At 39.0% G+C, this 62,017-nt stretch overlaps 3 protein-coding genes and 1 long non-coding RNA gene across 18 annotated transcripts in view; 3 read left to right on the top strand and 1 right to left on the bottom strand.

The window, feature by feature from the left end:
- Positions 1 to 934: 934 nt before the first annotated feature.
- C6H10orf67 (chromosome 6 C10orf67 homolog) lies at positions 935 to 44,083 on the bottom strand. 10 transcript variants are annotated; one of them, XM_090142946.1, is made up of 15 exons: positions 44,044 to 44,083; positions 43,007 to 43,092; positions 37,988 to 38,108; positions 35,585 to 35,728; positions 34,677 to 34,751; positions 32,927 to 33,076; positions 25,896 to 26,040; positions 24,691 to 24,749; positions 21,205 to 21,270; positions 9,861 to 9,964; positions 9,704 to 9,763; positions 5,649 to 5,736; positions 4,656 to 4,736; positions 3,883 to 3,980; positions 935 to 1,860 (listed from the first exon to the last, which is right to left on the bottom strand). In XM_090142946.1, the coding sequence occupies exons 2-14, from the start codon at positions 43,048 to 43,050 to the stop codon at positions 3,888 to 3,890; spliced, it is 1,230 nt and encodes a 409-aa protein (XP_089999072.1). In that variant the 5' UTR covers positions 43,051 to 43,092; positions 44,044 to 44,083; the 3' UTR covers positions 935 to 1,860; positions 3,883 to 3,887. The 10 variants fall into 10 exon arrangements, with proteins under 10 accessions (XP_089999072.1, XP_089999071.1, XP_089999068.1 ...); XM_090142945.1 differs by having other exon boundaries at positions 44,032 to 44,083; XM_090142942.1 differs by lacking the exon at positions 43,007 to 43,092 and adding an exon at positions 38,963 to 39,972 and having other exon boundaries at positions 44,032 to 44,068.
- On the top strand, positions 30,678 to 33,547 carry LOC149917537 (uncharacterized). Its single transcript, XR_016467820.1, has 3 exons — positions 30,678 to 30,709; positions 31,648 to 31,758; positions 32,975 to 33,547. It is a non-coding gene; the product is annotated as an uncharacterized LOC149917537 (long non-coding RNA).
- Positions 44,084 to 49,954: 5,871 nt separating the features above from the next.
- Positions 49,955 to 52,429, top strand: OTUD1 (OTU deubiquitinase 1). Its single transcript, XM_031614308.2, has one exon. It carries the CDS (start codon positions 50,108 to 50,110, stop codon positions 51,248 to 51,250), a length of 1,143 nt encoding a protein of 380 aa, XP_031470168.1. The 5' UTR covers positions 49,955 to 50,107; the 3' UTR covers positions 51,251 to 52,429.
- Positions 52,430 to 56,226: 3,797 nt separating this feature from the next.
- LOC116243194 (uncharacterized) overlaps positions 56,227 to 62,017 on the top strand; it is a 62,411-nt gene continuing 56,620 nt past the window's right edge. For all 6 annotated transcript variants that reach the window (XM_090142958.1, XM_090142952.1, XM_090142956.1 and 3 more), the window contains exons 1-2: positions 56,227 to 58,666; positions 59,511 to 59,730. In XM_090142958.1, coding sequence (XP_089999084.1) covers positions 56,906 to 58,564 — 1,659 coding nt within the window. In that variant the 5' untranslated portion in view covers positions 56,227 to 56,905 and the 3' untranslated portion in view covers positions 58,565 to 58,666; positions 59,511 to 59,730. The remainder of the gene's footprint in view (positions 58,667 to 59,510; positions 59,731 to 62,017) is intronic.

A 62,017-nucleotide genomic window follows, 5' to 3' on the forward strand; every position in this document is an offset into this window, starting at 1 on the left:
TAAAGGCTCACTGTTATTCTAAGGGTTTATCTCCGTGGTTCTTGTCTTTTCTGCTCATTAAGAGTCTGTCTACAGATTACAAAGTCAATAGATGCAAACACCAGACTGTGAGAAAAATCTCCCTGAGTACATAAAAACCAACAGCAGTGGACGCTGTACAATGGAAAGCATAGATGTTTGTAGGTGTCCAGTTTTATCATCTTCAAACAAGAGTAATGGGAGTAAACACTGTGGCAAAACTTCACCTTCCAGTGTTGTGCACTTCCTTTTGTCATTCCTGAAGGCTGATCTTTAGTTACCATCCTTTCTTAGTGGCAAATTTAGTAAACAGTTTAATTGAACAATGGTTTACAGGTATTTTGAGTTTCTTACACAAAACACCGATGCTAATTATCAGTCCAGCTGCAATGCAGAGGACCTGGATGGGATGACTCTATGGTTATGTTTATGGTCATCCTCTAAAGGGATGACTGACCTCACTGAGTCTCATTCATTTCGTTAAAACACTCTGAGGGATCCTGGGCCCTGAGCAAGTTTAAGTTGTTAAGAAGAGCCTTTAGGTGTGGACTTTAAATGTTTTATGCCCTAATGCATTGGAATTACATGCACGTCTTGTTAATACTTAAATATATACATTGCCAGTATTCTTTTGTCTGTGCTTGTACATTAAATAGAGATTAAAACTAAAACTAGACAAAACCTCAGCTCCAACCCAATCCACAGTAGGGGGCACTTATGCATGAGTAGGCTGAAATGCACAGCTGGATGAATGGTACCAAACTTTAAAAAGTCATTTGTTCATCTGAATAATACTGTTTTAAACCTCTGCAAGAATTAAGTTGTATCATCTTCAAGTTTTGGGAGGGAAAAAAAAAAAAAAAAAAAAAAAAAAAAAAAAAAAGCGCATAAGTATTTCCAAAACATTCATGTGCACACTAGGAGGTCTGTAGTGGAAAGCTACTCAAGAGTAGTCTGAATTCTGCACAGATGCCACTGCTGTCTGTGAAAGGCCCAGTTGCTAATGCCCAGGGAGTTGTTTGAGCACATGCCTTTAAGAGGAATAGCCAAGAAATAAGTGAGGTACAGGCTTAAAAAGGACATTTAAGCAATCCTGTCACACACTTAAAACCATCTGTTTATCACGTACTTTTATAACAACAACAACAACAAAAGGTAGCTAAAATCATTAAATAACTTCCCACTGACTAGAACTCATGCAATCTTTGCGGAATGCCATTCCACCTTCCGACGAAACGACATCAGCACATATCAGAGATTCCATTCCCTGGCTGTGTGCAGACAGATCTCTGGTAACAGGCACTAATCAGGGTTGAGAGTCCGGCTGACTGCTGGAAAGGAAGGACAGCAAGGCCACCGCTTCCACGGCTGAGCTGGAAGCCGCCCCCGGAGCTGGTGGTTCGCCCAGCGATCGGTTCTACGGCGGGGCCACCGGTGCGCGGCCGTGTGCGGGAGTGGAGCTGTCAGTGGTGCTGAAGCGCGGCGTGGGGGCAGGGAACGGCCTCACGTGGTTGTGGGCCAGGGGCGATGGCGACGGTCTGGGACGTGGGTTCAATTTCTCGCGTCTCTCTTTTTCGAAAAGATCAACACTTGTTAAAATGGTAGCAGCAATTCTTTTCAGGCAAAATGACAGACAAAAGAAACATCCAAACTGCCTATATTTGCACAGATCGGTTTGGGAGTTCTAGTAAAAGAAAGACTTCACGAAGGCAGAACTGCTAGAAGATTGCACTCTTCTTGTGCTGAAAGAATCAAACTGAGTTACTGTGTGTCTTCTTCTATTAACAATCAGCAAACAGTATGAAAAAGTAATACCGCACAGCAATGTTTTTAATCTTGGTCCTGTTAAAAACAAAACAAAACAAGAACAAAACAACAATAACAAAAACAAAATAGAAAAAAGCACAATAGTTTATAACCTGAATTTCAACTCTATTTATTTGTATATTATTTAACCTTATAACTGTTTAATTGTACTTAGTATCATCTGTTGAATATAAAAATACAGCTTCATGTACTTCAGATAGTTCTATGTAATGTGTTTTATCTTTGATTCATGAAGAGACTTGCATAATAAGGGTGCTCTTGTTTTGAATGATAAAACATTTGGTTCAAACTCATAAAACGCTGGCAATTATGAAGAGGTGCTAGTAACAGTGCCTGTCTGGACAAGTTCCTGCTTGGTAGGTATTTAAAAGGGTTATGCATTTGTTACACAGACTTTGAAGAGTAAAGGAAACTAGAGTTAATTTTATTGTGTGAAGCATCCAGACTCTAAAGTTATTGGACTTTCCTCTGCTTATTAAGAATGCACACTCTCTATGTGGAACTAGAAGAGCCATAAACACACACATATCTGAAACATCCCTACTTGCTTAAAAATATATATATTAGAGGATTCCTGCAAGTCCTCTGTTCCTGTGTCTTGAACAAGATAGTTGTGTTTTTGAGATAAGTGTAAATTTGCTATTAAAGAACTTTTTGATTCAAATCCTAAAGAATCCTCCACTTGTATACTGGGCTTGTATACTGGGTATACTGGGCAGTCAACTCCAGCAAGAATGTAATAGATCTGAGTCATTTTGAATGTAGCCTTCCACATGGGGAGGAACTGACACTGAATTAATGCTCCAAAAGCATACAGGACTAACTTAGCTCTCTTTTCATAGTTTCAACAGCCAACTGGAAGAAGGAAAGATCTGATTGTTCACAAAATACTGTGACATACAATATATTCTTCATGGTTGCCCTTATCACTGTTATTTACTGATCACAACACAGCCAATGCTAATTGCAAAACAGTAGAGGTGACTAAATGTTTGCAGAATTAGGACTGTCCAAGGGATCAATCCTATCAGAACAATCACCACACTTGTGATACCTCTAACTCACCGCAAAATAAAAGTAGTTTGTACATGCAGAATCAGAATAGCTGAAGAAGAGCTACATAAACAGAATACAAGGAGTACAGCAATGTTCAAAGTAAAAACTTGTATGCTGGAGTGCATAACAAAACCAAAGGGAAATGTTTAAATGATGTCCACGCATTTACAGATAAAAATGTAGAAAAGGTAGCAATTCTCTATATTTACATAGTCAGAAATACATATGAATATTACACCAAATCATTTAGATATGTGTAGTTTGTTCTAGACATAAGCACAGCCACTTGAATTAAACAGTGCTATCTGCATATTGATATTGATACTAAGCATCTTGCCAGAGGAGGAGCCATAAGGTATTGGTAAATAAATTGTTATACCACATATCAAATAAAAAAAGGCCCTCAGAACAATCCTTTTTAAATAAACCATTAACTAACATTCCTAATATTGTTACTGAACAATATTGTGCTTAATTGCAATTACATTTTTAAAATTATTTAATAGTAGAGATATTGAAAAGAAGAGGGTTTAGTATTATAATCATGCATCTTTGTTGTTGTGGTGTATTTTTGATAGATGCTAAAAGAAAAGGTAAATAAAATCTCATAATGTTCTTTACATACAATTTAGTAGTGATATAAGAATTCAGCATTGAAATGGCATTATGTTCATCTATTTTCTTGTGGGAAGAGAGGACTATTCACAATCACACAGAACTATGCTGGAAGGGACCTCTGGAGATCATCTACTCCAACACCCCTGCTAACACAGATGTCCTAGAGTAGGTTGCACAGGAAAGCACCCAGGCAGGTTCTGAATATCTCCAAAGAAAGAGACCCCCAAAGTTCTGTATACATCAAAGGTTTGCAGGAAAAGGTGTCTGGAGAAATACGATTATGTTCAAGTATATTCTGAAGAGTTAGAAACAAATACTTAAATTGCAGAATAGGGTATGTTGCATTAAAGATGTCAAACTCACCGTCTTCAAACACTGGCCATTTTTGTTGTGTTTAGAAGCCTAGGAAATTCACCTGTGTCTTCTTTCTGCTTTCCAGTAGACTGGGAACATAATGGCGGCTAGATGAGAAATATTTTCTTGTTGAAGATCATTAGAAGCTGTTAGTTTACTGTAACTTGGATTCCTCCCCTGAAATAATCTGATAAATCATTCACTGAGCTTGAAGCATTAGACTTAAAAGACAAAATGAAATGTTATTGTTTTGGGCAACTGCTATTCAGAACTTTAGAATGCCATTTCATTTCTCACTCTGGTCTTCCCATTTATTTTAGTACTAGATGAATCAAGCTTATATCAGTCTTGTTACTCACGGAGAAATGCTATTTTGGCTCTTACTCAGGTAGTTACAGTTGCAGCCACAAACATCTATTTATAATTTCAAGTTACATTAGCTTTAAAACTGAATGTGGATTTCTTTACATAAATGTTTGTTACTGCATGCACATGACAACCAACATTTGGAAGATACGAATATGTTAAATATTTCAATCATGTGAAATGCATTTAAATCATCCCAATTTGTGTTGTAAAGAAAAATATCTCTGTTTCAGCAACAAGTCATTGTCTCACATTGTGAAATTCTTTCACTGAAACAATTGTCCATTATGAAAATGATGAATGTTGATTCCTGGATATGTCGAAGTCTTATGTTTCACAAAATTGTCAAAAATGCTATCCCTGTTTACTGCAGAGCATATCTAAGCTTTTATGTTCTGAAAAAGAAAAATGCTTACCAAAGTTGAAGGTAAATGTGAGCCATCTTTGAATCTGTTTGTGTCTTTTATGTCATTTTCAATACAAACAGGGCAAACCATCTGTAAATGACAGACCAGACGTATATTAAACACATTTTAAGACAGTGCAGTTTAAGCATATGAGCTGATAAGCAAGAAATCAATATTAATAAAAGATTTTGAAAACGTTGCAACATTTTTTTGACTCATTGAATATGGAATTGCAATGCATAACCTTTTATAAATCAGAAGGATATGTTTTAACTTGCCTTCTCCTGAATTGTCATTTTTTTACAAGAAGAGTTGAATATATTTGGAACTAAAGTTGATATATTAATATCCTATATATGTATGAATATATCAGATGTATTTCCTTTATCAGGAAAAAAATCAGTGGAGGTAACTGAAGTAACAAGTCTGTGCAAGTCCTGTACCTTAATCTAGGACATGCTTCACCCTATTAAACTTCTCCAGAAAAAAGAGTCAAAATGCCAGTCTTGACATTTGTACACACTTGCATAGGAGGAGAATGGATAGCTTTTTGGGGCTGTACTCCCTGCTGTGTTAAGACATACAACACAGAGCAAGAAATACACTAAGTCTTGTAGCTCCTAATCCCTCTACTTTCTGTCAGGTGAAGCAAGGAGAACTCTGTAGTTTTAGTTCAAATTCACAGTCTGAAAAAGGTACCATTAAGGCTCTTTCATATGCTGTAGATAGATGTTATGTCACCCCAGTGATTTATTCCAGCAAAACGTATGCAATATTTGTGCACATACTACGCACACGAGATGGTGCTGTGTGCAGCTGAGCATATCCAGCTTTGAAAATCCGCCTTTGTTGGATTTACCATTTCACAGTTTTTGCTATCAAAGTTGTTTGACTTTATGCTATAGGCTGGCTTCTATGACTTGTTACATTAGAAAGCTCAGCATGACTTTCAATAAAAACATAACAGTTCAAAAACAATCCAGTTGCTGTGTCTCTACTTACTGTTTCACCAGGAGATGCATATCTAAGTGCCAGTAACTGGCGTTGCAGTGTTTGTCTAAGAAACATCTCATCCTTAATTGCATGCAGACTGAAAAAAATCTCATATTACATGAACTTATATTATGCTGCCATTCTGAAGAGTACCATACATAACACTGAAGTTTAAAATTGCCAGTTAGAGAAAACTTACTTTTCATATCTTTTACAGGGGAAATAGTTAGGTAAACACTATTGATCAGCAGAAACAGAGCAAATAACCAGTAAGAATTCAGTAATCCATATCAATTAAAATGCCATTAATATATTATATTAAGTATAGTATATTAAATACATGAGTAAAGTAACAGATCCTATGCAGTGGAAAAATCTGTGAGGAATAGAAACAGAACTGGAATTCCAAATACTGTCATTTTTCTGTCTGTAAATTTACTGTATCGTTAACCACTGAGTGCTGATACTTTATCTAATCAACGAAAATTGCTACCTAATTTCTCAAGGTCCAGTTCACGAGGTAATTTGAACAGCTGTATGTTTTTTTCCTCTTTCTGTACAAAGAAAGGTATTACAATACTGAAACAGAACTTTTAAAATAAGGTAAGCAAAGGAAAAAAAATAAGATAAAAATTGTACCAGGTGGTAGGTTTTTTTCTTAAGTGAGGGTAATAGTTTGGATGGTTTGGATTACTTTCCCTGTATTTGTCATGAAAGTTTGATAACTGGCATTTAAACAGGCTCTTGTGCCACAAAATAACCGGAGTTCAGTTGCAGTTAAGTAATACTAGAAGACAACATGACTTGATATGACTCAAGTCGTTGACATTTACAGAGATTTTAAAGTAAAAAAAAGTTTGTATAATTAAAAAACAAACAAACAAACAAACAAAACATTACAAAAAAACATTTTACATTAACTAGCACCTGTCGCAGCTGTTACACTCGAGTGGGCAGAGATGACAAAGTTTGATTTCTGTGCCCTGTTCGTGTGTGGTTACAAGATAAGAACTTCACAGATCTTTTAGCTACAAATAGTAAATTAAGAAAGAAGCAAAGGAACACTTAAATGGATTTCATTTCTATGAAAAATGAAAGAGAACTGTTATTAGAAGGAGCAGTCAGACACATGAAATCTCCTCCAAAAACAATGCCTCCTGTTCTATTGTGTTGGCCACACTGTCAGAGGTGGAAGGTGCTGGTAGGGCAGTAGGGACTGAACCTTCCTGCCAATATTCTGGTACATTTTGCTGCTGCGTGAGAGATGGCAGCAGAGGGGCAGTCCGACTGGCATGTGACATGGCAGAGCATAGGAATTAAAGGAGTGTAACTGAATTGCTCCATATGGGTAAAATGGCACCCACTGACATTCATCAATGCTTGTTGGATGTTTCTGGAGACCAAACAGTGAATGTGGGCACAGTGAGGTGGTGGGTGGTGTGATTTAATAGTGGAGACAGTGACAGAGGGTCAACTCCACTCATGCAGATTTTTACAAGCATGGAATGCAGGATCTTGCTCTTTGAAATGCATAGCTAATGGTGGTGTCTGTGTTGAAAAAGAGTGTTCTGTAGGTGTGAATTTGCTCTATCAAATGCTATTATTGGGCTCTTTGTATCAGTTGTCATTTCGCTGGAAATAAACAGGAGGCATTACTTTTGGAGCAAGCAACATTCAGTGCTCTCTAGATATTTTTCAGGCATTTCATCTACCAGGCCACAGTCTTTGATGATATTCATAAACACACTGAAGTTTTTCTGATCACAAAGGGGCTCACATATTTTATAGTTAAAATTTTAAACTATGAACATAATAGAATAATAATTTATAGCAATGTACAGCATAAAATTCAAAGTAAATATGCTGACCAGGTAATCCAACTGTCATGTAAAAATAAATTGCACAGTCCTTTAATATACTGTCAGGAAGAAAAAAGAAGCAAAGAATAATGATTTTCCTTCCTATAGACTATTTGTATCTTATCATTAATTGCCTTTTTATCAAAGTTAATCTGTTTCCATGATGTGAGAGTTCTTTGCTGCATATAAAATTAGAAATTAATCTCTTTCTTAAGCAACTAATTCTAATGTTCTCCATTAGAAAATGCTCCAGTCCCTGCCCATTCAGTAACACAGTAAATACTCATTAAGATAGAGCTGAATAGATATCAATAATAGAATTTTATTTTTCTACTGAGTCTTGCATGATTGCTAAGAACACTGATAAGACTGTCATTATGTTATCACTGTATCAACATGATGTATTCTCACAATTTTCAGATGAGAGGATAACTTGAGGCCAATTTCAATGAATGACAAACTTAACAAGAAGCTCTCCGTTGACCGTATGGATATTGTATCAAACTGTATAAGCACAGAGGACAAAGTGTTTGCTGTGCAACAGATGTACTTGCAGTACAGTTCACCATTTGTAGGATGAGAATTACAGCATTCTCACACCATTGAGAGTGTTGGGGAGATAAAAAATAAAGGAAAACAACCATCTGAAATACAGTAGAGTGTGCAGTTGGAGGGGAGTTTGTCTTTCTAAAATATGCTTCCAGCTCAGGTGGATTTGAAACTCTTTAGAAATTCTCAGAAAACAATCGGTCTCTGGAGGTGTTGAAGAATCATGTAAATGTGGAGCTGAGGGACATGGTTAGTGGGCATGGTGGGGGTGGGTTGGGGTTGGACTAGATGATCTTTTCCAATCTTAATGATTCTGTGATTCTATGGTTCTATGATTCTACAGTATATGGATTTTAGATATTCTTAATTTGAAGTTTTCTTCCTAAAAGCTATCATGGAGTTATCAGGCCTACGAGAACGGTGACTTCACAACATGACACCAAATATGTGTGTTGCTCATTCTAAGATGCAGACTAAAGATATGTGAGTGTTTGAAAATCCAAGGTTTTGAGTGATAGCAGCAGAGGACTGCATAGTGCAGAGGGAGCCAAACCTAATGCCATCTGATCTGTGCTGCCTATAGAGCACACACAAGAACCAGAACAGCCCTAGGGTTTTATCTTGAAGAACTGATTGCTTTATTCCAAATGAGAATATATGAGTGACGTAGTTGTCTTCATAATTAAAAATTACTTGCCAGTATAAATACAGTCATAGCACATCTGGCTACCCAAGTGTTTCTTGCCATAGAAACACCAGAAGTGTTTTTCAATTGGCAGGATAATACCAAGGGAGCTCCTATCTTTTCCAGAGTTTTCAATATTAGTCACAGACTAAAAGGCAAACAAGGAAACTATGCTGAAGGGGTGTGATGGAGATCACAATTCTCAACAGGTATCTATGGCTGAGCAGTGATCCATGGGATCCTTAGTGTTAATTTGCTAGAAATTCATTAGATTTGGCAACTGGAGGAAATTGGTGGGTTTCAATAAGCCAGCATGTTCCAGCCAAAATGTTTCAGAATGCAGAAAATGAAGATGAAGAAGAAGGAGAAAACCATTTGAGTAGAAGAGCACACATAAAAGATGACTGTGACTACATGAAAAAAGCAGAAGAAAGTCCTATAATTCTGGGATAAAGAAAGAGTTGTTACAGAAAATGTTAAAGTATGAAATAAGAGAGAGAAAAAAGATCTTTGAGGAAGAGGAACTTCCTTAGGAAGGAAGTCACAGGGAAACAAACTGGTTAAAGAACATGGGTTTTAGCAGATTAAAATCTCATTCAAACATGCTACAGAAAGTCCTCAAAGAAAAATTAGTCTATGCACACAAGTTTTGTTTCTAAGATCATTCACTATTTACTCAATCATACAAAATGTCCTGTTTGAAATGCTTATGATCTGCTACAAGCAGGTGAAAAGTGTATTATTCAACTCAGTGTTATTTAATTCCAATTTTTAAAATCTAGCTATTATATCCTCAGATACTAATAACTATGCAACTGAACAATGTATACAGCAACCTCAATTTTCGTCATTTATATATATACATATTTCATCATATCACATATATATACATTATATATATATATATATATAATTTGCAAAGTCTATTTTAGTATTTTATCAACGCAACCAGTGTTGTTATAATACTACACCTGTTTTGTACAATCTGGAATTTCTTCTTCCATATTGCATTATTTTGCTCAGCTTTCTTTCTACAGAGAAAAAAAAAAAATAGAAAAAGAAGTGGTTAAAATTGTGTAGGGGCTTCTCAAGTGTCTTCAAAGCAATCTTAGAAATATTGACCACTACCTTTCTATAGTTTGCCTCTCTTGGCCTTCACATTTCTTCATTTTCCCGTTTTCAGTAGTCAGGGACCTTTCAGCAGACTGCTGCTCAGGTGCTACATTTGTTATCTAAATGTAAGTAAAACATTATTTATTTTCTTAATCATCTTGCAAAAACAAATACAGGTTTTGCTCATACGCAGTGGTATTCCTGTGACAAGTTTTCCTATTTTGGTCTATTAAATATTTCCAGTACTCTGCTAATAATTGAAAGATTTTGCAGCCTAAGCCAGCAGTTCAAAGTCGGCTCATTTTTTCTATTGTTTCTAAGAATGGTGGCAGTGAGGCAATGTTTTGTCAGTTATAACAAGAGCAGCACGGTGGGCAATTAGTTGAATTTATCCTAGGTTTACGTGTCTGAACCTCACCTTAGCGCTGTATATGTGTCTGAACCTCATCTTAGTGCTATCAGTGGGAAAATTACCATTGCCTTAGATGTAGGAGGACACGAGACTGACCACTGCAAATTCCCCAGAATAAAACCAGCAGTATGTGGAAAGTATACAGTAAAGAAATTAGAAAAAAAAGTCGACTCTCAGATCTAGACCTGATCTGTACAATTGTGTCTATACTTTGGGTCCAGGAATACTTCCTGATCTTTGGTTCTGTGTGGATGACCTGCCACTAATCAGTCCCACACCAAGTGTAAGGGTAGGAAATGCCAGGTGCATAGACTTAGAAGGAAGCTGTGGGCCATTTCCAGCATGGATCACTGGATGGAAGGACATATGCAGGTGCCAATGGAGCACGCATAGGGGAGACCTCATTGCTCTCTGCAAGTACCTGAAAGGAGGTTGCAGCAAGGAGAGTGTTGGCTTCTTCTCCTGTGTGACAGCTAATAGGACACAAAGCAGAAGTCTCCAGTTGTGTTACAGGAGGCTTAGATTGGATATTAGGAAGAATTTTTTCAAGGAAAGAGTGATCAAACATTAGAATGGTGAAGTCCCTATCCCTGGAGGTATTTAATAGACATGAGCACATGCCACTATAGGGCATGGGACTCGGGAGGACATGCTGTGGTTGGACTTGATGATCTTGAAGGTTTTTTCCAACCTGAACAGTTCTACAACTTATCTTTCATAAGAAGTTCCCTTTGAAATTATGTGTTCTCCTCAGGCAGCACTGTTTCAGTTTCACCTTACATTGGCAGATTAGTCATTGCAATTTCTTTTTCTTCTACTTGCAGTGCTGAAATCTAACCATGGCCATGAAAAACTGGTTTAGTATCCTATAATATTTTTATCCCTCATGAAATTGGAGTGCCATTAATTGGGCATGACATATCAGGAATCTGCAACATGCTAACCCACCCCAAATACACCATTCTCTCTCAGCAAGATGTCCTTGCAACTTCCTCCAACTGTAAATTATAGCCTACAGTACACAAAGAAAATAAAAAATCAAATGAAAAAAACAACAAAGATAAGAAGCCTCAGTCCTCTCAGTCATTTCCTACTTCTACACACCTCATCCAAATATGTATTCCTTCCTCCAAGAGAAACATTCAATCCCTGTTATATTTCCACAGTTCTCCACACAGTCACACATGAATCTGGTATGTTATACACTCGTCTGTTTGAACAGAAATTTCAGGCTGTCAGAAGTGTATTGTATTAAACCCTTGCTCTTTCCACATCAAGTCATCACTTTGTTTTTTCAGCTGCATATGCATTCCATTTTCTCTCAAATACACATGCTGGTGGCTGTGTGGCTAGTTCAGAGGTGCAAAAATCAGAGTTAAAGAATAGATAGTATTGCAGATACATGGCAGTACCAGGCCTTCTAAACAAAGAAAAGCCATTTTACTGACATACTATTAAAAATCAAATTAAATGAATTGCAAATATCAATTATTATTAAAAGACTTAAAAAAAATTGCATGATCGAATTCATCTTCCAACACTGATTTTCACTGATGACACTCCAGATTTCAGTAGCAATACAGCTAGGTAAATGCAGAGCTGTAAAAACAGAATTAGGCCCAATGTAACTATACACAAAATATCAAACCATGTGCGTAATGGTGCAAAGCAGCTCCAAAGTCCTAGGATTTAATTTCTAGCTGATTCTTTTTAAGAATTACAGATGCTCGAAATATAAGGCTAATAGTGTGTAGCCTTGACTGATCCCCTCACTGACTGCTGGGACAGGTTAGGGTAGAAAAGACCACATTTAAAGACTTTCCATATTTTGAAGATCCGTAGCTCTTGGAATGGTCCCCTGAGGAAGCAGTAGCTGTTCTGAACTCTAGTTCAGGATGGCAGTTGAAAAGAAAACGAGAGTTGTACCTGTTCTTCATTTAAGAGCTTATATGAAAAAAAGGATTAAAAAATAGATAACTTTAATCCCTGTAGGGATTTCCAGTAGGGATTAAAGTTTGTAATGTTTCTACTTAAAATAAATAAATAAATAAATAAATGTATCTTGTTAAATCTCTGTCATCATGTACATCTCTCAAAATGATGCACTTCCTGTCTGAAAAGAAGAACAAATGTCTTTGCAAAAGCAACCACAAACTGGATAAAAGATCAGCTTTTGGAGATAAGCGAAACTCCTGTACCATTTCAAGAGCACCTTCAGATCATAGAAGCATATTCTTAATACAGAAGAAATCTTAATCAAACTTTTAATCACAAAAAATCTTTGCTATTTATGCTATGTTTCTTGTCCTTCAGTTTTAAAACCTCAGACAGGCAAATTAAGATTTTATTCAGAATTAAATGTGAAATTGATATAAACTGTGAATGTTATTTGCCTCTTCCCATCATTTGAAATATTAGTTCATTTTCATTTTTGCTTTTCAAAATTAGGATTGTATCGTTTTAGGTACTTATTTTTGTCAGTCACTCAATCTAGTGCAGAGTGATTGACTAAATGTTATATCCTCTTTAAGCTGATTGAAGGTAATGAAACAAATTTCTGCCCCCTATTGATCTATCCAATGAAACACTGCTGAAGGGCTGAGAAACTATTGCTTACTTCTTTCCATCTGATTTAAGTTCCCATGTTAGATTAACGTTGTTCAGATTAGGACACCCCATCCATAAGCCTCCTGAATAATCTCCACTGAGAACCTGAGCTCTCAACAGCCACCCATGGTACATTTGCATGGTCTTTGGACTGCCTCAACACATGGCCATCTGTCATCATTGCATGGTGCCTCTCCACAACTGGGTCGGACCCTTGCCTGAGGGCATTAGGTTCCAGACAATGCTGGTTTAGATGAGCAGTTTGGTTAACACTACAAGGGCCATCTGTTCTACAGGAAATCCTTTCTCTGTGTCATTAATGAAGTATTTGCAGCACATAACTATATATTTGTCTACTACTGTAAGCTTTTAGGTAACAGCAATTGTGAGGGCATGTTATTTGCAACGGAACAAAATAGTCTTCAAAAATACCAAACTTTGTTACATATATCATGTTTACCTGTTACAGCTTAGTAGAGATGAAAACCAACTACATATTTAGCAGTGGAAGTGGTTAATTAGCTATGGCTTCAGCATAGCTATAACACCTCAGAACCTCAGGCAATATAAAAGAACTGAACTTGATCTAAACCTTGCTAAAAAAGTCTATTGTCTTCTGAAAAACAAAATACGAATCCCATCAAAGGATTCAAAAATTTAACTTTGGTAGGGAAGTGTTAATCTTCTGTAGCATATTAACTTGTTGATTATAAGAATCATATTTTGGGGAAGACATTTCATATATTTCTGCCTGTAATAAAATATAGAATTATTTTCCAGAAAATGAAGCATAGCCAGAATCTAGTAACTTAAGTTTTACATGCTTACTATGCTTTCCATCCACTGTTCAAATAGACTTGGCTTTCAGACACTGGAATTGCAACTTGCTAAGTAGGAAGAAAGAGAGCTGGGAAAGAGCACTTGGCAACTATTATTTTGATAGAATATCCCCTTCCTCCAAATCACATTTTCATTGTAAAAGGTGAAAGGTGAAATTCAATGTACTACTTAGAACAAAAAATATTTATATTACAGAGAGAAATTCACCTTGGGAAGACTGCTAAATTCCTGAATGTTTCTAAATGTGACCACTGTGGGCTGAACAGCCATGAAGGCCCAGAGATGGATGAAAATGCAGTGGGTGTATAGATGTCACTTTCTACCTAATGCAGATGAATGTTATATCAGACACAGCGACCTGACTGGGAATCTTCTATACTGAGGAGCTTCAGAAGTACAATTTCTTTTTTTTCATAAGTTCTGAAATTACAACTACTTGAGAAATTATGAAAAATCTTGGCGGAAATTACTGATTATAGGATATACTCACAGCCTCCTTCTGGTCTACTTAAGCTCAAAAAAAATTCAGAAAACTTGAATGAACCTCAATACTATTTAAATCTGAAACACAGATTTTAACCCCAGTAAATCATTTTTTTTTTTTCCAATAACTATAATGATTACAATTATATGTAATGCTATAATGAGTAATAACAAGTATGTATAAAATAATCAAAATACAGAGAAAGAGAACCATTTAGTCTGTATTAAATACCTCAAGTTAAGGGGCAAATCTAGGGAAGCTAGAGAATAAAATGGAACCAAGAAATAGAACTGAAAGTAATGAAACTATGAAACAGATTTCAGGAGAACTATGGCAAGACTTCGACACTCTTTCTGTTGTACTCCTACACCCTTCTCACTATTAAGTTTCTTGAACATGAATTATTTGCTCTAAATAGAGAAGATATTGAAAAAATATTTTAAATCTGTTTGATGAAAGTAGGTAGAACAATGTACTTTTCCATCTGCAACCTACTGTTTTCCTAACAAACTTATATCCATTTCCTCTTTGCTCAGTAGTGCATTTATGCAGTCATCAGCTATCACAGAAGCAGCATAAACAGATATCCTATTATTTTCAATATCTTAATCTGTAACAAAATGGATTTTCTTATGTAAATAAAATCCCTATCTGGATACATAAAAATTTCTAAGGTGAATGCAGGCGTCCGCTTGCTCTGTCTACAAAACAAAATTGTACAACCAAATTGGCTACAGTACAAACGCTGAACAAAATATCAGCTAACACCATATGTGTACTTAATAGTAATTGAATAGTAATTTTACTTTATTGAATGTACTATCGTGCTCCTTCAAACCCACACTCAAAAATTTAGTAACCCTTTGCATCAGAAACATCTGAATCATTTAGTGTTTCATTCATTACCAACAGACTGTATCTTGAAAACACCTGAGGCCATGTAGAAATCTCTGCATTTTCTAAGAAACACTGTCCTACATGGGCAGTATGTCTGGTTAGGCCTGGACGTTCACACAGTGGCTTTTGGGATGGGCATTGAAGAGAGGTCAGGCTGCTGAGATAAATTGTAAAGGTGAAACTAACCCAGAGCTCCTTAGTTCCTCAGCAGTTTTTGACACAGTTCTAACAGGAAAATTCATGAACTACTAAAAGAAGCAAGAGGAAAAAAGCATTTGTAACAACAAAAATTACGCCTAATAAAATACTGAATAAACCAACCTTATTATTTAATAAAATTGTTGTGGGATAAGAGATGAGATCTGAAGAATGACTCGTGCATACGTGTTAAGTGCTTTTTCTTTACATAATCTAGAATTTTCTTTTAAGTTTCACAGCTTTCCTTCCCTGCAGCTGGCTATGTTACCTTTAGCTTAAAGCTCTACTCTCCAAAGAGACAAGTTCGTGGGCAAAGCTCGCTGGCAACTCTTAACAGCCCTCTGGTCCGAGTCTAAACCGGCAGAAACACGTTAACCAAGGGCTTTTTGAGTATGGAGACATCGTAAGTATTGCCTAGTGCTCCTTATGCCCTCATCTTTCAACATCACAGTTATGTCAGCCAAGTTCCTGGTGAAGACCTAATTTTCAACCCCTACATTTTTAGGATGTGTACCTATGTGAGACCAGGGAAAATTCTGTAGCGAGAAAGTTCTCATAGTATCTAAGCGTCTTTGTTTGACTTTAGACAAAAATCTCTTCCTGCTACAGTGTTTTGAGCTGTAAGAAGTCGAACAGATAGATAATTACTACTAGTATACCATATTTTTGTGTTTGCGTGTTTGTTTGTTTATTTTAAGGCAATCACATGTTGCTTTCAAATATTACATGTATTCCAACCATCCAAGATGTTCAGTTTATCTCAGCATATGGCTAGTTCTCACCACATGCCATAGATTTCCAAGTCTAACTCTGATTAATAGGATATGTCAAACTGTCGAAGGAAATTCAATTTCAAATGTCAGGCTGATTAGAAACTCTGCCTTTTTTTTTTTTTTTTTTAATATTATTGATACTTTTAGGAAGATGAGAGATATAGCAGTCCTCTACTGAAATTAGTGCATTATTAAACTTAAATTCAATCTAACTTTAGGGATAATAAATAATAAAAAAGTCCTTTGTTCTTACAGTGATTCTCTGTGTTTGTTTTGATACTATGAATAGATCTCACAAAAGTTAAAGAACATCCTCAAATACATACGTACTTTTCAGACAATTATTTTTCTAAAACATTCACAATATAATTCAAAGCAAAAGAGAAATACAAACACTTTAACTATTCTCACTTTTGGTGAATGGTAGGATTTAGCAGTAGGTTCAAATGATAAATGGCATTCTTATTTGATTATGATCACAATCATAAAACTCACAGTAGAGTGATGGCTTTAATAGTTCAAATAACCTGACTTAGGATAGAGATTCACAAGGGCTAATCTCACTTACAAGGAGGAAAGTGTAAATTTTAAAGGAAAACATTCAAATTCTATTGAAATATTTCAAGATTATTCCTTGTTCACACAAATTTGTCTATCTAAAGAATTCCAAATTTGGCAAGTAAGGAGAAGGACTTATAAGAACTTACAAATCTTATAAGGACTTCCCTGTCTTTGGGAAGGGAGGACAACTTAAGTAAAACAGACCACCCTTTCTCTCTCTCTGTAAATCAGATAAGTGTTTTTGATCATTAAGCATGAAAAGAAGGAGATAATAAACGGAGGATAACTCCCTCAATATTGACTGGAATACAAAGACATGTAATCTTCTTACAAAATCATTTAGGCCTGCACCACAGGTCTCCCCTCCCGTGCACTCTCACATGAAACAAGATTCTCATGAAAGAGTGAATGAACCACGTTGTGGAATTAGTACACTTGTTTGACCATGACAGTGTTCAGGAGATAGATGACTACAGGCTTTTGAAAATTACGCTAAATATCAAAACCCTTTTTTAAGTGTAGTTTGGTAGCCTTGAATTCTGTATTTGCAGGCTGTTCAATACCTCAGTGATGTTTCTTGTTTCGCAGTAATCTTTGCTTTTTTATTTTCACAATTCCTTCAGGATCATATCCTACTGTTAATCTTGATGAACAAGAGGAAATGTTTCTCTCATGTGGATAAAATTGACTCACAGCTTAACAAATTCAGAAATAAAAGGTTATTCAATATCTAGACTATCATTTTAGAAAGTTGCAGTGCTGTACAGCACAGTAAGCAATTGTCCTACTGCAGCACTATGGCATGAACTTAAAGCTCTCTTTGTACTGCTTTGGTCTTGAAATATGAAGATATTATGTCAAACAACACCCTACTTTTCTGTCTCTGCTTCATAGCATTGTATTTTTAGGTAAAATACTACTACTTCTGCACAAAAGTTGTATTAGCGGCCTGGTGCTACAGGTTCAGTATATTCAGCTATTTAAGAGGTAAAATGATAACAAATGGATTTGTTCCATAAGATACTTCTGTTGTAAATAGAACAGATTTTCATTCTCATGGGCAGACCTTCAACTATGCTTACCAGCTAACCACAGTTGTCAAACATCATGCCCTGTGGTCTGCCATTGTTGCTTCACTTAGATTAAAGAGCAAGGAACAGTGAGGAACATCTAGATTCAAGGGGCTAGTGAGATAAGGATAAAGTCTAGGAGTGATGTTACATGACTCCATCTAGAAGCAATGGAAAAAGAGACTAAAAAAGTTGTAATGAGAGCAGAGTGCTACTAGTGCAGGACAAGGAAAGTATTCTTTTACTCAGCTAAAACACAAATACAGGTTTATGGGGAAACCAGTGGAAAAAGAAAAAACTAAATTAAGACAATTAAAAAAGAGGCATGACACAAGCAGAACATTGACATATTGGCTAATAAAATTGACTTATATTTTACTTAAAAAAAAAAACTTGTATACTTCTTTTTGTGCACCACCCAGGACGACTGGCATTTTTGTTTCAGTGTCTCTTCCCCTTCTATTGCTACAGTGAAATACTGAGAAATACGGATAAAATTGTAGGCACAGACTTTTGGAAAAAGTCCCTGTTATAATTTATTGACAATTTTTATTAAAATGAGAAAACAAGGTATTTTATAAATAGTATACTCAAGAGGCAAAGGGCTTTTTATTGACATAAAGTTGTATAAATATGTATATTTGAATTTTGATCTATGACAAGGGAAAATTATTTTTCAGTTCACAGACAGAGGACACAATAATTAGAAAAACACTTTTCCTTTCAAATCTCCACTGGATATGAACTGGAACTGTTAACAGCATCAGAAAGTAACAGCAACTCCTTGGCTGGCACTGGGCTGTGACAAAGCCAGTCCTTTCTGTGTTACTCCTCAATGCTGATTATGAGTCTGTATTACTCATATGGCAGGAAACCAAAAATATTATTTATAAATGATGATCCCTCCAAATATTGAAAGAATCACTGAAGTAGACAAAAAGGGAAAAACATTTATATGAACATTTTTCCCCTAAGATTTGTTCTAGAATTCTACTATTGTTTCAAATTTGTGTACTTTACTGACACTGTTATATAATTTAATCTAACATTATCACATTTTCCAAGATTTATACTATTAGAATAGGTCATTTTGTATCACTTTCCAACATTTATTGTTATAAAGTCAAAATATGCAGAAGTGCACAGCAATACAGAAATTAATTAATTCATATAATAATCTTCATGACAATCCTTTAAAAACTTGTTAGTACTTAGAGACCTTTTGGGAGTACCAATGCTTTATTCCACCATATGTTGTAGGATTTATATTTTCAGGATCATTACATTTCAACCTTACATAGAATGCACTTTTGACATTCAGTGCTCGTTTCTCTTCCTCATGAGATCGATGTTTTCTGAGCCGGTTTTTATTCTCTTGCTTGTCCATCTTTCATTCCCACATTTGTATGCACTCAGAGTACAAACAAGAAGTCTCAGTGAGCAAAGTGTGCAAGTTCTCACTAAGCCTACTTCTTCCTTGCTGTTTCCCACAGGGTAGGATTCCACTTAACCATGCACTTTACTGCTCCAACCTGCCTGTCTTACTGTATTACTGCTGTATTTCTTTCATGTTCTATGATGATTCTTTTGATGACATACAATGAAAAGATACGGCCACAAAAAGCTATAGCCTAAATTACAGTAAGTATTGCAGGTAGTCAAGGTATCTTCAGTACATTTCATAAGTCATCACAATGCATACATTCCATGTTTATCTTGGGGTACCATGGGACCTTAGAGCCATCCTCACAATGTGTGTCTTAGATATTTGGTAACTGTGTGCTTGACTTCAAAGAGAATTGGGAGGAGAGGGGAGAATGAGGCCAAGTCTTGCTCAACATCCTTTGCAAAGGTTGGGCTACCATGCACTCCTTTGTTTGGAACTCGGGCCATTTCTGAGCTGGGAAGGTTTTCACAGTTCTTTCAGTAAGATGAAGTACTTTCTAGGTAAAAATCGGAACCAACTCTGGGGTGAAAATAGAATTGAGTGTCTAAAAATCAATATTTATTCATTTAAAAAACTATTTTATTTTACTCACGAATTATTAAAAGTTTCAATCTCTGTTTTGTTTTGTTCTGAATGTATAGAAAGAATAGATCAATCCTGGCTGCCTAAATTTTAGTGTTAGAGGTTCCTCAGCGATTTCTAGGACAACCACAATTCAATTTGTAACTTAAAATGATTTCTCCAGGTATCTCAGTTATGATTTCAGATCCAGAAGTCTGTCTGAGCTCTTCTTGTGTTATAAATCAGTTCAGAAACACACTAGGAATCCAAATCAATCCTCAGCTTTACTGTGTAACAACAAGGTGTTTGAACGTTTTTGATAAACATACAATTTAATGAACCCACAAATCAGACTGCAGTTCCTAGCATCAGCCAGCATTCTCTACTGTGCTTTTCTATCCCAAAAGATATATATTTTTTAAAGAGCAGCTTGCATGCCCTGACTTAGTAGGCTAAATTTAGAAAGACAGATTTTAAATTATTTCATTCATCACTTCCTAATTTCAAGAGAATTGTGCATGCATCTTTTTTTCATAACGAAAATAATTTTCGTTAGGAAGATTCTTATTTGGGTTAATTTAACAGAGAATTTATTTGGTGGCTACTCACCTTTGTAAACTGATTTGAAAACCCTGTTCTATAGCATTACACTTTGTTTTCCTCTAGTTTAAAAAAATGCAGTCCTACAATACTCACTCAGGCTCACTGAAACTGAAAACTGAGGAAGGAGTGCAGGATTGGCCCCTTGCTATAAAGCCCACAGCACATGGTGCTGAGATTAACAAAACAAAGTACAGCAGCTATGACTTGGCACAAAGTTTGACAAGCTGCAGAAAAGCAAATGTTTAAATAACTGAAGTGGTACTGATTTTCTATTCACAACCTTTTCTCTTCTAAACAGTATCATATTCTTTTCCAGCACATTTAGATCGCAAGTCAAGCTGTGTTTTATTTTTTATTATAATAAACCCAGTCAGTTTACTGTAACAAAGACATACTACTGGTGATCAGTGTGAAAGCCAGTACGAAATCAGGCTAGGAAAAAAAAGTCAAATGGCAAAATAAAGGACCAGCCGTCTGGAAAGTTCCTGGATCATGTAAAAAGAAAATAAAAGGCTGTGTTCTTATGAGACTAATGCAGAATACAAAAATATTTAAAGACAAAACTCTGTGTCGTTGCCTATGACATTTGTTAACAGCAGCCGTAAACCTTTACAAATAATGTTGCATTTATTAAACATTTTCCAAGCCCATCTAGAACAAAATATTAGTGTTTTTTCTTCTAAACATTTCTAGTAGCATTGTTTATATCTATTCCTCTCAAAATACCACACACATAAAACAAAACCCTAGCATAGTTTTGCAATAGTTTTTTCACCTGTAAAGCAACTTCCTGACCTAAAAAACAAACACATTCAATCTATGGGATATTGCACAAGTTTTGTGTATTTTATTATATTTGCAATAAATGATGGTACACAAAAACTAACATTTATGGAAATATCTTACCAGATTTTTATCTAATGATCTCCTGTTTTCAAGTTCTGCCTTCATCTCTTCTTGAAATTCAACCAACTAAAATGCAAGAACATGAGGAATGAAGTTGGATTTTGTATTCCAGACAGGCATAATTCTCTATAAATTATTTCTAGAGACAGTCCCCTGATCAATAGACAACACGTGGACAAACATTTCTTTATTAGTACTGGTATTAGATAGGGATCTTGACTTACAGCTAGCCACTTTCCTGTGGGATTTAATAGTGCCACAAGTCACGTACATGAAAACCTTCCAATGTAAGTAAAGCAGAGTGTGATGTCACAGGAGGCAGGAAGACAACAAAAACATCAGAATCAGAGAGTTCACTGTTTTGAACTCCCAGAAATGTGGCTTGTAGACATGTACACACTTGTAGAAAAATGGCAGAATTGTGAATAATCTGCAGAGTTCTAAAAGATCTGTGCAAGATAAGATTTGTCGGCAAATGATACATCTGGTCTCACCAATGACAAAGAGGTGTGACTACAGAAGAGTGAAAGAAGGATTTGTCAGGGATTCTTCAGCGGTTTCAGAAACAAAACATGCTTAAACATTACACTGCAAAGCAAAGTGTCCTTGAGTTCTGCTGGGTTGGAGCTGTCACAGCTGCTGTCAGTTGGGACCGGCAAGTTAAACATCTATATTTCCCAGTGTGACAAGGAACAGAGTTTGTTGCTTACTGAATTTGCATTTAGAACATTATTAAAACCAGACAATGTTGAACACAACACTGTCATTCATTTTCTTTCATAAAAATGGAGAAACGCTCCCCTTCAGCACAATAACCCAGAAGCTGGAATGCTCAGCCGCAAATCAGGGCAGCTCACATTGTGTGCCTCTGGGAGTTTTATGGGGCTTGATTACAATATCCCAAGTCATGGAAAAGTGCCTTAACTACCACTCTGTGATGAGAATAAGCCACCAGTTCTGTTCAAGCTGTGCCATTGGACTCAAAGAATATGAAATTCATGAGACTAGATACAGAATGCTCACGCATGAGCTTCACCACATAGCAGAGCTGTGACTGCATGAGAAAGGGGAACGCTGTGTTCTGACTTGCTGGATCATTTATGAATTTTACATTAGACTACAAGAAAAAAAACACCAGATAAATAAAACAACAAACTCACACAATGCACACGGACACATAAAAACCAAACACAGATACTCAGTAATAGTTCAAAGAACAAACTTAGGGAAAAATTCCTTCCTCCATGTGGATTATCCTTGCCAGTACTCTAGAGATTATGGCTCTGCTTTTAAGAGGATATTTTCCAATCAGAACACAGTGTAAATGAGCAGTTAAATCACTGCTATATAGAGCTATCTATTCAAACATTTTGAGTTCACCAATGAGCAGAATGCTGGGCAGAAGCTCTAGTCCTTGGGAGAAAGTCAGTGCTTGCCATCTCTCACGATGCTTTGAGAGGAAACTGGAGAGCTGTGGCACAGCTGGGCACAGCTGGGCTGTCGGGGCACAGGGAAACCTGTCAGACTCCGATTCCTAACTACAAGACATAGAACAATATTTTCTAATTAGTCCAAGTAAAAGACAGTGCTCTGAGCCTGTTTCACCATTACTTACTGTTTCAACACAGAATGTGCTTTGAATTTCATCTTTAAGCCTTGACCTTTCCTTGTATAGTGTGTATAAGAAACTGGCATCTCTATCAGTTTTGTGAACTCCACTTCTGGAGTGAAATGTCCAACTGCTGAGCACTACAGCAGTGCGTGCCTTCTGGCCCAACTCCTCTTTTTAAAAATGAAGACTTTCTAATGTAAGAAGAATTTAAACATATTCTGGCTGCCAAGAGAATAGCTTTCAGTGGGATATGCAGAAGAGGGAAAAAAATATCAGAGACTTCAGTAATGTAGTTTATGTTTTAGAACTGTATTTTTTTTCTTTTGGGAACAGAAATACAGTTATCAGAATTATAATGAGAAGAGAAGGGCTGCTCCAAAGGCTTCTGACAGCACTCCAGTCTTACCTACTTGACAGAAAGTGCAGCAGTCATGAAGGGCTACCTGTGTGGATAATGGTATTGGAGGAAGTTTGGGATGAAAGCATGTGATCCATATTTACGCAAATGTAGTGCTTTGAAATCACACAAGGGATAGGTAGAAGAGTTCCTACGCTGCTGCTCAAATCTCCTGGATGGGGGAGAATCTGCAGGAAGATACGGCATGTGAGACAAAAGCCTCCATTGCACTGAGATGAAGTGGAGAAAAGAAAAATAAAAAGTAAGCTTCAGGAGAAAAAATCCTGTTCTGATGACTGGCACTTTCAGCATAGTGAGATTTCAAACCTGAGGGGGATTCCTGAACCTGTCAGACCTTAACAGCCAACGCAAACAGAGGCATCCCTTCCTTGACGGTGCAGTGTAGTAGGCTGACCAACTAGTTTTCCATTTCCAATTTTAGATTTCATGTATAGTATCCTTTTTTTTTAAACTTTAATGAACGTCACCTTTCAATAGTCCTTTAGAGATAAGTAGGTTTCTGTATTTTAGAGTGGGAAACTTAGTCATAGAAAGCAGATTCATCAATGGTCACAGGGAAAGCCAAAGAAAGGGATGACTTTAGAATTCCAGTGCCTTAGTTCACCATCAGTTTGTTTTTTTGTAACATTAAGTTTTGTGAGAATTTTGTAATCCTTTATAAGCACAAGGAAATGTCATTTCCCTTAAGATTTACCACAAATAAGTGAGTTTTCTACAAAATCTCTTGGGAATTTTTCACAGAAGGAATGTTCTCTAGATTTGTGACTGTTTTAAAGTTTTCTATTAAAAATGAATAGATCTCAGGAATGAAATATATGCCTTGGAGAAAAAAAGTCATTTGAGAACCGTCACAAGACAGAAAGGCCGCTGGAAGGATATTTAGAAGTTATAACATGGAAACTCTGAGACCTGTCCATGTTTTATCATTTGTTACCAAACAGATATTAGCGCTGGAAAAGTTTTTTAGAAAGTTGTATTTTATGCCTTGCCCAGCTATGTGTTGCTAAGATAACGCATAAATAATAAGTCAGAAATAATTATAGGTCTATCCATGGGTAATGGAATATTTTACAAATTGTAGGTTACTAAAAAGGCTTTCGTTGGATGTAACTAGTTATTTGCTCTTATCCTGCCTTCAAAATCTTACTGAATGCATTTCTTTCTACACTAAAGTAGTCAATCATTTTAGTGTAGTATATTGAGGTTCAGAACTTTCACTGTATTTCAACAAAATTATACAATATGATGGGCCAAGAAGCAACTATACTCATTAAAGGAACACCAGTTCATTATTACTCTACAATGAGTTGTACTACCATAAAACATAATGTAACATTATTCAAGCCTAAGATTATTCTTCAGCTTCCTAGCATTACTTGGTCCATACACTGCTAATAGTCCAAGCCTGTTAATGTTCCTCCAGGACTGTAGCTAACAAATGTAAAAATTACCATACCTGTTGAATAGTTTGCTCATCACTTTCCATTTTTAATTGCATTCTTTGAACTTGCCTATCTGAAAACAAGAGGAGAAAGAGAAAAAGCATGGAATTATGTGCCTCCATTAATGTATGCAAAATGTTTGCTTCAGGTCAGTCTATAAAGCTGGTGGAATGCACAGTGGAGGAGTCCTGGCAGAACAGTGACCTTCATCACTGCCCTTGACATTCACAGCCTTCTTCCTGCTGTTTGGGCGGCTGGTCGGATTGAGATTGAGAAGTAAGTTCAAGAGCCAAGTGTGACTGAGAGCCCATAGCTTTTCATTAATACTAATTCTGGACATCCTTGCTGTTAGTCACAGCCAGTACAAAGTGTTTTAGCAGGTGGTTCGTTATTGTTCATGCAAAACTTCCAAAAGATAAGAAGCACCATTGAATCAGATGATAAGCAGGAATCAGGAATATTTTCTACGTCGAATTCATCTTGCTACTATTAAAGACAATACTGGATCTAAACCACATGGATGTAACAAAACTAAACAGCCAAATTCTAATCTATTGCCATAGTTTCCAGTTCTCCATTAAATATTTCATAAAAGAAATATACAAGAAGCAACCTGTTGGTAAAGATTGCTCATTGTAGGTTTTTTTTTTTTTGAAAAAAAAAAAATTAAAAATCTCCTTTTAAGAACTGTAATAAAGCAAAAATATTGGAAGTATAGATTATTTCAGAGAAACCATTTCTGTTAGAAAACTTCCTCAGAAGCACTGAAGTACATAATCAGATGACAAAATGTACATTTGGATATTTTGCAGAAGCTCAAAATCTACCCCAGAGAGAATTTCATATAATGAAGATAAAATAGCAGATTGTCATTTAAAAGCAGAAGTACTGACATATAATGCTGTTCTACTTCAGTAACTTTACAGCACTTATCTGCCACAAAATATAAACTCAGCTGCATTGCTAGGCAACATTACAAGTCTCAAAAGCCACAGCAAATATTCCTTTGTCATAAAATAAAAATATGTAAATATATGCATTAAAATTAGAATAAATATGTATGATTTTCTGTACAAGTACATACAAAATTAGCATTCAATACCAAAAAAAGACAAGACCAGAAAGAAGTTACTATCCTTCTGAAGTGCACGGACAATTAATTCCTACTTCAGCAATGTTTCAGCTGAACATCTTGAACCACATCAGCTTCAAGTTTTACCTAATGCATGCTTTTCTTTTTCAGAGTGTTGCAGAGAATTTTCAAGACGAGCAATCTCGTTGCGTAGTTTGAAAATCTCTTCTTTGAACTCTTCATTCTCTTTTTCAAGCTTTTTGTTTCCACGGTCATCGTCTTCAAAGACAACCTAAAAGGTTTCAGTGCCTTGAATTTATAAGTAAGGAGTCGGGGATTTCAGTATGCTGCACTGCTATAATATTATACAACACAGTATCATATAATTTCTGAATTCTATTACAGAGTCATAATATGAATAGAAAAAAGTTGAGGCTCTAAATAGGTTCCTGCAAGAAGAAAGGCTGCAGTACATTATATACAAAGACTATAACACATGGGGACATTTTATTGACAGGAATAATGCATATCATACTGTTTGTGTGCCCTCATCATTCAGGTCAATTTATTATGGAGGCTGAGTCCAGGAAGGCAGCTGGGGCCTATCCACCCACACTTCCCCCCGTGTTTCTGAAGTGCTGTCCGTAACTAGGCAGGCAGGAGAGGCTGCGGACAGGCAACACCAGGGGGTTGCAAAGTGCATGGCTAAGGAGGGGGGCTTGTTGCCTTTGTGCCATTTCTCAGTGACAGTGCTGCCAGTGTCATGAGGAGCACATCACATGTCAAAGCGGTGAAGTTTTCAGGCTGGGAGCCGCATGGAGTCCATCAGGCCTTCTGATATCAACACAGTTGGTTTGCTACTTGGTGTCGGAGCCACCCAGAGGCAATTCATATTCTGAACATTAACATGGCTTTGCATGCCTGTCACACATAGACCGTGCAGGGGTTTAATGCTATTGAAGACTACGGTTTAAATCTCTATGCAAACAGTGATTACCTTGTAAGAAGGTTCCAGGATAACATACAACAAAAGACTTTAAAGTTATAGTTTTAGTAAAGCAAACTCATTTACATTTTTATTATGCGTGTCCTTTGTTTAAATCTTGCCACGTCCATTATGGAAAAGACTTCTTATGCAACTGAAGCTTATTGGGACAGCTACTCTTTTTTTCTTGTTGGTCTCAAAGCTATTGAAAACATTTGAATATACTGTCTTATGGCTGTCTAGATTTTACTGCCACATATTTCTTTTAAAATTATAGAAAAGCTTTCAGAGCTGGCACGGATCTTTATAGTAATACCGGAATATTAACTAACTCCTGGATCTCTTTAAAATATTAACACAAAAGAGAAGACTCAGACAGCAGCTACTTTGCTTACCAAGGAAAATTTAGGATGTTGTTTGCTCTGCTTGGTAAAAATATGAAATCTGTTTAAAAAAATTAATTGAAAACAAAACTCTGAGGTTTTCAAATGACATAGAAACTTGAACTGTAAGGTACTAAGGGGTAACATTTAGCCCAGAACTTTCTGTTTTGCCTCAGAAAAATATTTTTGATCTCAAACTAACCAGAACAAATTATCACTGTATTATATAAAGTTTTGGCCACAATGTTTCCATTGTTTTTATAAGAAATCATGTAAATAAAATGCAAAGCATTCTAAAAAGTAATTTATACGAGCTTGTGCTTCTCCATCCTTTACTAAAGAAATTTTCCTCAGAGCAAGTATTCTTAGCAAAAATGTTACTTCTAAGAATGCAAGGTGTCTTCATAAATTCATGAAAAATGTTTCAACAGTATTTCACCTTAAACAATCTTTGTGCAGCAAGAAACTTAAAATTATTCTTACACGGTAATTACTAGATGGCATGTTTGTATTGAGAAGCTGTATCAAGCTCAGGATCAGCAGTGTTAGGAGAACAGCACGTGCAATATTGGAATGTTAACTAACTCTGCTCAGGCTGTAGTCAGCTCAGCCCACTGCAAAACCAACTCCGATCTCCGGTGAGCTTCTAAGAAGCTCTTCACAGGCTGAGGTCCATTTGTTCCTTTCCTCAGGCAGTATTTGAGCAACAGCCGATGCTCGGAGAAGAACCTTGAGTTTGTCGTAAAGTAAGCCCAAACAATTGAATGAATCCCGTAAGTTTTAAACGGTGCCACATCTACAAGTGTATCCGTAGTCCTGTAGTGCTGTAATGAAAGGATACAAACACCTCACACAACACTTTCTCCACTTGGACTTTGCACATTACCGAGGCAGCCTTTAGCTGTAGCCCCACCGCCTGCCAGGGACCAGAACTGCACGTCATTAACTATTCAGGCTCCTGCTGCAATGAGGACACTCATTAGCAAAACGAACAAAGGGACAATTTTCTGTAGCTACAGTCATCTGTTACACTTTGAGTGGCAGGTTTTGTAGCAATGTTCTCTCTACCATCTGCCCACAGCGGTAGCGTTTGGCTTGCTTAAACTGGGGAACTTTCAAGATGTAAGAAAAAAGGGCTGGAGGCTGGAAGGCAATTATGACACGGCTTAGCCAAGAGACTTCAGCATTTCTCACCTTATCTATTTCATTATCTCCATTCGAACAGTTTTATTACTTTAAGGTAACAAAAAAGAAAAAAAAAAAGAAAAAAAGAAAAAAAAAAAGAAAAAAAAAGAAAAAAAGAAGTATATGCTAAGCCTAAATAAATCCAATTACACTTTTATTGAAATGACATAATGCAGGTTGTTACCTGCATGCATTAGGCATTTCTAATTACATTAAATAAATATGCATTCATAATTTTGGACAGTAAAAAAACATACACTAGATTTATCCACCTATCATGACAATATTAAAGGCAAATGGCCGTTGAGGTAAAGGTGAGAGAATACAGCTATTTATTTTGCAGTTGTGAAATTCACATTTCCCTTTGGCATCTCGTAGTATTTAATATGCACACAGGTTAACTAAAGGGATGCTTGAAAAGCAGGTAGGATTTTTGCACTTTTACTGCAAAAATATACAACAAAAATTACTGATGCTATAATATGATACCAAAAAAGACAACACTTGAGCATATTTCAGATAAAATTATAAACTGCAGTTGTTATTGTTGTTAGTTTATTATGAACTTGCCTTGGTAAGAAAATCACTGTTGAAAATCTATCATTTAAGTTATCATCTCCCTTTTCCTTCCACAGCTATATTTTAGCATTTAAAGTCTATTATTTACACCACAAGAGGGTGCAGTGGTACAAGTCGTCGTGAAAAACTTCCACAATACACCAGTTTTGAGCTGCAGGGGAAATGATCATTCCAGTGTTTATTTATATTTATTGTTGAAAAATCATATATCCATAGCAAGTTACAGAGTACATTTATAATAATAATTGTTTCATTTTCATGTTTAAAATGTCAAGGTTGAAAGTGGAAGGTTCTAGTATGGCCTCTGGTTGCACACAAGCCATTACTTTTCAGGCAGTCACTCTGCTATTACACTCTTATGTTCAATTCAGCTAATGGGTATATTCTAAAAGGGCTTCCAGTCCTCCAGGATCTTTCACGGGATCAAGATTCTACCACTCCTCTGATAACATACTTCAAGTGGCAATCATTTTCCTGTGCATTTTCATCTTCTGGACACTGAATTTTATTATGTCATCTATGCAGGTCTTTTAAATGTAACAAAATGGAGGCATCAGAAAGGACAGGACTAACAAATTACTACTGGCCCAGACAACTCCTTTCATTTTTTAAGGCATGTCAGAGATGGAAAAGAAGTTTAGATAGCATAACTTTGGAATGAGAATAGGCATTTCATTGCAAATTCCTTGTCAGGGGACAACAGAGAATGTTCCCTTTTGCATAAAGGCAGAATTCTCAGAGAACAGATAGAGTTAATTCCTCATTTCCATGTATTTTTTGAGATCTTTCACTGGGTAATGAGGGCTTTGCCTGAAGAATATTTTACCTCTTTCAGAGATTACACAAAGGTCAGGACCTGCACAGCATCCCATCTTATCAGAGTGACAAATAGAACTGCAGATATTTACCCTACAAGCTCCACAGCCCATGTTACTAACATAGACTGAACTTCTTATAAGAGAAGCCTCCTAGTTTTCCTGATAGGCAAAGGGCCTCATCTGTGTCTACCTTCCTCTTCAAGAGGTCTGAAACTAGAGACTTACAGTTGTTTTCCACTCCTTAGTGGAAGGTCACATCACTAAATTTTAAGGCAGGACATATCTTACTGTAGCACGCTATCTTTTAAGCAGTGCTACTAAATCAAACAACTCGCAAAGATCTTGTGTTCACAGGTACCACTCAACTAAATGTATATGATAGCAAAATCAGCTTTGTTGGAAAATATGTTTTATGTAATCTGTGATGCTGATTAAGAAAAGTCACTCTAAGTTTTCTATTATGTAAAACACCTACCACAAACTGGTCAGCTGTTTCTGGGGGGCTTCTATATCTAAGCTCTCTTGGTTTCCAAGTCTACAAATGTGTGTTCTCTGCAGATGTTTAGAATCCTTTCTAGTGGCTGATAAATCAGAAAGTAACTGTTACTTTGTGATAAGAGCATATGATTCTGCCTCCTCCTAAACAGAGCATATCTTTTTTTAAATTGCTCCAAGGGTTTTCACATTATTAACAACTCTGCAACTTTTACCTACTTGTATGCTCATACAATTACAGCTGCTTTTTTTTCTCCCAATATGTTAAGAATTTTTTTTGGTTCATGATATTGACATTTTGTATGGGAACTGCTGAATCACGGCCTGAACCTCTGATTGATCACCTGAGGCAAGCATTGAGTCAGCCCTGGGAGCACAGGTGAAGGCAATTCAGCTGTGCTGCCAGAAAGGTGGAGCCTGGCTGCACCTCTCCTAGACCCATTTAAGAGCTGACTACCAGGGGGAAAGGAGCTGGAGATTCTTCCTCTGGAGTTTTGCAGCAAGCCCAGGACATGTGTAAGTGCTCTATTTATTCTCTTTTTGGTATAATAGCCTGCTTTGCCAAACTCTCTTGTTTATTTTGTAATTATAACATCTGTATGTTCATTGATTATTCACGTTTATAGTCCTTTCTTTATTTCATTGTCTATTTTAAAGCCTTGCAAAATTTCTAATAATAGAAGGTACCCAATAAGCAATAGAAGATAGCCAAATGAAGAAATAAAATGTACTCCTGATGACTGTTGTAGCTAACAGGCTGTTACAAGAAAGAATTACTATCACTTTCTTTTGTTAACAAGAACTACTGACACAGCTTAAATATCCTGTTCTAGAATGGACTGCATAGCTATCAATTCTGCAGGCAGAGAGATACCTAGGTTCCTTAGAGGGTACACCTAAGACTCCATCTTTCTCCTTTACAAGTAATATGGTCTAACTTAGGTGGCTGCCAGTAGAAGATAGCATTTTCAGTTTTCCTTACTACTGTATGTCTTAATGGTGCACAGGGAGTTGAGATCAAAAAGCAATCTACCATCAGGCTTAGCTGTAAACTCTTTAGAACCTGAGACTGCTTTTTATCAGTCTAAAATATATGAGAAGTTTAAAAAGGCATTACAGACTTCTCACATTTCAGCAAACTGCTGACAAGAGTTGTTAACTTGAGAAGGACATGTTTATATTACTGAAAGGAAAAGGAGATGATGTACAGAAATATGTGACTGAATTAAGTGTCCCATTTGAAGACTACAGGATGAATAATTAAGACAGCTCTCAGCCATTAAAACTATTTCTGTCTGCATTTGTGTGGGGAAAATTATTCAAAGGGACTTCTCATGTCTACTAATGGTTAAAGGTGGTTAACTCAGGTTAACAACCTGAGTGGTTGCTGAACTCTGAGAACTATTGCAGGAGTTAAGAAAAATCAAGCATGAAGGGTTTTAATCTTCACTTAGATACCTGAAATGCCAACTTAAATGACCAACAACACAATTCTGAACAAGAAAATGACTTATTTCAGAAGTTATATGGAGATGGGAGAAATGAAGAGAAACAAGAGAAGTAATGTAAGTATAGAGATGGACTTTTCTGTAACTGAAATGGAATACAATAGTGCGGAGAGCAATATTTTATTCTAGTATTACATTTTTAAACAAGCTTTTTTCTTCAGGATTTACAAAAATATTTTAAGATTTTATTTTGCTAAAAACAGATCAAAAGAATGCTATATCTATAATCAAACTATCACTGATTACACTATCAGATTGAATTGAGTGAAATTAATAGAGTACTACAGGCCCCTTCAGTCAAAATACCTACCTATAGCAAGAGATATCCCAAGAAGTGTTCTAATATTTTCCTATCTTTACCTTGGGAAAATAACAAAACCAGAAATAACAGAATCACAGCACTGTAGGGGTTTGGAAGGATCTCTGGAGGTCGAAGTCCAACACTCTGCTAAAGCAGGTTCCCTGCAGCAGGTTGCACAGGAAATCATCCTGGAAGATTTTCAGTATCTCCAGAGAAGGAGACTCCACAACATTTTTGGGTAGCTTGTTCCACTGCTCTGTAACCCTCACAGTAAAGATGTTATTTCTCATGTTCATTTGGACATGAGAAATTTCCTGTGTTCCAGTTCATGCACATTACCCCTTGTTTGGTCACAGGGCACTGCTGAAAAACCCTGTCCCCACTCACTTGACTTCTGCCCTTTATTTATAAGCATTGATAAGATCCTGTTTCAGTTTTCTCTTCTCCAGATTGAACAGCTTTTCCTCATTTCCATGCTCCAGTTCACTCATCTTTGTGGACCTCTGCTGTACTCTCTAGAAGGTCCTGCCCTTCTTGAACTGAGGAGGCCAGAACTGGACACAGCACTCCAGACACGACCTTATCATGGCAGAGCAGAGGGGGAGGATCACCTCCCTTGACCTGCTGGCCACTCTATTTTTAATGCACCCTAGGATACCACTGACCTGCTTGGCCACAGGAGCACATTGCTGCTCACAGCCAACCTGTTGCCCACCAGGACACCCAGATCCTTTTCTGCAGAGCTCCTTTCTAGCAGGTCAACCTCTAATCTGTTCTGACACTTGCAGTTATTCCTCCCCAGGTGTAGGACTCTGCACTTGCCCTTGGAAGTTCCTCTCTACCCAACTTTCCATCCACGTTTTTCAGTGTTTAAAGATTTCTAGGTTTGGTAATAAGTTTATAATCTTTTTTTGAAGAACATACCATTTTAGTCCTTTCATTTTCTTGATATTCCTGCATTTTTCTTTTCAGATCTTCAATTATGGACTCTTTCTCACACAATTTGTCACGTAAAAACCTCAGAAGTTTTCCTGGTGAACATCCTATATCTTCTCTGTCTATGTTGTAATACTTCTATTAGGAGAAGAGATTACTTAATGACATTCTTGCATAAATCACATAGCCCATCTTTTTCTAATGCTACAACTTATTTTTTTTGAAATTGGAGCACATCATAGTACACACTCCAGAGTTCCTGGTACCAAAAATAAAATGCTATTGTATCTGATATTTCAGATATTTAAACAAGAAATGTGTTATATCTAATACATAATCCATAGTAATAGAGAATTCAAACATGGCAAAGAATAAGAAAAAAGGAAAAGCATATTCCATATGTTTAAAAACTTTTAAAGAACATGTCTGAAACTCATACAAGAATCAAAATAAGAAAGTGCAGAGTAAGTACAGTGTTGCAAGATAAACTATTGAAATGTTAACTTCTGGATTACTGGCATTTATTTTTGCATCTTGATTGCATCAGTAAGGTGTTTAAATTGCAGTAAAGGATTTTTAAAAGCATCTACAATGATTTGCTTCAATGCAGTAAAAAATTAGCCTTTCAGAGAAAAACAGAATGTGCAGCCCCTTGTTATACTGAAATGCCTGCCCATCGTGATGCACAGCCAGCAGTAACCACTAGGAAACACTATGCTCAAAAGTATGTGTGAGCTCTTCCTTCTTGAGTACCATTTCCAAGTCATTTTCCAAGGTTAGGTGATTAAATATTGCTTAGCTTCTTTAAAATATTAATAGCAATATTTGTCTCTAGTGCAGTACATTCATATTTGTAACACTCACTAAGGGGTCTCTTCTCAGAGCATCCCACCTACTGAATTACACTCATCTGGCATGGGATGAATCTCTACCTGTTTACTTTTGGATTCTTTCAGTCCAGCTTCAGTAAAAAGATTTTACAAGGGGGAAGTCAAGCAAAGGGAACCTAAACCTGCAGTTTCCTACTGAGAGCACTTTACTGCAAACTCTGTGGAATATATATGCATTTTATTTTTACTACAGAATGATTCCATGAACAGAAGGTGGGGAAAAAGAGCTTTTCAAACACAAAATGAAATTTGCATTTTTTTATGTGGTTTGTGTGGCAGTGATCTGATCATATGTACAAATCTGCAATTCAGCTAGTAACCTCATCTTTATTGCGAAAGAAAGGCGAAATTTAAGTTCCAAACTTTCTAAATTGGATCATTCTTAGTATTTGTATTAAGCTCTGAAATCTGAAACTCTGAAATTTTTAAGGCACAGTTCCTAGAGCACAGTATAAAGTCATGAGGAGTGTACATGATTGGTCATCCTTCTCTTGTAGCCTGAGCATTCAATTTCCAAATCTATTGAGACATACTCATTTCTGATTGAACCAAGCAGCATTACATGTGATTACTATGTCTCTGCTTCTGAAGAGAGCCAGTCATAGCCTCTGTCTTATAACACAAATTTCAAGTATGCAAAACTGTACAGTTCAACATGAGGGAAGGGGAAAAACAGGACTTGGAAAAAAAAAGTATTTTTGTGCTATTTTCATTCAACTTAATGTGATTTATGCTTAGTCTTCATGAATTATACAAACGCATCCTTCTCCAGATACTGTCAGAACTGGCTTATGACCTATCGCTACTCCAATCAACAGTCTTTAACCTTGTGAATGGTTAAAACCTACCTCAATATTTCCTCTGAGAACAGCCAGTGCATCGCATAGCTGTTGTTGGTAACTTTGTCGAATCTGGACTTCTTTCTGGAATTTAATGTACAAAAAAGGAAGCAGGAATACAAAAATAAGCAAGCAAACAAATAAACAAAAACAGACACAGAGAACTTGCACCATGCCTTCCTTTCAATTTAAGAAAATTAAATACCATTGAAGCTCCTGTGAAAGAGAAAACACTGCACTTGTGTTCCTTTTTTATCTTTTTTTTTTTTCATTCTTCAGTCTCTTTTTAGCTTTTGGCTGATTAATGAAACAGTATCTCTTCCTCAATAAACTGAAGATTCCAAACTGCTTTAAAGACAAGCAGTTACTAAAGAGTTGTCTCAGATGTTTAAGATGGGAATTAACGCATTGATTTTTTTAGAAGACTTCTACTTCTCATATCCCCACATCAGAAGCTTGAAAATCTTGAAGGCTGAAAGTTGAATCTTATTTCTCGCTTGTGGTGAGTGCTCACTAGTTGCCTAAGAGGAGTAATGCTGGTGTGAGCTGTGATTTACTATCTAAAGATCAGTGAATATATATTTTCAAAGAAATATATGGAAAAGAACTGTAAGTAATGTGTGTGTGTGTATATATGCATTTTAGAAATAACTGCACTAGAATGTAAGATATCTTCATAGCTATGGCTGTTAATATGCAGAGTACAATATAATCCATGTTTTATTAATTGCAAATTTACAAAAGATGACTTAGTCATAAAAAAAAACCACTATTTTGTTTTATCTCCTTATTTTCAATGCTTCTGTGGATTGTTTTTTCATTAAATAAAACATCAATCTATGGAACAATGATGTACAAATGAGAACTGGCATCTAGAGAAGATTAACATTTAATTGAACAAGAACTTTTCTCTTTACCTGTTTATGAAAAGTCTCAATGTCTGTCAGTCTATCATTTACATATTTATAGAGATTTGAAGCTTGCTCTTCAACTTTTTCTTTATATTGTGCTTGAATGGCGCTTTTGTAGATGAACAAATCTTTCTGGAGGGAATGAGTGAGCTAAAAATAAAAATCATCTTATTACTTATATACAAAGTAAACTAGATGCACACATGCAAAAAAGGTACAACTACTCTGTTCAAGATGCTGTTGATGCTGATTATTCACCTAAATACAAGCATCCTAATGCAGTTCTATGCCTTGTGGTATCTCCTTTGGCCTACAACAGTCAGTTAGAAGAACACATGTTTCTATACTGCCAGGAGCTCCCTGCTTCGTGTCCATGCTTTGGATATCTTAGAGTATCAGCACGGGTTTCAGTAGGCAGAGTAAAACTTCCAATTTGGTATCTATTTACATAGGAAACAGGTGAAGAACTTTCTGTTACAATGAACTCAGGGGTACTTGACCCAGTTCCTCATGCACATATGTGGCTTAGTGTCATAAGAAACAGGGTATAAAAGATATCTTATGCAGGGCTGGCAGACCTGACAGAAACCTGTTTCCTTCTGAAACGAGAGACAAAATATCATATCCCAAGACATCTCCACTGACTACAAAGATAGATCTGCGCTCACTGCATGAGAAGTTCAGATGCCTTGCTCAGTTAAAAGTTACTTCTATGAGATGCCTAAAAGTAAATTTCCTAGTGTGCCCACTGACTCTCAGCTCAAATGAAATATCTGACTGTTAAACAAAGTATTGAGAAGCCTTCTATAACAAAAACCCCAAAAATTAAAATGAAAATTAAAAAAAAAATAAGAATTTAATTTCATAAAATGAAATTAAAATGTAACTGTGGAAAAAATGTTAATTACTTCTGCAGAAAAAAAAATGCACATAAGTTACAAAGTGTGCCAATGTATATACGTTTTGCAGTCTCAGAAGTAGCAAAGACATCAAAGATGTAATATTTGTTATAGGCACCACTCTACTGTATCACTTCTCTGGAAGATAAACTGAAAGTTGAAATTTAGAAAACTATAATTCATGAAATAGAAAATTTGAGAATACATTATTAGATACATATTTTAATAGCATCAAGCAAAAAAGCATAACAAGGACTGACCCTTGATATAAAAGATAGTTTGTATCCACACGTACAGTGTTTGCTGCCAAATTAAAAATGCCCCTCAGAAACTTTCAATTCTGAAGAGAATATTCATGCAGTAAAGATATTTAACTTCCTTGGGAAACAATTATTTTTTGAATACTCAAGTCTCTGCCAGATGGTAACTAGTTAGATATTGCAGAAGAGATCCAGACAGGTCTATCAATACAGATATCACAATGCAATCCTAGAAAGTGGTCAGAACATGTTCATAAAACTTAAGCCAGTAGCCTGCAAAGTTTTTTACTGCAAAAGACTAAAAATAACTGTATTTTAGCAAGAAGTAACAGATGAAGTGTTAAAGGAAGTATGTTTGGCTTTCCACTGACTTTGATGAGCAAAACACTCAGAAATCTTTATGATGTACAAGGTAGAAATGTATATAGCTTCTAAAAGCAGTACCAAAGCTCTTCTCTATGTTTAGACACTATTCATGATCTGGAAAGACAAGTTTTTGTTTGTTTGTTTGTTTATTTGTTATTCCAAGGAAATTAAACTTTCTGCACACATAATTACTTCATATCCTGAAGTATTTTCTTTTGTAATTTCTTAACACAGTGAAGGGACAGATAGCAACGTATCATTTTGATGTAACAGATCTCCCTCTGCAGGTCCCTAGAGGCATCTATCCTCACAAACTCTTAAGACATTTACATTGAGAAAGCTTTATTTTTCCCCGTTATGGACTGCCTCTTCGCTCCAAAATTTAAGCATTTAATTTCAGTAAGACTCTGCTTAGATTACACATCTATCTAAGCAAGTGCAGATAATGCCATCTTGATCTTCTTTCTAACTTTGTACATGATTTGTACAAAGCAGAAGCACTACACTATTTCATTTAAGCAGAAGCAGCAGGGCACGTTAACTGTGTTCATAACTGACACGAGGCAAGTATAAATGGAACTGGCAGGCCCACATTTATTGCCACACTATTAGCTATGATCAGATAGATGGGTTTGAGACTTTAGGATTTATCATTTTCAAAATTAAAAATCTTCTCTGATTCAGTTAGCTGAGTAACCCAGTCTGTAATTAACCTACCAATATTTGTGTGTAGGTATATTTTGAAAATAAAAATTCATATATAGAGTATATGAAAACAGCATAAATGTCAAAACAGATTGCCTAAATATTATATAGAACAGGTGACAGTGACAAAAGTATCTGTTCTACAGCATGAAAAAGACTCAGATATCTTCCTAGTTTACCTTGATTAAAGCTTGTGTAGCAATTGCTAATTCATTTAATTCTGGTATTTCTTTGATATCTGTTTGTGTTGCATGATCTCTGCTGTGATATCCTATTTTTAAATCATCTGAAATGCGAGGCCTGTAAAAAATCCATTTGAATAAACAACTTAAATAGAACAGCAGTTGCATTAAGCAGATTAACCAGTCTTTATTAGTAATGGATATTCAGGAATAAAGTAAGTATTTTTTAATCATTTCACTTGCATGGCATTTTTTAAAGACAGGAACTTAAGAGCGTAACAAACACACCAGCAGCTTCCTTGCGTTTGTTTCATGAAGGCAAATGTTTTCAATAAAATACTGAATAACAATTGAAAGCAATGCAATCGTTGTACTAAAGAACGCAAAGGAGAATGCCAAAGAACAGAATGCATTCTGACAGCAAATAGACTATTTTCAGTGTGCTGTAGAGAAATCCGTCCAAGAATCCTGGACAGTATATTCAGTTAGGAGCTTGTTTTTCTATTTCACTGATAAATTTGATTATTTGATATTATTAATTTACTCTAAAAACACCTACCATTAATTTTTAATAAAAACCTACAACACTGGATAGTTAAAAACAGAGCAATGCTGGCGCTGTCAGAACTCTCCTGTCACAGCAGATGGTGTCAGACAGCTCCTGCCCAGGGGTAGGCGATCCAAACCACTTAACATCTTAACTGCACTCGGAGGTGTTCCGCTTCGGGACCGTTCCAAAATATTCCAAGTACTGTTGAATACTACTGGCCACGAAGGGCTGTTTTCATCTCCCCAGCTTCCGTGCAGGAAACCCGCACAGAGCCCCAGCCGTGCGGTGATGCTGTCAGATGCAACGTATCCCTGCCGGGCCACGGAGCAGCGGCAGGAGGCACGGAACAGCGCTGAGCGGGCCGGACGGGCACTAGCCGAGAGACCCAAAGGGAAACCGCCGCAGCCCGGTGCGGGCCTCACCGGTGCTCGGGCTCCTGCAGGCCGCAGGGCAGCGCCAGCAGCTCCAGCGTCGCCGGGGCCAGCAAGCGGGCCCAGGGCGGCGGGCCGCACCGCCTCACCGAAGCCATGGCAACCAGCGCCCCGCCCCGCCTGCCTGCCTGCCTGCCGCGCCGCAAGGAGCGGGGCGGGACGGGCGGACGGCGCTTCCGGTCGGCGCTTCCGGTCGGCGCCGCTTCACAGGGCGGTGGTGGCGCGGTGGTGGCGGTGGTGTACGCGTTGCGGCACTGTAGCCGGCTGCTCGGCAGGTTCGGGCGCGGAGCCCTGCCTTTCTGTCACCCGTACGGAATTAATAGGTCATTTTGGTCCACAGCGATCATCGACTGCAACTCCCAACTCCGCACGTGACCAGCCAACATCCAAGCCCTTTGTCTGAGAGCGGTGTCCAAACGCTCCTTGAGCTGCGCTGCCGTGGGGCCGTGCCCGCTGCCCCGGGCAGCCTGCTCCGTGCCCACCGCCTCTGGTGAAAAACCTTTTCCTGCTATTCAACCTGAACGCTTAAGTTATTGCCAGGCCAGGGAACACATCTGCCTCAGGGACATCAGAGCATGTTTCAGAGATTTGGCGATGTATCGCTGCACCCAGATGCAGGGATTCTCTCAGCATCTTCATGGCCTTTGGCTTGACCCAGCCCTCCCTGCTCCAGCAGGGAACGTGGAGGTGAGGAGCCCAAATGGGCTCTTTGAACTACATGAGACTGTGAACCAAAGGTGGAAGAAATAAGGAATAGCTGCCTATGTGACAGAGGCAGAAGAAGAAAATGCAATTTCATGCAGTTTCTGACTGCAGGATAGAAGATCGTGTGAAATGTGAGCATACACGTTATTAGTGGTCTGTCTGCTTTCATTGTAGTAACAAATGTAGGCTTTGACATTTTAGTGTTGAAATGGTTGAGACAACAGTGAGACGATCAACGGAGACTATGATTTTCTCATAATTCTCACTTGACAAAAGTCCATCAGAGTATGGGCCATCTGCAAAAACAGTTCAGTTATTAATGTTTGAATGCACTATATAATCTGTAGTGTTCTGGTCTCAATAATTTGAGCATTTGCACTAAAAATCACTTCAACTTTGCTCAAACTCAAGCTGCACGTAGAAAGCAAGAGTTGAAGAGCAAACATTAATGCCACTCCTCTCTCTAAATGTAGGAGCAGAATAATCTCCTACATAACAGAAACCACAAGGATTTTTAAACAGGATGAGCCCTTTTAGTTTTTGCTAGGATTAACACCCTGTATAAGTTCAGTGTGATATATAAACTTTATGGACTAGAGCTTATTGTAGACATAGTATAAATAATAAATCATTTCTAGTATTTGGAGTCATTAGTGTGGGTGAAACCTTCCTAACCTCAGCATATGGGATTCATTGGCTTATAGAAAAAAATTGCCTTTAAGTACAAAAACTAAAAAATAGTTTTTTATGATTTATTTATTTATTTGTTTATTTATTTATTTATTTAAAGCTCTGGGCAGCATTTCATTTTATCAACAGAAGGAATATGGAAAGAGATACAAACTAACAAGTTAAATTTAAACTGTTAGAATTATTCTCTTTCTCAAGCTCAAGGTGAAGATGAGATCAAAGCCATCTCTATATCAAAGAAATGTAATTGGTAAGAAATTTAAGTTAGGTATACTACCAAAAATAAGTCATCACTTACTACTTTCACAAATGTTACTTGAGTTAATATAAAAAGGGAGATATCATTCTTACACCCCGTGCAGAGTAATAGTTTAAACTAATGCTTCTGACTCGTATTCTCAGGCTTTTTCTTTCAGTTTAGCGAAAATGGTGAAGGTAATTGAGTGAAAAGCAGAAATTGTTACTTGACTTTCAAAGCCCATTTGTGAAACTTGACTTACTTTTGAGAAACCTCCCAATATTAATAATGTATAGAAGAGCACATTTTCTTTGGGGAAGAAGTATAATTTGCCATTGGAATCAGGCAAAAAGTTTATTAATATAGGCTGTAGCATGTTATGTACAAAAATTGCCAAAAAATTACATCTGTGTTTTTCTGATCTATAGGAATCAGATTAAAGTTCAAGAAAGCTGGTTTCCATAATCCCATATATTGCTTGGATGCATGCAAGAGGAGTGTCAGGGAACTGATCAGATGATCATGTTTATTTGTGAACATAGAAAATCCAACATTTTTTTTGTGATATATTTCATCCTGACTTGGTTGTTTTCTTATTAATGATTGCAACCTGGTCATACTGTCCTAACTACTGTGTTTATGTTAAATAGCTTGATGCTTCACACTGTAATTACTGCAGTCATGATAACCTTGTTTATTTAGAAATGTCTTTGCTGTATAGTCTGGACAAGGCTAGCAATTGAATCTTCTAAGATAATAATCAAGTTATTTGTTTTTTTTTTTTGTTTTGTTTTGTTAATCCAATTCCCTGAAAGATGTTATGATATTTTAATCTAGTTAGAAGCTGCTGAAAATGCATTTGAAATGGTGCTGTTGACAAATCTTAAATACTAGCATTCATGTCATAATAAAATATTGGCTTTAACTTAGCAAAACACAGTTGGTACTCTCTTCAGGATAGCTGCTCTTCCTAGTGGGCTAAGGCCTTCTGTGGATCCACAAATGAGAGATGGGGCTTTTACATCTGCAACCACACCTCACCAAGCTTAGATGAACGTGACCTCTAAGGAGCTGATGTTTACAGTTGCACATAGCATCTTTTTAAAACAAGGTACTTGCTTATTATTTAACTAAAACAGGGTAAGAGTCTGTTATGTCAGAATGGAACAGCAAAGCTTTTGTGTCTGTACATGGTATGCCTGTTTGTGTAGCTTGGAAGTGTCCAGATTCAATGACACAATGGAATTGGCAATAGACAATAAATCTCTCCCCTTTGATCTACCTCAGATTTTTCTTCAGATTCTAATTGTAATCATTTTACATATTCTGCCTCATTTGACTGACAGTCATCAATAGATAATTTCTAATGGAGTCTCCAAGGTAACCAGGTTTATATGCTAACAGTTCTTGACATGTTCTCTTACAACCCAAGATTTACCTTAGTCCCTTATTACATAAAAACAGGTAGAGATGGCTGCAATACAAGTATGACAATTCCAACAATATGTGCATTTCCTACTTTTTCCTGAATATAACAGGCATTTTTGACCTGAGAGAAATACAGTAAGTATTTTATTTTATTCTGTCTGTATTGGAAAAAGTGAACAGATCTTCAGGCACATAGCTCCTTTCAAAGGCCAGTGAACTTCAAACAAAATATAAAAGACAGTTGCTCTTTGTTCAAACTAATGATGTTAATCCCTCAGAAAATTGGGGGGAGGGGAAAATAAAGTAATAGTAGCACTTTCAGAAAAGAGATATATTTGCAGGTGGAGAGGATGACAGATCATAAATCCCTTGGAAAAAAAAACAAAAAAAACCAACAAAACACAAGTGGAACAAAGAAGCAGGCTGATATTTTGCTGCACATTAAGATCAAAGTCTTTACTATTGCTACACTGTTATTAAGTCAAAATAGTCCTTGCATTCACAGGTCCTCCTGATTTCCCTACACTGCTGCAAATATTTTGTTACCAGGATCCTTTCATAAAAGTATTTGCAATTATGTCATATCTGAAAGCTAAGGCTGTGAGTCAAGACTAAATTTATTCATTGCCAGGTTGTATCCATTTCATTTTGGCTAGTGCTGTCCTTTAACTTCATCAGCTCTTCTCACTCCCTAGTATTTCATCTGTCAGGTATTTATGGAGGGCCCTTTTCAACCTATGCCAGATAAAGCAAGCCAAGAACAGTTAGTCTCTTGTTGTCACTGGTGCTCTGATTGTTTTAATTCCCCTTTGCTCATGGTCCAGTAAAAATGTAACATCCTTCAGCAGTATTGATCAGAAATAGATAAGATATCCAGACAAGGTGATAGTGGTGAAGCTACCATTCCACAATCTGGGTCTCTGCTCCTGGTGATTTCCCACAGCTGATATTCTGCTAATAACAGAAATACTCACCTGTCACTGAGTGGATGTTTTCCATTTGCAACTCTGATTTTCATCTACCCTTGTAAGAAGCTCTATTTCTAGTCTCCGATTGTTTCCTATATGGTATTTCAAAAATTTTTATTGTAAAAATGCTGCTCAGCTCTATAGCCACTAGTGAAAGTCAACTGCACACCATATGGCAGGGTAATTAATGAAAATATTAAAGTCAGTCCCAAGACTGATCTTTAAAGAACTTCACTACCAAATGTCTTTCAGCATAATGATTCCTTTAAATTATCTGCAGTTTTCTCTCCTTTAATGAGTCCCATAGCCACCTTTCAATTCTTGTTCTAATCCCCATTTTCATTGGTTTAGTAATGTCTCACGCTGTGCAGTATTAGAAATTTTATTTAGACCCAACAAGATTAGATGTACTAAATTTCCTCTAGTAATTTTGTATCAAATTCAGAGGGACATCCCTTCTGTTCAGCAGAAAGGCCCAGATCTGTTACAGTAAATTAATCTTAGTTGGGATTCTCACTCTGAATTACTAAGTAATTAATGTTTAATTTTTATAAAGTTGTGCTTGCATAGAAATCACAAGAAGATTGCTTATATTTTCACATACAGATGATGTAACTCTTAAAGAGTGCTTCTTTGTAACAATTTTTAATGTTTCAAATAATTTGAATAAGTACAGAAAATCATATTGCTAAAACACTTTAAAATTTCTACAGATATTCACTCAAAGCAGCAGAAACATGACTTTGCTTTTCAGTACGACTAAATTGAGTTTAGATACCATTTTGTTGGGAGTTACTGGTACAAATTCACTAATATTCACTATAATTCACTTTTAAAATTATCTCATAATATTGAAACAATACTGAATCAGAAAAATAGTAGTGTTTGTACATTTAGCCATAATAAACTAGATTAGGAAAGGTTTAATTATTTACAGAGTAGGACATTAATAAGGATGAATTGATGTCACCCCTCCTCTGTAATGGTTCCACCTGTGTTATTTTTTCTCATTAGATAGTGGAGTTAAATACCTGCAATCTGACCTTGCCTTAACAGTTAGCTCTGTGCTGTGTAGGTGGAAACAGAACAGGTTGGTATTGTGATGAGGTAGGTTCTTCCCCTAAATTCCATTGGAGCTAGAACAGTACTTGTTGAGCTGGTTACACTGCATGTAACCACAGTCCTTTCCCACAGGATGGACCAAGCAATGGAATAACAAAGGTATTTTATTTAATTAGATGCTATTCCTTGACTCTGAAAACATGAACTATGCAATGTGGTTTTCTGCTAAGCTTACCCACATGTGAAGTAATGATACCTCCTTTTGCTGCTTACCAATGGTGGAATGGTAGGGAAAGCTGACTATTGCAAGGTTTTGGAGGACAGGGCAATGAGACTGCTCTTAGAATTAGTCTCAAGCTCCAAAGCCTTTCTGCTGTAAGGCCACCTGTAGAAATGCTGGCTGCTTGGTACCTCGCTGAAGTTATGTTTCTACTTCAGGAGTAACTAGTCCTGTAGTACTGTACTTTTTTCTTTTAATGTTATTTCATACCTAAATGTTTGTGGTTTTTTTGTGTTTGTTTTGTTTTGCTTTTTTTAATCAAGAGTAACCTATTAATGATATCCGGCTTCTGTTATTTCTGTATTACCCACTTCCTCTACTTCCTTCACAGACTGTTCTTGTCAGAACCCTGTTCTGCTCTTGGTAGGAGCCAGAATAACTACTTTCCTCAACACTAAAATCATCACTAACCAACACGAAAGGGAGGGAAGGCAACTATTTCACTTCCTATAACTGATAACAAAATACAGGCATTGTAAACACTTTTATATCCTTTAAGGTTTATTAAAATATGTAAAATAGCTCTCTTTAAATGTTGTATGCGTTACAGAGCTTGCTTATTGCATTATTACCATCGTTTTTTTTCTCTGAGGAAATAGCATTTATGATTCCTTTTTATATTCTGATATCATCTTTGGGCCCTATTCACAATGACCACCACAAATACCATCTACACACTGAGTAGAAATGAGAGACTTGACCTGCGTCACAGTTCACATTTAGAAGCTCACTTATCAAATGGGATGTGAATCCAAGACCCTGAGGTGTGAGTGAATGTCTATATTTATCATCAGCAACCCTTTCTCTAGTCTTGCCATGTGATGTCATACTGTATATTTCATCTCTAATGCCCAGTGCACCCATACAGTGATATGATTTTAACCTGAGAGTATTGCAGAAACGAAACAACAAACTGTGAGGCAAAACTGTCTGAGACACATCTCTTGTTTTATGCAGTGTATGTTTACCTCAAAAGTAGCTGATGATACGTTTACTTTCCATTTTATGTTAGTGATACAGTAAGGGTTCAGTAAAATATAAAATCATTACTGAAGGAAAAACAACAACAAACCAAACTGACATATGGAGTAGGAAAAAAGACTGGGAGTGGAATTATTCAGGCTATAACTTGGTAACTTTATGAAAGGAATGATATGATCGCAGGCAACAAAAGAGAAAACACATGATTTGGGAAGTTGTCTGGTGTGTTGTGTGTAGGTGTTTTTTTGTTGTTGGTTTGGTTTTTTAATTTTATTTTAGTTTTTTTAGTTCCAGCTCATATTCCTTTGGATACCAGGGTGAAGTTCTTGCCAGGGTGAAGTGGTGAATGCTGGAACAGGCTGCCCAGAGAAGCTGCAGATGCTCCATCCCTGGAGATGTTCAAGGACAGGTTGGAGAGGGCCCTGGGCAACCTGCTGTAGTACCAGATCTGGAGGTTGGTGGCCCTGCCTGTGGCAGGGGGGTAGGAACTTGATGATCCTTGGGGCCCTTCAGTCCAAGCCGTTCTATGATATTTCTTCCCTGTATTGGAAGATCCTTGGTATATATCCATTATACACACACATGTATTTTGATTTTTCTATTTTTTTCCCTGATATACTACTTCAAATTATTAAAAAAAAAAAAAAAAAAAATCACTCCATCATCCAGTTATGTACAAAGAGCTATCAATTCATGAAATACTTCAGCCAGAAAATATCTTTGAAGCACGGATACACTAGTATAAATAAAAAGCTGTGGAAATGCTTATTCAGCATCATTCAATATGTCACTTCAGTTAACTTCTCTCACCTTCTTCAGTAATAAATGATCCTGCTGATGTAATTAATTTGTTTGTTAAAGTTAGTAGTTCCACTCTTAGGCATCCAGTTTTACGTCACTGAATGCCACTGTTTTTCCACAGCTGTTTCTATGCTTGTGGTTTGCCTTGTAAACAATCTAAACCATTCCTGGAATGTGCAGTGTAACCGGTGGTAATGATTATGTCAGGAGAAATTCTAACCTCAAGAGATGCTTATGCTTTGTTACCACAGGGATTGCTTTAAGATCTATTCTGCATTAGCAAATCATTTACATTTGCCTATATTGAATGAACCAGAAGCCTGGGAACATTACAGAAGACAGTGAAAGGCATCTCCACAGTATGTTCTGCTTGCTTTGTGAAGCCTTCCAGTGCCTGTGTGGCACAGTATGCAGGCAGAAGTGACCGAAATGGAAAAACAGGAATATTATGAAAGCAATCCATCTGTGCGTTGTGTTTTAGCCAGTTTTTATATGCTGTAAAGCAAAGTTCAGTTTTTCCCCAGTGGGTGCTCTACACGCAGCTCAGAGAAAGAGCAAATAAGCACCTCCTGGCAGCAAAAGGCACCACAGGCACAACAATGTGCTCCTTCCTTTTACAGATAGTCTTGTATTGAGGAAATTCAAATTCTTCCCTGAAATTTAATATTCACAAGAATTTATTCATAGCACTTGATCATCCCCTCTCTATTTCCATCCTTTTCTTCACCTAGTGACCTTGGATCAAAGCATGGGTTAAGACATTACTATTATTGCAAACAGATGTCAGACATTTACTGAATGACCTTGCAGGTAAATGCTGACTGTTGGTAACTCCTACAATGAAAGCTGAAAACTAGCCGTGAAATGCTTGTGCTGCAGAGGTTCAATGGGATTTTTGTTGTTGATTTCTAGAAAGATTGGATTCCACCCAGGCCAAATGTGTGTGACTAACTCTAGATGCTCAGTCACAGAAAATGTTAGCCATGTTACACTGTCAGTATTTAATAACACAGTTAAAACGTGCTGAGGTGAACTTTTCTTTCTATTTACTTCACATGGGAGGTAATTAGTATGTTAAAAGCAATATGCAATTAACTCTCATACAATGGTAGAACTGTTTGTTATGTTGCTCAGTTACCTAGTAACAGATTTTGATTGTATTTTAATAGTACTAAGAAGGTTACTACATATATTTTAAGTAAAAACATGGGAATGATATTACTGATATCTGTTTGTAGAATGATCTGGTAACTGTACCAAAAGCTGCAGGTGTACTTAGTGTGCATTTCAGGATGCTCCTTGGATTTTTGTTCAGCTATAAACAACCTTTTTCTCCCTCCAAAATGTGTTGAAGCACAGCACTGAATTACTAACACATGGAAATCTGGGAATGTGTAGTGAATCTCTTTCTTTCCTCAAATGAATAACCACAAACGTCATACCTCACTGTAACTAATAATCAGAATAACACAGCTGCCCATCCGTTACTGTACTGCTGTTCCAAATAACCAGTGGTTTTGGAGGGGCAGAACAGTCCTTACTGGGAGTTTCTGTAACATTCTAGTAGAAAGAAAACTGTGGCACTAAGTATTCAAAGAGCAGCACTCATTTTTAACAGAAATGCTCTTATTCTGCTGGATCCATCAACTATTCTCTAACAGAAAGAGCTGCCTATCTTTCCCCTCTACTCCCTCCCTCTGTTACCAGACTATTTCAGACTTCAAACCCACCACTCAGTACTAACCTCTGACACTTGTAGAACAATTCACTAAGCAAAAATATACAGATATCTTTGTCCTTTTTTAAACTAAAAAAAAAAAAAAAAATGCAGAAGAGCTGGTGAGAATAAAGTTACATACGTCTTTATTATAATGACAAAGGTCACAACAGCTATTGGCACATTTTAAACCCTCTGGGAAGGGACAGCTTCCAGTGATTTTTACATTAGATCACCTGTGAATATACTAGAATGCATTTTATCTTGGAAATGTACCTTGTACGGTTTTAATTAACAAGTAAAACCAAGAGGAATTTTTCTTTTGCCCCAAGCCTTTGCTTGAAAAGTATTTCAATAAAAGTATTTCAATTTAGCACCATTTGATTGGTATATTTTACTCTCTAGGAAATGATTTGTCCAGAAATAAAGATTCACTGACTGATCTCATAAGCTATATTTAAAACAAAGTTCTGAACATTCTGACATATGAGAGTCACTCTGTAATTTCAGAGCAGTTGTAATACTTTATCCTCCTGTTAACAGGCTGCCAGAAATGCTCCTGGCTAACGCACATCACCATTTGTTCTAAAGGTATCAGCTTTCTGGCTGTGGTGGATAATCAGGACCTTAGAGCCTGATTCATCTGATATACCTCTTACACTTCAATTTTGGAGGCAATAATTTTGGATATGTATTGACTCTTTGCATTTCAATTGAAATATTCCCATTAATGCATGGAATTAGATGCTGTATTTTATTCAAAACAAAGAAGGAAAGCAAATGCAAAAACTGTTCCCTTAGGTATCCACAGTTTTTAGTATTGAGAATTTCAGTGTTTTTCATTCCACGTGTGAGTTAGCCAAGGTGTCAAAGAGATCAAAACATGGAAGAGAATGACACACTGTGTTGTATTGCTGGTAGCCTAGGAACCAGCTGCAGAGACTGGGGATAGGGCTCAGTTCCCTGAACACGTATCTGAAGAAACAGTTCTTTTTGACATCGTCTGCTGCGATAGGTCAGCTATGTCTTTTTATTTAGCAAAATACAAGAACAAGGGAAAATAAATGGTGAGAAGATAAAAAAGGAGTTGGTTGTACTTACCGCCCTGTCCGTTCTTTTTCTCCTTTCTTCATCTGGTTGGATTATGTTTATCTGGTTTAGACATGAGGAAAAGCTTTTTCTCTCAGAGAGTGGTCAGGCACTGGAATGGCTGCCCAGGGAGGTGGTGGAGTCGCTGTCCCTGGCAGTGTTCAAGAGGCATCTGGATGAGGAGCTGTGAGATATGGTTTAGAAGCTTGTGGTAGCAGTGGTAATGTGAAGACGGTTGGACTAGATGATCTTATAGGTCATTTCCAACCTTGTGATTCTATGATTCTGTGATTGCAGAACTAAAACTAAAACCTTTCATCCCTAAATTTATTCTGAAATCTATTTTTTCACCCTATATAACTTTGAAGTTGAACACAACAATATCCGCTTTTCCATTCTGGTAAGACTGAATGCCTGCATTAACCCAGCATGAAGTGGGGCTTCTTACTCAACGTGCCTGCCGTAACGTAATCACATCCAGCGTGTGCAGATAGCGTCACTGCTCGTGTCTGACGGGTGAGACGCGACTTTATTTATATCACAGCTAAGGCAAAAAGACATGTGCTGATCGTAACGTGCCATCGACATCAATAAACCAATTGCCCACGGTCTTTTGGGAGCTGTATTTTCAGTCTGTCTTCACCAATTATTAACTGATGACTTATATCGTAGTTTTATGTATACATCTATATGTACCACATTTTAACCGACGACTTATATCGTAGTTTTATGCACACACGCACCACATTTCCCTAAGCAGAACTCCGCGCGCTCCCACAGCCGCTCACCGCCGCGCGTCCCCCCGCCGATGGGCGCGGCTTATCGAAGCCCCGCCCCCCGCATTCCAACGTGCGCGGGCCCCGAGGTAAACACGGCGCCGCCCCGCCCCCAGCAGCTTCCAGAAGCGCCTCAGCGCTTCGCCGCGCGCTCCCGCGGAGGGGCGGGGCCTGGCGGCGGGGCCGCGCCGCTTGTGGCGCAGTCGGAATTGCGGCGGGCGCCGCCGGGCCCAGCGGGCAGCGCGGGGCAGGGGAGGGGCGGCGGGGAGGGGGCGATGCCCCGGGTTATTTTTACCCGGGCGGCTCATCCTCTCCGGCAGCCCCGGCGCGGCCCCCGCCGCCGCTCCCCGCCCCGGCTCCGGCGGCGCCGCCTATAAAGCGCCGCCCGCGGGGAGCCGAGGATGCAGCTCTACAGCTCCGTGATCACCCACTACCCCGCGGGCGGGACGGCCCCTCCGAGCGCCGCGGCCGTCTTCAAGGTCTCCATACCGCCGGGACCCCCCTCCGCCGACGCAGCGAGCGACGCCGCGGGGCCGAACCCGAGCCCGACCGCCGAGAGCCCCGCCAAGGACGGCCCGAGCCCAGGGGGCCCCTCCGCCGCCGCCGCCATGCCCGCCTTCTCCTCCTGCCTGGAGGTGATGCCGAGCGGCCCCGCCGCCGCCGCCGGCCCGCAGTACAGCTCCTGCGCGCAGCTCACCGTCAGCCGCCGCCGCCCGCTGGAGCGCGTGGTGCCCATCCGCCTGCTGCCCCGGCCCGAGCCCGCTCCGCACGGCCGCGCCTGGCTGGAGGGCGTCGTGCAGAGCGGCGCCGAGGAGCCCAGCAACCGCAGCCTGCGGCTCAGCGAGCACTGCCAGGCGCTGCAGGCCGCCGCCGCCGGCCAGCCCGGCCCGCAGCCCGAGCGCGGCGGGGAGGACGAGGAGGGCGGCGGCGCGGCCGGAGCGCGGCGGGCGGAGCGCAGCGAGAAGCTGGCGCTGTACCTGGCCGAGGTGGAGAAGCAGGACCGGTACCTGCGGCAGAAGGGCCGCTTCCGCTTCCACATCATCCCCGACGGGAACTGCCTGTATCGCGCCGTCTGCAAGGCGGTGTACGGGGACCAGCGGCTGCACGGCGAGCTCCGCGAGCAGACGGTGCATTACATCGCCGACCACCTGGACCACTTCGGCCCCATCATCGAGGGCGACGTCGGGGAGTTCCTCATCGCCGCCGCGCAGGACGGCGCCTGGGCCGGCTACCCCGAGCTGCTGGCCATGGGGCAGATGCTGAACGTCAACATCCACCTGACGACGGGCGGGCGGCCCGAGAGCCCCACCGTTTCCACCATGGTTCACTACCTGGGGCCCGAGGACCCGACGCGGCCCAGCATCTGGCTGAGCTGGCTGAGCAACGGGCACTACGACGCCGTGCTGGACCGCGTCTGCCCCAACCCCGAGTACGAGGCCTGGTGCAGGCAGACTCAGGTGCAGCGCCGGCGGGACGAGGAGCTGGCCAAGTCCATGGCTGTGTCCCTCTCCAAGATGTACATCGAGCAGAACGCCTGCTCGTGAGGCCGCCCGGGAGCAGGGCTGCGGGGACAGATGGATGGAAGTGCGCTGGCCGTGATGGTGATGCCTTAATCCTTAATGAAGCAGCAGCACCCCGGACTGAGACGAGCGGTAGATCGTGGGGGATAAATCCAAGTGTGTTTGTAGTATTCTGTTGTAGAAACTAGCCTCGGATTATTTGCCAGCAGGTTCTCTGTGTATGTTTGTGTCTCCCCTCCTCACGGTTTCTCTATTTTCTATGAGAATGTATTTTTTGCACATTTTTAAACTGCTACGTCCGTCTTTTACATCTCATGTTAGTATCTGGCTTTGAGCTGCATAGCCAAAAACATTTGTAACAATTTTTGTAAATAAGGCTTATGATGATGTAACAGCTATTTTTTGCTGTGTTTTTTACCCATAAACCTTATATTTCTACCAAATGAAGCCAATGTCAAATAACCCTCCCAAACTGGCGAAAGCAACGTGGGTATTCTTTGCAAAACAATAGTTTTTGTTCAAGTGCGGCAAAGTAGGAGAAGACTGCTTTCAGAACAGTTGCTTTCTCTGCCTCGAGTGCAGAACAGGTCCTCTGAGCCGGCTGGAATGCAGTTCCACGTGCACCGCGTGGGGAGCAATTGACTCTTCTGTATTTAATTACTGTTTTGAGTAAACTGGCCTCTCGTTGCCTGGTTGGCTCACCCTCTGCTCCATTTATGTTATTTATCTGTAATAACAGAACATTAACTTGCAATAGAATGTTGTGACTAGATAATAGCCTACCGCTTTGGCAGTAATTGCCTTGGCTGCACCTCGGTGTTTGTGTTCCTGTTTCTGGGGTTATGGTGTCTTTTGTATGAGCCCTGCTTCTGTTTTGGCACTTGTATTGCACCAACAAATCATTATCTGATCACAACATTTTATTCATTGGATGTTATTTTCTAAATAAGAAATCAGGAATGGTATTCTGCGTTAAAAAGTATTTAAACTGAGATTTGTATGGTTTGCTGGGTCAAACATTTAAATGTTTCCAACCTGAATTCTGTTTCTTCTACTTTCTGATTAACTTGTTAGATATATTTATTAAGTACTGCAGTTTGTACTTTTTTATTTTGTAATATATTGTGATTTTGGAATTTATACAGTATTTGTATAATAGGAATATTCTCAGCTAAAATGGAATGAATAAAGAATATAATTTTACTTGTGCTCTTTTTCCCATTCTTTGTGTTCCAATTATGAGGAACTGGAAGTTCATTCCCAAGAACCTTTACTTACCTTCTTTGCCTTACTTTCCCCGGTGAGTGGGGGGAAAGCAGGGACATAATATTTGATGAAACAAGTGATATTATGGGTAGTCTGGAGGTGTGAAAGAAAATCAAACACTTAATGACAAGTACTTCAATTCTTTTATAATTACAAGTGGCCTTTAGCATAAATACTTGCCCTTGAGAAAGCCCTGAGGGATTCCTGTCTGTACCAGGGAGTGGTACCATGGGTTGTGGTGAAACAAAGCTCTGCTGGGCAGTGCAAGCGTTCACTTGGTCTCATGTTGCACAAAGAAGCTGTGGATGCCCCATCCCTGGAGGCATTCAAGGTCAGATTGGATGGGGTCCTGGGCAGCTCGAGCTGGTGGGTGGCAGCCGTGCCTATGGCAGAGGGGTGGGACTGGGTGGGTGGTAAGGTCCTTTCCCAGCCAAGCCATTTTATGAACTTTTGTGTCTGAGAACCTTTATTCTGCAGCCATTCCCAGGCTTGTTTTAGGTTAGCCCTACCTCTGCACTTCTCTCAGTTACTTGTATAGAGGTCGTATCATAAGGAAATACAGCTTTTTTCCCTTTCCTTTTAAAAGTGAAATGCCTTACAAGCTGTTAAATAGCATGGTGTGTATTTACATATCAATCTTCGCCTGTCTCTAAAAATAGCAGGTCATCTTTAAACAAACAGGAGAGTGCTGGCTTAAAATTAGGATTAAAGATAAGTAGCTGAGATGCTGCAGTGTTAATTGAGCACGTGTGTTCTGTTAACGAGCTGCAGGACTGATGGTGTGTATGTTTGCCTTATGTGATGCAAAGAGGAAATCAGAAACTTATGTCATTTACAAAACTTTATTGGTTTAAATTCAGAGTATATTTTTCCCATTTTTTTTTTCACACACAATCATGCTTCATCTTTAAAAGTCAAACAGTGGTGGAAGAAGCAGTCTTGCTGGTTGGTCCACTGGTGCCTTACTGTGACTAAATCTCTGGAAGGCTAAGCTCTGAGGGGGGAATGTGGCAAAGATGCAGACACAGATGTATTCATGGGGAAGAGAGATAGCTGATGAGGAAAAGAGCTGCTCAGCTGACTGAGCACGGAAGTAGTGATACAGCGTTGCTGAATATCAGGGGTGTGTTTGATGTTAAAAACACTGCATCCAGTCTGATAGCTTTGAGTTGGATACTATGAATTTGTTCAAAGTTGCCAGTATCTCATACTTCTTTGAAAACACTGATTTTACTTTAGGTCTTTAAAAATTACTAGTTTCAGTTGTACTGTGAATTGTGCACATACACAAAGCTCAGGAGCACTGACGGAGTAAGCTGAGCGGGGAAGGCTTGGCATTGCCAAGTGTTCACTGTGTGAGAAAAAAATTCCTGTTAAAATATCAACAAAAATGTAGCAGTAAAATGAACAGCACTGAACTCTGGGATGAGTTCCCAGAGGATTCCTAGGAGTTTTGATGCCATTGCAGATGTTAGTGGAACACATTTGACTTTAAAGAATTAAAATTGTTGAACTGATTTTAAAAGGCATTAAGGATGTATTGTTGAAGTATATAACAAGTTATTTTAGTGGCTTGCATTACAGACTGTGTGAATTTCAGAAGAAAATGGATAAATGGTATGTTAGATGCTTAAGGCGTGTGGAAACTGAATTGTTTTTGTAACACTGCTGAGAGACAGAGTTCAGCTGCAAGCATCTTGCCTGAGCAGGAGTGTTTTATTAGTGACAGTGGTCCCAATGTGGCAAAGTTGTTTGCCATCCCCCATTTGAAATAAACTTTCCCAGCAAAAGCACAAATAGAGGCAGGTTTTCCCTTACAGTCTCCATTACCAAACCCAGTAGCTACGGAAGGACAAATGTTGCCCTTGCTCGTTATTTCAGCGCCCGATTATTTTAACCTTGGGTAATCACTTGTATAACCCAGCTAATCCTCAGACCTGTCTGGGGACTGTGGGAAACAGGCTCGTATTGTTGGCAATAAGTGAGAAGGAGATCTTGGTTTTCAGTTTCAGTTGTGTGGTTAAGTGAGATAGAAAATGGTTTAATTCTATACTGAGCAGATGTGAAATGGATTGTGCTTCTGTAGGCTGCACACCGACTTGGTGATGCCATCCTCACTTGTGTTCTGTAGTAGAAGTGGGAGTTAGATGGCGGGCTGAGTGCTTCATGTCAGGAATTCCTTAGGTTACAGGATGCCATTTTGTCATGAAAGGTTAGCCATGTTGTAATTTTCTTGTGTCTTGAACAGGTGCTGTAACACAAAGCAAGGTTTGTAAGAATAGAATTGCTTTGCATATAAAAGGAACATTCCAAAATGGAAAAGTGCAAGTTGAAAAGGGAAGACCTTTCAAATGTTGCTGTCCTTCATCTCAGTCAATGTGTTTCTTCTTGGAAAGCTGAGTGGATCCTTGCCTGTGCTTAATAACTTCTGGGATGTGGAAAGGTTGCCTAACACCAGGTGCTGGGTGTGAGGGTCCTGTTGTACTTTGCCAGCACACCAAATGTGTAAAAAATACATCTGTTACATTAATGTAACTTGTACATAAAGGTGTATTTCAGTACTCCCTGTGAGCATACAAATTTTTCTGCATCTGAATGTTTCTTCTGGCTGGTTTTGCTCTTATGCTGGAATTAGTGGATAGGACTAATTTCATTATCTGTACCATACTCTTTTCACACATACAAGGACCCAGTATTATTCCTGCACATAATTTCTTTATTTTCATATTTTGGCTATTCAGCAAACCAACATTTCTGGGCAAGAAAACACATGGTTTCAGATCTCTGGGTGAGGTCTGGAGCTTGGTGACCTCCGTCCCTTTAACCTAATATGGCTAAGAGCAATGCTTCTTCCCATCGCTGATGCTCTGCTCAAGATAAGAAATAACTGGATCTTTGGAACTCCAACAGAGTTTCTTTTGCTATTTTTTTCAGAGAGAGTCTGTGAGCAAAATGTACTCCTTTTGTAAATAAACAATACGATGCATTTTCTATCTATCTGTTATTAGACTTAGAGATTGAGCTTTGACTAAGCAATTAAGGAACGTATTTATATGACTTCTTTCCTTAGCAAATTTCAGCTCTACCAGATCAAGTTACTCACAGGGCTGACCTTACCTTCTGTAGCTTAAGATAGGAGTGATGAGAAAATTGATTGTCTCATTAATTATCCTCATAATTTGATATGACTCCTGCAAACCCTACCTACAGTCTCTTTAATTTTGTTGTTGATCACTGATCATTTACCCTTCCAAGTTTAACCCCAGAAACTAGTTATGCTGTACAATAAAACCTAATTAAATAAGACATCTGAATGAGTTTATGAGTTGACAGCTGTTTTGCTGCTTGTATGTAATTGGAGAGAAAGGTGGTGCCTGAAATGAAGCCATTGTGAAAGGACTTGTTTTGCTCTGAAAGATGGTTATGTCAGCTTGCATAGCATTGTGACTGCTGATCTGAAGCCTTTAGTGCACTTGTGTTTGTTAGTTAGAATAAAAATGTTATCTCACAATAAGTTATGTTTTTACTAAACTGAGATTGAAAACTCAAGAGACTAATACTGGTAGATTAAAAATGAAAACAATATTCTGCTTTTAGGAGCCAGGAAGAAATTGTTTTTTCCTTTCCTTTATTTTCCATCATCACAGAAAAGAAATCTTTAGCTTTACATAATGAACGTTTGTGCCCATTCTATTTGAACTGCATCCTATTTGAACCAATAGGTTGAATAAATGTAGGATAAGACCTTTTACTTCTGATTAATATGCCCAGAAGTGAAGTTTCCTTGGCTAACAGATTATGTTTTATACTGCAGAATACTATGAGAAAGGTGTAATCTCAGCTGGAACTTGCTTGAGAAGCAGTGCATACACTCTTTGCAGTGAATGGAATACTTTTTATATTTTTGGCACGCAGCTTATCTTCATTATCAGGAAGTAAATATTTATGGATGCTTTCTCAATTAGATAGCTGTCCTTTTGTATAAACTCACAGCAACTTGTATAAAACATTTGTGCCTATGATTCCTGGTAGATTTCCACTTTTCAGCTGGTATTTCATAGCAGGTTTTCTCTCCTTGTAGAGTGTTGTAGTGAGGGTCTGGCGCCCGGAAGATATCGCGTTGTACGGGAAGACAGGGTCCCCCTCCCGATAGCCAATAGCGTTCAGTGCCCAGGTTATATAAGGCTGTTTCTCCCGCCAATAAACGCCATTTGCCGTCCACCACATTGGTGTCCGTGAGCCGATGGACCGAGCGACCTGGGATTGGTCGCCGTGCCGTTCCCGAACCAGGTCGCCACGCCTACGATAGGCAACAAGTGGTGCCGAAACCCGGGATTCGCCTGGACGGGTGAACGGCGGCCGGAGCGGCAGGACCAGCCCGGCGGGGAGGACGCTCCCGGACCAACAAGGAGGATGGAAGTCCTTGTGAAGGTCGTATCGCAGTTAGATAAGCAGTGGGGCATCGATTGTAAGCCCAAAGATTTTACTCTCGCTATTGCGAGGCTTTTGCGAATTGGGGTCATTGACCAGCCGGTGGATATTCTCCACCCCGAAGTGTGGGATAAATGCACTAAAGCGTTAACTGAGGAGACGATGTCCTCGGGCTGTGGGAGAAGCCTAGAGTCGTGGGGGAGAGTCGCGCGGGCCCTGCGCAGGGCCATGCGGGAGCGGGAGAGCTGGAGGGCGGCAGAGAGCCGTTTGTCGGCCGCCCCGGGACTGGGAGTCGGGGCGGCCACGCGGAGTTTGCACCCCTCTGACGATGACGTGTCCTCTCAATCGAACCCCGACTCGCCCACGGAGGGACAGAAACGTGCTAAATCCTTCTGGGGTGGGTTAATCGAGGAGGCCAGGGCTGCCGCGGAGAAATCGGAGCCCGAGGAAATTTGGGCTCGACCGCCCCCCTATGCGCCCCAAGATGGCGCCGAGCCAGGAGAGGGAGGGCGGGGGGAAGGCGCCCTTGGCGGGAACGTCGAGGAGGTGTTAGATAAAGGCGGTGGGAGCGACCGGGAAGGTGAGGGGAGCGTGAGTGAAGGGTGGAAAGCCAATCAGAGCGGCCGTCCGAAGAAAAGCCGCTGTGGGGCGAACATCCCGCTGGGCAGAGGGCGGGACGAACCAAGAGGGAGGGAACGGCCTGCCCGCAAGGGAGGCGGGCGGGGCCGGAGCCTAACAAAAAGGTACGGGAAACCGGAAGTGGCCGCTCAGTCGGGCTCTGACTCCGGGTCAGACACTAGCTGGGACGAGTGGTTCGCAATTGACTTAAACTCGGAGGAGGAGGGAACGAATACGAACAGAGTTAAGAGCCGAAATATTCCCATCCAAATTAAAGAGAAACCGCGAGGGGGAGAAATCCCTCTTACAGACTGGAGAAAAATAAAGATTGCATGTGCTGACTGGGCCCCATCGGCCACACTAGCGTTCCCAGTCCGGGTGATGGATGGGGGACAGAGGGTCCACTCGCCGATAAACCCTAGGGATATACAAGCAATTGTTAAGGCAATTGCAGATAAAGGGCTTAACTCAGCTATGGTCTCCACCCTTATAGATGGTGTTTTTGGGGGAGACAATATGCTCCCATTTGACATAAAACAAACCTGTAGACTAATTTTTGACGGAGCAGGGATGATTGTTTTTAAACAAGAATGGGGAGATAACTGTGCAAGACAACTAGCTCAAGTAACTGGGGCGGATCACCCGCTACATGGTTCCAGCCTGCAGCGGCTGATGGGTACAGACCCAACAATGATTACCCCCCAAGCACAGGCCCTGGGCCTCCAGGCCCATGAAGTTATGACAATTACTTGTGCAGCCAGGGATGCTATTTGCACAGCCTCTAAAGTTATTGTTAAGCCATTGCCATGGTCCACCATAAGACAAAATGGAAGCGAGAGCTTTACACAATTTGTAAATTGCCTCCAGGCAGCAGTCGACTCCTCGACCCTGCCTGCGGAAGTGAAAGGCCCGGTTGCCACCAAGGTGGCCCACAAGAGCGTGCTGGCCACAGGCGGCGTGACCAGCCCGGCACAGTGGTGCTGCACAAGATCCGCCGCTACCAGAAGTCCACGGAGCTGCTGATCTGCAAGCTGCCCTTCCAGTGCCTGGTGTGCGAGATCACGCAGGACTTCAAGACCGACCTGCGCTTCCAGAGCCCAGCTGTAGGCGAGCGAGGCCTACCTGGTGAGGCTCTTTGAGGACATCCAGCTTACCTGGCGCATCCATGGGGAGTGCACCTGAGGCCACAGCCCATCCGCTTTTTTCTTCCGATTAACATCATGTTGGTAGAGCACCAACAACTGTTATAAGAATGTTCTTGTTCAGAGCACCTTATGTTTTCTATTTGAGTTTTCTATTGAAGATTGTTCTATTTGAGTTTTCTATTGAAGATTGTTATATATTGTTATATTTTACCTAATTTAATTGTGCATAGGGAGGGGGGATATGTTGTAGTGAGGGTCTGGCGCCCGGAAGATATCGCGTTGTACGGGAAGACAGGGTCCCCCTCCCGATAGCCAATAGCGTTCAGTGCCCAGGTTATATAAGGCTGTTTCTCCCGCCAATAAACGCCATTTGCCGTCCACCACATTGGTGTCCGCGAGCCGATGGACCGAGCGACCTGGGATTGGTCGCCGTGCCGTTCCCGAACCAGGTCGCCACGCCTACGATAGGCAACAGTAGAGGAGCTTGATATAGTTCTGGCCAGAGAAACAAACATTTTAAAATGGACAGACAGACAAACCTAGGCCCTGCTAGGTAAACTGAAGAATATATTTTCTTAAGATAGTTATTCTGAAAAGCATTATGAACTTTGATATCACAAAGCAGACAATAGCTGGGGTAGCCTAGGATACGTGTTCTTTGAGGCACTTTGTTGCCACATTGAAATTGTTTCAGCAAAAAAATGAAGGAATGTCATATTTTACAACAAAATGTTGTCTAAAATGACTGGAAAGGCTTACAGTAATTATCAGTTTTATCCTGTATGGCAACATTCCAGATATTTTCCTGTTGTATTTTCTTTCAGGAGTCCTCAAGATTGTCATCTGTAACACATAGCTGTATAGGAACTGTTGAATCATGGCCTGAACCTCTGATTGATCACCTGAGGCAAGCACTGAGTCAGCCCTGGGGCGCAGGTGAAAACAATTCTCCTAGACCCCATTTAAGGGCTGACTGCCACTGAGGAAGGATCTCTCTCTAGAGATTGCTCCCCTTGGACCTTTTTCTGTGAGCCCAGGACACGGGTAAGCTTTCCATTCATTTCTAATTATTCCTCTCTCATGCGTTAATCCTTCCAGCCTAACTTCTCTGTATGCTTATTGATTATACATCTGTATGCTTGTCATTTGTACTATAGCATAATGTTTTCCTTCACTTCTGGCAGTCCTGGTGTGGGGTTAGATGGGGTTGGCAGTGAGGAGGCAAGGTGGTTCCTGGAGTGAGATGTGCTGGTTTATCCATACATCAGCTTATAATAATACATTCTGCATCAACCAGTGGTCAGAAGTGCACTGATGTGTAGGTTTTGTGTATGGGTCACAGAAGTCACTTTAATTTCAGTTAAGAAGCTTAGCAGACATGCATGAACAGCACCAATGCAGGTTATACGCTGCATCAAATATTATTTGTATACTCAAACCTGAAGTTACAGTAAGTATCTGAAATAGGCTTTGATTGCATGTAAGATCCATCAACAGCTCATGTGTATCCAGCTGTGAGTCCCCCATGGCCTCATTGTGCTCATCTGACCAGAGCTCTCCTAAGCTGAGCCTTGGCCTCTGGGTTCTGTCAGGCATCTCAGTGCTGCTTAGGATTGGGGAGCTCAGCATGTCAAAACTACTCCACATGTTCCCTTTTGAAATTCTGACTTCCGTAACGTTATTTGGTGGTTGAATAATTGCTTGTAAGAGGTCTCCTGACCTTGTTGCCTGGAAGCTTACATGATGTATTGCATTAAGTTCATCATCAGGTGACAAAAGACAACATGCTACAGGTGGGTTGTATTTGTAAGGATCCATGTCATCCCAGAGAGCAGGAATGTTAGTGTTTGCAGTTATTCTGCCAACTAGATTTTAGCTGTGAGAGCAAGTGAGCAGTGTGACAGTAGATGCTCTACTTCAGCCAAGGGATTGGGTTAATCTCTGCTAAGGCGTTGGGTGCTTCCTCAAGGCCTTGCACTTTATCTCAGTGCTCTCTGGGTTGGGCTTTTGCCAGGCAGCAGCTATAGCAAATCCCTTGCATGCTGATGTTGATAGAGGAGATAGACATGAGGCAGGTACCGTCACTGTGCAGGGAAACATGTGCCATGGTGTGTTTCACTGGTGCACCGTTGGTGTCTTGTACCACTCCTATCTAGGAAGAGGTGTGAAGGAAAAGGGTTTATATGCCACAGTTACATGGAATCAGTCTTTCTCACAAATCTAACGTATCTCATACAAACATCTTCAAACCTGTCCTGAGCCAGCTATGCTTACACTTCTTCTACAGGCTCTAAATTTATCACCAATACTTTTATAGCCATGGAGACACTTTAAAGCTCTGAAAATGCCACTGACATTTGATCACCTTGAGATCTCCAGTGGAATGTAATTTTTTTAAAACCTAATGCAAGTCTGGATCCAGATTTATCTGCTGTTCGGATATTTGTTTCGGTCTATTTACTGCCACCATTATGCATTTAATTCACTCATAAACGTTAATGTGCTTATTCCTGTCACATAGGGCTGAAATTGTTGGGTAGTTTTCAGTGACGGGAATGCTATCAAAACTGGAAGGAAAAAGGAGAGAAAAATGCCTTACGGGGGGGAAAGATACTTTGGTGGTTAAAGACAAGAAAAAGCAGGCAAGCAAAGAAACAAACAGTCAGCAATATGGACACTTCAACTACCAGTCATCTTCTTTTTTCTTCTTTTTTTCCTTAACTGAAGCTGTGATGAAGTCAGGTCTTAAGTTTAATTCCCTTTTCCATGCAGATGTCTGTAGTGATTGTGGATGAGGAAGGTAAAACTCAATAAGAAAAAAGAAATTACACTTCCTATACACACAAGAAGGATTAAGAATGGGTTATTTGCAAAGTGTTACCTTTTCCCTCCCAGAAATTACATAGGAATAGAGATCTTGTCTAATGGGAGTCAAACCCAAAGTAGATTTTAGAAATATTACACCTGATAAGATTTGATTTGTGTTATTTCCAGTTTCACAAAATTTATGACATAATTTGAGCACACAGTTGGGCCTCTGTGAACAGTAAGTTTCTGAAGTATTAATTCCACCATTATAGACTTTGTAAGTGTTTACAGCTGTGTTAAGGTTGGTAAGTAGCAAGGGAATTCTCAGCAGGAAATATTACATGAATAGGATGTTAGAAAGTCCTACGCTTCTTGTGTGCTTGGCTGTAAATTTCTAGCTTGAATTTCTTAGGGGAAGAAGAGAATGTAATATGGAACTTATTTGGGCTCTTTACTGCTGTGCTGGTAGAGAGCTCATCCCAGCAAAATCTCTCACCCAATTCCTTTCCTGGAAGAGCAGCCC

Source organism: Phasianus colchicus, chromosome 6 (genome assembly GCF_987193195.1).
Source record: "Phasianus colchicus chromosome 6, bPhaCol1.hap1.1, whole genome shotgun sequence".
Classification (NCBI taxonomy): domain Eukaryota; kingdom Metazoa; phylum Chordata; class Aves; order Galliformes; family Phasianidae; genus Phasianus; species Phasianus colchicus.

Coding starts and splice junctions, on each gene's coding strand:
- C6H10orf67 (XM_090142942.1), bottom strand. CDS start 39,069: ATGGCTTCGGTGAGGCGGTGCGGCCCGCCGCCCTGGGCCCGCTTGCTG. Junction 38,109..38,962: donor CTGCAGGAGCCCGAGCACCG/GTGAGGCCCGCA, acceptor GATTTTTTACAG/GCCTCGCATTTCAGATGATT. Junction 24,750..25,895: donor AAAAGAAAAGCATGCATTAG/GTAAAACTTGAA, acceptor TCTTGTTTTCAG/ATAGGCAAGTTCAAAGAATG.
- OTUD1 (XM_031614308.2), top strand. CDS start 50,108: ATGCAGCTCTACAGCTCCGTGATCACCCACTACCCCGCGGGCGGGACG.